Source organism: Sorex fumeus, unplaced genomic scaffold, assembly GCF_029834395.1.
Source record: "Sorex fumeus unplaced genomic scaffold, SorFum_2.1 ptg000265l, whole genome shotgun sequence".
NCBI classification, from domain to species: Eukaryota; Metazoa; Chordata; class Mammalia; order Eulipotyphla; family Soricidae; genus Sorex; species Sorex fumeus.
The window spans coordinates 31,975,068-32,047,156 of record NW_026606322.1 but is presented as its reverse complement, the minus strand read 5'-3'; the positions used below and the strand labels follow the sequence as shown (position 1 = coordinate 32,047,156).

The window sequence follows — 72,089 nt, the reverse complement described above, 5'->3', positions numbered from 1 at the left end:
TGGAGTCCATTATCTTGCCTCTTTGTTCAAAAATGTTAATATCATTGCTTGTATATGATAGCATTTTAAGAACTTGATCAATTCTCAATAAGAGTGTTTTTAAAATACTTGATTATTTCTATTGCAATGCACAAAAAAATTCAGAGTTCCTTGAATAAATAAGATACTTATAAATATTTCCCTAAAATATTTTCTTTTAAAATTTCACTGTAATCTCATAAAAATGGAAGGAATAGGTGAGCATGTTTCCTTTCAAGTATTTTAGGATGTGATATAGCAGGGAAAAAAATGTAGATTTTGAAGTTAGACAGAGGCCCTAAAGCTAAAACTTTGGTAGATCTGGGAAAGTTTCTAAAAGCAAACTCAGCTGTAAAATAGAAGTAATCCTTGGTCTTTTATGAGAGATGACAAAGAAAATAACAACATAACATCTGAGGAGAATCTATTGGTCTCACAGCCTAGGGAGATATTCAGTGGATGACAATTTTCTCTTTCTCTTCCTTTCACTACTATATTTGGTGCACTAGCACTGAGAAATTCAAAGCAGACTAATTACGGACCACATAGGATCAAGGCTGAAAGCTCGATTTGTTTTGAAGTGATCTGATCATTTTTACATAAAATGATGCAGTGTGGTATTCATCAGAGGTGGGCCACCCCAAAGCAATGTAATTTACTTAATATTTAAAATACCATTTTCGAAGTTTGAGGAGGGTTCTGAAGAAACATGTTTGACAGGAGATGGGGCAAATCTGGTGATCATGATTGATGGCAGGAATGCTGTTTTCTACTGGAATGAGCCAAGGAAAGGTGGAAGAAAATTCATGTAATAGGAGAGGTTGGAATCTGGGTGCAGTCTCCTGGCATCTGCTCATTCTCTATTTCCAATTCCTGGAGGCTATGCCTACGTGATTTTGCCTGCTGCCTACCTCAAATCAATCATCTTTCTCTCTCTTTTTGAATTGCAGCTAATTGTGCAATTCTTTCTTGTTTGTTTTTGTTAGGATTTCCTTTGCTTTATCACCAACAGGAAAAACTTATCCCTTGAGATTTCCTGTGGGACAGGATTATTTACAGTAACTACAATCTGAAGCATTTTTGAGGATTTCTCCCTTATTTATCTTCAGGGTTTTCTTTTTCCACTTTTAAATATAGATCCTTTGCTTTTGCCTCTTTTTGTCTTTGATGCCTTTGAATGATAATTTTCCTGAAACTTATAGTGTTGTGCGTATTCTTCATCACAAATGTAATGTTTGCACTTTTTTGTGTCTCATCCCTTTATACATGAAGATAATAATTTGCCACATCTTGCTCCCTCTGTCACTCTTGACTTGGCTTAGGGGATAGTAATCTCTTGTTTCAATGGCTCGATAAACCTCTTGTCATATCTTCCTGGCCCTGGGCATGTTCATTTTTCAGTCTTCTAACACATTGAATAAACAATATTTATAATATGAAGAAATGATATGAAGAGAAAAAAATCTTATCAAATGTGGTTAGTATCTTTAAATGGCATCTTTGACAGGGAAAACAAGATCTGGCCCCTGGCCTGCTCTTCCAGTTCCTCCCAGGTACCACTTCCTACCCTTTATCCTGGTGATACTGCCAATGTAATAGTGACTCAATGATCCCTCTCCTTCTTTCCTCTGCACCTGTTATTATGTCCTGTGACCCTCATTCTGAATCCATATATATTTTTTTCTTTTTTGGGGTCACACCTGGCTATGCACAGGGGTTCCTCCTGGCTCTGCACTCAGGACTTACTCCTGGTGGTACCATATGGGATGCTGGAAATCGAACCTTTGTCGGCTGCGTGCAAGGCAAACGTCCTACCTGCTGTGCTATCACTCCAGACCCTGAATCCATATACTCTTTTTCCTCCTTCATTCTCACCAGTTAACTAATTCTGACACCTAACTAAGACATTCTTTCTTGCTGGGAGCCTTTCTTCAGGTATTCTGAATGGGGTTAGGCATTCATTGTCTCCAATATTTTTAGGTTCTATTCCAACTGGAAATTCTTTTCAAATTATTTGACCTCTCCATTAAGGGCAGGGACCCTGCTATTTGAGGTAGACACTCATATATTTTCACGAATGAAAGAATAAAGACAGTTATTGTGGGAAATGACTCAGGCCCAATGACTCCAGAAGCTGGAGTTAGATAAGTCTAAAACATGGTCCTGTTTCTCAGAAGCTGTGTGATCTCTGAGAAGTGACTATGACTGTTCCTTAGCAGGTGAAATGGAAAAGATAATAGTAAACATTGGGTCAGATTATTGCAAAGGAAGAATAAATGTGAACAGCAGTCAGGGAAGGGCTGGAATGTACCACTTATATGCAAGCAGCCCCTGGATCGCACCCAGCATGTCATGGTCCCCTAAGCACCAGGCACAACCAGGTGTGGCCCAGAAACAAGCAGAAAAAAATAGATGTAAACAGAGTTATAAGTGCACATGACTCAGTTTTATTTAACATGTTAATGGTTAGTATTCTTGCCTAAACTTTTATCTGGTTATTTTGTAGTAAACAGAAGGCACAACATCTGGCAAAGTCATTTAGGAGTTGTCTACTCAGCTCTGTGTCCTGCAATGTTTAATAAGGGGGATATGTTTTGAGCAATGCATCATTAGATGATTTCATCATTGTGCAAATGTGCCACTGTGTAATTACACAGCACCTAGATGGTCCAGCCTAGAAAACATACAGTGATCCAGGGATCACTGTAGAATATGTGGTGCCTCATTGACGGAAATATTGAGAAATAAGAGAATTCATGGGAACTTATAAAACTCTGTATTCCTAGAGTAAAGCTACAGATAACTTTAGCTGTAAATTATCAACATCCATATTATGGACATCCATTATTATGTTGTAACATAATAATGAGATGATTTCTCATTTCATCATTAAGGCTTAATATCTTTTAAAGTGTTTGATCTAGTTTCAGCTGAATTTTCAGTCAACAATCTTGATGAAAGGAATGCAGGGTAAAGTTCTTTTCTAAAAATTGTGTTAAGATTTTTTCTTAATCAAGGTAACAGTGGTTTAGAAGAATTCGAATGTTAATATTTTAGGGTGACAATGTTGCCCCCAAAGTGTCAATATTCCCTGAGCCCTGGCCATTCTACCACTTAAACCATTCCCTACCTGCTTTGGTAACTTCAGTTCTGAGATGGCTCAGATAAACTCCATTCAAGGGACTGATCAGAAATTGAGCAGAGACTGGTAGAATTTTTCAAAATAAAAGCACAAAAGACTTAGAAGAGATCTGTCAGGACACCTCTAAACTGGAGAAAGATCATGCTTCCTTTAAGTCAATGGTAATGGTGAGATTAAAATTTCTCATTTTACAAGGCCCAGAAATGAGATGTTGGGGATAAGGAGGGAGAGAGAGAAGGTAGGCAACTGAGAAGAAAGAAGAGAGAAGGTATAATCCCATTGGTTTATCTGATTTCTGTTTGCTTGGTTATTGGAAATTCCTCTAGATTTATGTCATGAAAAGTTCTACATATATTTTCCTCAATATAGCTTATGATTCAGGTCTGACATTGAGGTCTTTAGTTTATTGTGATTTAGCTTTTGTTAGAAAGTGGTCTGAGTTATTTTGCAAACCACAACGTCCAGAAGGAGAGAGAGAGAGAGAGAGAGAGAGAGAGAGAGCAAAAGGGAATGCCCTGCCACAGAGGCGGGGGGGGGATGGGGTGGGGATGGTAGGAGGGATACTGTGATCAATTGGTGATGGAGAATGGGCACTGGTGTAGGGATAGGTACTCAATCATTTTATGACTGAAACGTAAGCATGAATGTTTGTAAGTCTGTAACTGTACCTCACGGTGATTCATTTAAAAATTAAAAAAAATTAAAAAGAAAAAAGAAAAAGTAAGGTTTTATCAAGTGCCAAAGATCACTTTAATAAAATAAATTTGAAATAGAATAAATATCAATAAATCAACAAGTAAACTTGATACCTACCTTGACTACTATTGCTGTGTGTTAGTTTTGCAAAAAATAAAATAAATTTCTGTTTTATATGAGAAAAGTAGACCAATAATAATTTAAAAAAAAAAAAGAAATCGTTCTGAGTTCATTTCTTCTCATGTGATCAACCAGAGTTCCCAACACCATTTGTTGGAAAGGGTTTCCTCGCTTCACTTCATTCTTTTTGCTCCTTTGCTGAATATTAGCGGCCCAAGAGTTGATGATTGTATACGGAAACTATGCTACATATACACAACAGAATACTTCTTGGCTATACAAAAAAACAAAATCACGCTGCTATCTGGATGGAGCTGCAGAGTAGCATGTTAAGTCAAGAGAATCAGAAGAAAAGGGGTGGACACATAATGATCTCTCATATGTGAGATATAAAAAAACAGAACAGTAGAATAGTGAACACCCAAAGGCAACATAAATTGAGAACTGGTCTTTTGTAGGAAGTTTATCACAGCAGAGAGCTTGGGGAATAGAACCGGACTGGGGACACCTGGACAATGGTAGAAGGAAGTAGGCACTCTGGTGAAGAGTGTGGCATTGAAATATTTTATGGATGAGACCCTACAATCAACAGTATTTTAAACCACAGTGCCTAAAAAAAAGTATAAATTAAAAAAAATAAAGAAGATGAGGGAAATGATGAGGAGAGTGACTTGAAGGGAATATTTTTTTCACCACTAATTACAAGTTCTATTTGGGGAAGGCTGGAGCTATAGCACAGCAGGTAAGGCGTTTGCCTTGCATGTGGCCAACACGGCTGACACGAGTTCTATTCTTCTGCCCCTCTCAGAGAGTCCGGCAAGCTACTGAGAGTATCTCGCCCTCACGGCAAAGTCTAGCAAGCTATATTCAATATGCCAATCACAGTAACAAGTCTCACAATGTTACTGGGCACGCTCGAGCAAATCAATGAACAACAGGAGTACAGTAACAGTGACAATTACAAGCTCTATCTGCAGTGTCTTCAGACACCAAGATGGTAAAATTCTAGTAATGCTCTGGGAAAATCACACTCCCTATTTAAGAGATTTCACATGAATCAGAATTACTTAAAACAAGAGATCAAAAACAGGACTGTCGCAAGACATAATTCAGAAATGTTAGAGGTAAATCATTGAGATAACTTAGGTGACCGTAAAGGCTGATATTAGATGTTTGAGCAGAAGTTTCTCAAGAGAACAAACTTTTGTTATTGTGAGCAAAAACATGAAATGAAAAGAATACTTGTATTTTCTTATATATTTCTTTGGCTCAGTCACTTCTATCTGTCAGAAAAATCTTTTTGGATAGGGATGCAGGGTTCAGTGGAACTTCAACTACAAGAATGAACAAGAGATCCCAACCCTGCCTAGAGGCAGTGTAGTAGAGAGGTTAAAAAGTGCTCAGCAGATAAAGGGATATACATGATAACCTTTAAGAACTTGTATTGCAGACAATAATGCTCAAAAGGAGAGAGCAAGAGTGAGCGAGCAAGAGAATAAGGGGAGAGAGAGAGAGAGAGAGAAAGAGAGAGAGAGAGAGAGAGAGAGAGAGAGAGAGAGAGAGAGAGAGAGAAGGGAAACTGGGGGATCTGGTGCTGGGAAATGTACACTGGTGGAGGGATGGGTGTTGGAACATTGTATGACTAAAACCCAATCATGAACAGCTTTGTAATGCTCTATCTCATGGATTCAATTAAGAAAAAGAAGTGTTCAGCAAAGAGTGGAGATTTGCATTGTACTGTATGCTGTAGTTTCAAAGATACTTGCAACACATCTAGAGCCATATATATGAAGCCAAACCTTACCAAGAACATAAACACTCAATTTTGTGTCCTATTTTTCAACCAAACTCTTATTGAAGGAACATTTAAAGCATGTGTGACTATCTAGAGACAGGCATGTTTTTAAATTGTGTGATACGTTTTAAGTGTTGTGTTGCTTCATATTAGGTGGTAAGGAGAACCCTGACCTTGTGCTGATTTCACTTTATAATCTTATTCTTCTCTCAACCTGCTAGGAAGAGACTAAGTCCTGCAAGAGGCACTAAATTGGGTTACAAATTTGAACATTGTACAAAGAGCAAATAGCTTCGAACTGGGTCCACAGACAATGATTAAAAGACATAATTTAAAATGATTACTGCACTCATTTGTGGAATATAAAATAACATAATATGAGACTGACACCCAAGGACAGTAGACACAAGGGCCAGGAATATTGCTCCATAGTTGGAAGCCTGCCTCATGAGCAGAAGCATGGGGAGAAGGCAGCTAAAATAGAGAAGGGATCACTAAGTCAATGATGGTTAGAGGGATCATTTGGGATGGAAGAAGTCTACTGAAAGTAGATAAAGGACAAAACATGATGGCCTCTCCGTATCTGTATTACAAACTGTAGAGAGAGAGTATGGGAGAAATTGTCTGCCATAGAGGCAAGGGGTCGGGGAGGGGACAGGATATCAGGGACATTGGTGATAGAAAATGTGCACTGGTGAAGGGATGGGTGTTCGATCATTGTATGACTGAAACTCAAACCTGTAAGCTTTGTAACTGTATCTCAAGGTGATTCAATTAAAAAAAGAGAGACATCATTTAAAATGATTGCAACATCATTTGCTTTTTCTATTTGTGTTAGTAGTGCAGGTATTTGTCTTTGCAGTATTTGTATGACTTTTTTTGGTTGTTTATAATCATGTTCACACCAAAACATAAAAAGAATTGTGAGAAACAGGTGGAGGCAGCATTTATACCAGCTTGGCTCAATATTGGAGCCCCTTTCCATCCATGTCACCACACTCCTGCAGATTTCTGTATTTCTGAAGACTGAGCAGAAGTTAGTGTGAGGGGTAAGGCTTGTAGAAAAGTAACCTTCTATTCATCCTTAGTTTCCAGGTTTCATAACTTTGATTAATAAATTGGAATTCAAATTTTTCACACACATATACAATATAAATAAATATCATATATATAGACTTCACACATACATATACAATATAAATTAACATTACATACATATGCACATACATCTTAATCCCAACTAAAAGCAAGTATGTAATTTTTATTAAAACAATAAATAGAGGCATAGCAAGTTATTGTTCCTAGAATTTTTTACAAAACTGGAAGTCTGTTTGTTAAATATTCTGATTACAGATTTAACATACTTCACTTTCAAACAGCAACAAAATTATCAACAACTACCTAAGAGGTACATTTCATGTGTTTTGATCAACATCTTTAGAGCTTATGGAGGTAAAGCCTAGACATTTTGCATTGAAACAAAGAGGAAAAGTCAAAGTACTTTTTACACCCCAATGTGCATCAGAATTTTCCTGGGAATCTTGGACTCAACAGCAAAAGCAGCTACTAAAACCAGGATATCCCTTCCAAAGATTGTCTTTAAGTGGAGTGGAGGATTAGCATTGTTTGAAAGCTCCCAGATTCACTACTCTGAAGAAGAAGGAGCATGTAATTGAACAAGACAATTAAAACTTACTGAAATGAATTAAGTATGCAGTATCTTAAAAAAAATCAATGCCCTTATCTTTCCAGCATCCATTAAAGAAATCCTTTCATCTTAAACCTTCCTCAGAGTTGTCTCTGCGAAGTCCCTGGTGCTCATGTTCCTATTTATTCGTTTCTCAACCTCTTATTTCAAGTCAGCTGTCCTGAGCTCAGTCTTCCTAAAATGGATCTTACTAAGTTCCAACCAGGCATACAGCCACATATCCTCTTGTTTAAGAACAATGCTTTGAATGTTCTGTGTATCAGAGAAAAAGTGGAGCCACTTTGCTTAAGTAGTGTTGGCTGTGAGAGACAGAACAATCCTTCCCTTTAGAGCTCGTGCTTAGAGATTGACACAAGGCTTTACTGTCAGTCTGAGAAGCAGAGTTTGACAACCACCCATTTTGTCTTGATCCTAGGATATTAACACGGGATGTGCCTGCCGCCTGAGGAATCATCTAGATTTTGCAAATCAAAACACCTATTTGTGCCTGAAGCATCACTGTGCATAAATTCATGTTTACATTGCTTGTTAGGTCCCAGTGTTTTTTTTTTTTTCAAGTATTTCACAGGTAGTAACTCAGTCCTTGTGTCTGGGTTATGGTATGACTATTATCACTCTTATTTTTATGGGTGAGAACAAAGAAACTGAAGACGTTATGTTATGTATCTAAGAAGTACGGTTACAAGCCTTGATCTTAACCATCAGCACCCTGCCTGCTCTAAAATAGGGTGAGTTGCTCACCTACATACATGTTTTCTGTGTTACTGTGCAAAAATTTTATCAATCCATCTTTAGGAGGATTGGTCCATCATTTGGAGATATAGGAGTCATTCAGATCCAAAAATTTTTTTAAAAGGCTCTGTTTTCATGGACCTGGGAGAGAAGGGATGTGTTAGCAAATAGCCAGAATCTGGAAAAAACCTGAGTGCCTGAGAACAGATGACTGTTTAAAGAAACTTTGGTACATCTGTAAGGTCCCTAGAAATGTACCAAATGTACCAGATGTACCCTGAGAAAAATTCCAGAGCTAAAGTCTGCTAATTAGTAACTCTTCCTTACATGTTCCCTCCCTTGTAAAGCCTTGAGATGTAAATTCTGTCTCCATTTGTTGACTTTTCCTAATTGGGATGTAAATTCTGTCTCCATTTGTTGACCCTTCCTTATTGGGATGTAAATTCTGAACCCATTTGTTGACCCTTCCTTATCTGTTATCTCTGTTAGGAACTTTTCCCTTATCCGCCTCCACCAGAATGCAGGAGCCATGAGCTGAGAATCAAAGGGAGCCAGGTAATAACCAAATATCTGAGTTACCTGATACCCACTAGCCACAATGCCTATGTACGTAAATGCTGATCTTTGAATCTATAGGCTAAGGAGTAATGTACTTTTAAATGGATTGGTTAAGAAAGTCTATGCTGTTATAAATTTATTGGCAAAGAAATGCACGGGCTTTGCTGTAACGGCCAGTGAAGGCCTATATAAGATCCCCTTTGAAGAAGTTCAGGGTCTTGCCTGATGGCTTGACCCTGGCTAGCCAGCTCAATAAACTACCTTCTTGCTGATTGCATTCCTGCATGGTCCTTGCTTGTGGTCGGAGATCCAGAGTCGTGCCCTAACACATCTACACAATGGAGTACTATGTAGCTGTTAGAAAAGATGAAGTCATGAAATTTACATACAAGTGGTATTACATGGAAAGTAACATGTTAAGCGAAATGAGTCAGAAAGAGAGGGATAGACATAGAAAGATTGCATTCATCTGGGGAACATAAAGTAACAAAATAGGAGACTAACACCCAAGAGTGGCCAAGATTAGTACCAGGAGGTTTGCTCCATGGCTTGGAGGCCAGCCACACATGCTAGGGGAAAAGAAAGCTCAGATAGAGAGGGGAGCACCAAATAAAGGTGTTGGGAGGATCCTCCCAGGATGGGAGAAGCATGCTGAAAGTAGACTATAGACAAACATGATTTTCACTCAATGCCTCTTTTGCAAACCACAACACCTAAAAGGAGAGAGAGAACAAAAGGGAATGCCCTGCCACAGAGGCAGGGTGGGATGGAGGGATGGGGGGTGGAAGGGATACTGAGAACCGTGGTGGTGGAAAATGGGCACTGGTGAAGGGATGGGTATTTGATCATTGTATAATTGAAACCCAAGCACAAATATTTGTAAGTCTACAACTGTACCTCATGGTGTTTCACTAATAAAAATTTAAAAAAATAATAAAGAAAAAAAACGAAGAAAAAAAAAGAAAATAAACCAGTTCAGGGAATGATGCTATTAATAATGTGTGGCACATCACATGTTGGGGGAAAAGGCTGCTCAGATAGAGAAGGGACCACCAAGTAAAGGGTGTTGGGAGGGCTCTCTTGGGATGGAAGATGCAGGCTGAAAGTAGACTATACACCGAACATAATGGCCATTTAATACCTCTATTGCAAACCACAACACCCAAAAGGGAATGCCTTGCCACAGAGGTGGGGTAGGGTGGGGGAGATGGAGTGGAGTTGGTGGGAGGGATGCTGGGACCACTGGTGGTGGAAAATGGGCACTGGTGAAGAGATGGGTACTCTATCATTGTATGACTGAAACACAAGCATGAATGTTTGTAAGTTTGTAACTGTATCTCACAGTGATTCACTAATAAAACATTAAAAAAAAGAATGTGTGGCACAGTAAAGAAAACCATGGCAATAATTGGAGAGGACATATTTCAATCCCTGCAGATTTACTCTAACTTGCTCATTTCCTGGGGTCATCTGCATCACTTGAGAGTTTGTTAGAAACTCATAATTTCAGGCATCATCCCAAATCCATGCTAGAACCAGACTCTCTGCCTTAACAGGTTTCCACAGCAATTTATGTAGGCATTCAAGTTTGAGACACGGAGCAATGGAGAAGTTTTGTTGTTGGCAGCTGAGAGTTATTCTTTCTTTTTATTTCCTTTTTCTCCATCCTATTCTCCTTCCTCCTCTCTCTATCTCTTTGTCGCTATCCTCTTCCTCTCTCTCACACACAAATTTGCACACATCCAGTATACATATATGTAAGTTGAAAATATGAAATTTTCATTTTGAAGTGTCATATTATTATTACATTTAAATACATTTAAAAACAGCATTTTGTTGTAGTACTAATGATATAATAGTGGGTTATATTGCTGATTCAACATGAAATGATTCATAGCTCTGACTAAAAACATCATAAAAGAAAAGCTGTAAGCAAAACTTCCACATTCAGGTTTAAGAACTATAATTTAATAATTTAATGCTTCAAGTCCAATAAAATGAATAAATTGATACCATTAAATTAATTGTATAAAGAACCCTCAATTTGCTATAATATATAGTATTATAAAATAGAACTCCAATGTAAATTTGATCTAAATTAGCATAACAATTATAAATATTAGCAAGGCACTTAATTATATAGTTGTGTTTGGATTGTGAAGGGAAGATTTATATAGCTTACATATTGCACTGTAGCACTGTACTCCCATTGTTCATCAATTTTGCTCCAGCGGGCCCAGTAATGTCTTCATTGCGAGACTTGTTAACGTGTTTGGCATATTGAATACGTCACAGGTAGCTTGCCAGGCTTTGCCATGCGGGCGAGATACTCTCGGTAGCTTGCCAGGCTCTCTGAGAGGGGCAGAGGAACCCTGGAGCGGTTTGTCCACGATGGTCGTGTGCCAGGCAAACGCCCTACCTGCTGTGCTATCGCTCCAGCCTAAATTTTTGAAATTTAGTCTTATATAATCTCTTTCTCTGAACAAAATATCTTGCCATAAATTATACTAGAAAATCATCCCAATTACCTTAGAGTCTGAAGATGCTACTACTCAGAATGCTATTAATGAAATACTGAATTACTTTAGTAAGGCTCTGATGCATGTTTCATTTAGAAAAGTGAAAATAGTACCTACCCAATATGGGACCAGAGCACTAGTACAATAGCTAGGGTCTTTGCCTTGCTCCTCGCCAACCTGGGTTTGATCCCTAGCATCCTATATATGTGAGGAAGGGTTTTTGAGCACAGAGTCAGGAGTAAGTGTGGCACAAATAGTAAAATAAATAAAAAGAAAATTTTAAAAGTACCCAGATGCCCCTACTGCACTGCTCAGCACCATTTCCTCAGAACTCATTTAGAAAAGGTCAAGCAGAAGTTATTGGGCAAAAAGAAGTGCCATTTTAAGCTAGTACTTGAAAACAAGTTGAACTGTCATCAGGCAGGGTGACAGACTCCCAGTTTGTTTAGGATTTTCTCTCTTTTAACATTGAAAGTTCCAAATGCCAGAACTTTTTCACTCCCTGAAAACTTGGTCATTCTGGGGCACTAAAGATTAAGTGAAAGAACTCAGACAAGTTTCAAAACACAGGATTTGGTCATTGTTTTGAAGGAAGCCAGAATCATCTATTACTCATGGAGACTGAACTAGACCTAGTGAAAGAGGCTGAGTTGAGATGTGGAATGGTATGATATCAGCAGTAAAATAAGATAAATGTACTGTGCTAAGAATCTTTGGAGTGATCAGTATATGAGGGGCGATTGAAAATAATGATCTGAAGCTCAGAAGTAGAGAAAGGATAGAAACAGTATCTTCCTCTACCATCGGACACTGGCATATAATTAGAATTCACTTTAGTGTCTTTATTTACTATTTCTATCATTTGTATGCATATCATGTCTTTCATTTGTTTCTATTGCCTTTTCAATGGGAAAAAAATCTTCTATTCAGTAGGAAAGAAGAGTTTCCTTCATGTCCTCAAGCAGTTACAAAGTATTGAATTGAATTCTATCATTACTAATAACTATCTGTACTAGTCTAGATAATAGAAAAATCCATCTATTTCTATTGGTTTTTCTTTTTACCATCGATTGACATATTCTCTTGACTTTATGTATACCTAGTCATTTTAATTAGATGTCTTTAATTGTGGGGCTGGAGCAAAAGCACCGCATGTAGGGTGTTTTCCTTAAACACTGCCAACCGGGGTTTGATTTCTCCATCCCTCTTGGAGAACCTGGCAAGCTACTGAGAGTATCCCTCCCGCCTGCACAGCAGAACCTGACAAGCTACTGTGGTGTGCTCAATATGTCTAAAACAGGAACAACGGGTCTCAAAATGGAGACAAAATAGTAACAAAAAGTTACTGTAAAACAAAAACAGTAAAGAACAAGTCTCAAAACGGAGACATTACTGGTGCCCATTGGAGCAAATGATGAACAACTGGACAGCAGTGCTACAGTGCTACAGTGCCCTTAATTGTGAGTTTTACCTGTGGTGGTGGGTATTTTTAAATTGACATTAATACTCTTGAATTTTCCTGAGATGAAGTTGTAAAAATAATCAGGTTCTTTCCTGGTTTGCTTTTATGTTGTGTTAAGTGAAATCAGCGCAGACTTCATTAGGACTGATTTTGCCCCACTTCTGAAGCATTAACCTTCATAATCTTCTCAATGACCCATGTATGATGAGATTTTCCACTTTGGTGTGTTGTATCCTGACCCATTATAAGTATTTCATGAGCTCCAGTATGTTTCATTTTGGTCCCTTTTATTGGTTCTTTCCTCCTCATCTGCATACACTTTCCTTGAGGTTTACAATGACCATTATGAATTTCAGGCTCTGAGGGAATGTTCTTTTTTTTTTTAATTTATTTATTTATTTATTTATTGAATCACCGTGGGAAAGGTTACAAAGCTTTCAGGTTTAGGTCTCAGTCATGCAAATATCAAACACATTTCCGTTTACCAATACTTTTTTTTTACCATGAAGAACCCCAATAAAACCCCATCCCCTACCCCTCCCAGTCCCTGTGGGGCAGATGAATTCTAGTTAACACTCTATCTGCTTTGATTAGATTCATTGTTTCAATAAAAGATTCACCACTATTATTTAGAGTTTACCCCCCCCCCCAAATCAGACATGCTGAAAAAGCATTGTGATGTGATTTGCTTTCTACAGCTGGGTTCAAGAATTAAATGTTGGTTTTGGATTTCTGCTATTTTACTTATTGACCCTGGAAGTATTTATACTGAAAGTCAGATAGTTAAGAAATTGATTTCTGTGCTCTGGAGTCGTGGCCGTGCTGGAGAGCCGCTTGTGGGGGGCAACTGGTGGCCTCGGTAGGGCGTGAAGGGCGGACCGAAACGCCCCCCTTCTCATGAGGTTTTAGTCGCCCCCACTCCCCCGGCTCATACCTGCTGTCCACAAGGCTCCCATGCGGCCGCCATCTTTCTTTCCAGAGTGGAGAAGGCGACTGGGGCAACACCCTTTCCCCTCCGGACAGACATGATGGCCTGGATTAACGCATAGTCCGTTCACTTTTCTGCTCCAAGCTGCCGGGTTCTGCATTAAGTCCCTGTGCTTCTGGGGCTGTGGCCGTGCTGGAGAGCCGCTCGCGGGGGGCAACTGGTGACCTCGGTAGGGCGTGAAGGACGGACCGGAACGCCCCCCTTCCCATGAGGTTTTAGTCGCCCCCACACCCCCGGCTCATACCTGCTGTCCACAAGGCTCCCATGCGGCCGCCATCCTTCTTTCCAGAGAAGAGAGGGCGAATGGGGCAACACCCTTTCCCCTCTGGCAGACTTGATGGCCTGGATTAACGCATAGTCCTTTCACTTTTCTGCTCCAAACTGCTGGGTTCTGCATTAAGTCCTTGTGCTTCTGGGGCTGTGGCCGTGCTGGAGAGCCGCTCATGGGGGGCAACTGGTGACCTCGGTAGGGCGTGAAGGACGGACCGGAACGCCCCCCTTCCCATGAGGTTTTAGTCGCCCCCACACCCCCGGCTCATACCTGCTGTCCACAAGGCTGAGGGAATGTTCTTACATTGCTGACATTTTTCCCGCTTATAGTCCCCATTCTTCAACATTCTCTCTAGGAATTTCAGCTTCCTTGGTGACTCTAGTCAACCAGCTCCACCCCCAACTCCTCAACTCAAACTGACCACTGTGCTTGATCTGAGTATTTTTCTATTTTGCAATCTGGGATGCTCAGAGATTCATTTTTAACTGTTTCCATTCTCTGAGGAAGTACTGTCCTATGTTCCCAGAATTCAGTGCTCCAAAACCCTAATTTTATATTGTTTTCTTACTGTTTTAATGTTTCTATGGTCAGGAAGGTCCTGATCAAATTTCTCTATTCAAATTTTATTGGTTATTCCATCTTGATCAAATCTTGATTACATCTTGAGAAGAAGTCTTGATGTCTTCCTTTACAAACACATTTTTTTCTTTCTTTCAAAAGAGTGTGGAAAGTAACATTGATACTCTAAGAATATTGCATATTTTATATTTCAAATAAGACAAGCAGTAAATAGGTCACACGTGACTTTCTTCCCTGGGGATAACAAAAAAATGCATATCTTACTTTTCTATAACTTCTGTCATTGAATTCTATCTGTTTCAGACACTTTTCCTGGAGATAAGGCTTAGCTGTAGCCATCAATAATCATCTGTGTCCAATAGTAGACATTGGCATTAATCAGAACTGGATTAGAATCCTGGCTAAACTACCAAATCACAGTCACATTCCTTTTGCTCTTATTATCTGCCCAGGTACTGTGTTAAGGGTTTTATATAAACAGCTTCACTGGCTTTTCATCTAACACAGCAGATGGTATTATTGTTGTACCTGATATGACTAGTATCAGATTTTTGTGGTCAATGATGAAAATGTTTTCAATGTTATAACTTCCTATTTACTATAAACTTCAGAACATCTCCGTTAGATGACTCTAATGAAATCAGTTACCCTAGGCATGCTCCCAAACAACTGGAGCAAATGGTAGCAATCACTACCCAGGAGAAGCAATATCATAGGAAGTTCAGAATCTATATGTGAGGTCGAACAGAGATGGGGTGGGGCAGAGGGTAACACAAGTAGCCAGAGGACCAGATAGTGGCCACTAGCAGAAAAAGCACAGAGAATCTCAAGAAGTATATAAAAATGGTCAAGTGGCTCTGAAGACTGAGAAGTCTAAATGGATCACTGATTTTTCCTGCTGTAATCCTAACCTATGCCTCAATTTGTTCCCATGGTTTGTTTTACTGTGGAAGATGCTTATCTAAGTACACATATGTTATTCTGAAAAGTAGCATCAAAGAATTTAGCAACTGAGATTTAAGGGCTCCTGTATATTTTCACACCAATACATGATTAGCATTCTCACTACATAACTGAAAACCACTAAGTCCACAGCACTGTCACCTTCTTACTTCCTTATACTATTATTCCTTCTCAGAATCAGCAAGTTTTGGGGTGAGGCAGGATTTGATCTCTGCTTTTTCAATGCTTAAAAAATTTTTTTTTGTTTGTATTTTAGAAGTGTTTTATTGTTATACTTGGCTTCCATAGCAATAAAGTCAAAAATTGTATTATTTGTACTATGTCATATCCTAAATGCTCTCTGTATATAACTCGTTTAATATTTACAAAAATACACTGTAAATCCATTGGCAATAGATAATAGCATATTCCCCTTTGGTGACCAGAAAAATCCCACAACTGGTTTAGTAGAGCTGGGATTCAAACATTTTGACTGTAACGCTGGTACTTAGAACCACTATCTTGAAATGCTCCTTCATGAAGACAAACTTCTTTGCTAAATCAGACTATACGGTTTCCACTTAATATGATCCATCAAATTTTTCACCAATGAATTTATGTCACCCTTAATTGGACTAGCTGGTACTAAATATTTAGTCCGTGAACTTGGGTATTCAAATAGCAGGAAGTACAACTTCTGAAAATTTTCTATTCTGTGTCATTTCTGACTGATCATTCTGTTTTCTTCCTATTTCCTTCCTGGTGCAGTGCCCCAGAGCCTGGATCATCACCACCAGGAGTAATTCCTGAGTGTAGAGGCAGGAGTAACCCCTGAGCATCACTAGGTGTGACCCAAAAAAGCAAAAAAAAAAAAATCCCCTGTAGATTATGTAAATATTGATAATTTTTATAGAAATGACCACAAATAATAACATATAAGCTGTCACTGCGCTTTGTATAATATAAATATTTGAGGAGAGCAGATTAATTATTATAAGAAAATAATATTGAAGTCCCTGGATTTAGCTTATTTATTTTTATTTACTATGGTATCCTCAAGGAAACTGTTACAGGTAGAGGTAGGGTCTGGTGGCTAAATCCAAGAGCTTGTATGGCAACTTTTTCTATCAGATTCCTTATCTTAAGAAAGAAATAATCTCCATTTTATCTTAGAAGAAGGTATGAAACAAAATATACAAAAACAGTTAAAAATTATCATCTTAAACACGTACTTATATATAGTATATTGGTTGAGAGATGATGCATTAAAATCTGTTCTAATATCTTGCAGTATTTTGGTTTGCTTTGTTTTGGGGTCACATCTGGTAGGACACTGGGTTTATTCTTGGCTCTGTGTTCAGGAATTCTTCCTGACAGAGCTCTGTGGACTATAAGCGAGTCTGGAGGTGGGAGGTGAGGGATGGGGGTGGGTTGTCAGATCAGCTTCTGCAGGATGCAAGGCAAGCAACATAACCCCTTTCCAGCTCCTGTTTTTTTTGCACTTTATGACATTTTTGCTTTATTTTATTTTTATTTCATTCATAATAAAGCTATAATTTTTATTTTATTTTTAACACAACACTTGAAGATGTGTTCTAAATCAATGTTTTACTAATATAAAATACTGTTTTTAGAGTCCTTGCCATCTCTTGGCAGTAATTTTGAATTAGTCTTGGTCTGTATGCTACTGTTTAACATTTAGTATACTTCATTGCTCTTCCCAGCCCTGTCAAACGAATCTAAGACTCTCACAGTGATATGTCTCCCAGACATAGCTTCCTATTCTAGATCCTTCTTTTTCCTTTACTATCAAACTACATTTGAATCCAGTTCACAGAAGTACTTTTATAATGTTATTTGCACTAGAGTGCAAATTATCCTTGAAGGTGGCTACATGTGCCTACCCTTGGGTACAAGTTTTATTTAACAGAGATCTTCTAAACATGCTTAACCTTCATTCCCCACAAATTTACTTCCAAGAAATTTTTGTCACCAAGAAGAAAGAAAAAGGCTAATCTCTCTGAGTTTTATCTATTGTCACTGTCACTGTCACTATCCTCCCGTTGTTCACTGATTTGCTCGAGTGGGCCCAGTAACATTGTAAGACTTGTTGTTACTGTGTTTGGCATATCGAATATGCCACCGGGAGCTTGCCAGGCTTTGCTGTGCGGGCAAGATACTCTCGGTAGCTTGCCGGGCCCTCCGAGTAGGGCGGAGGAACCAAACTTGGGTCAGCCATGTTGGCTGCATGCAAAGCAAATGCCCTATCAAACTGTGCTGTGCTATTGCTCTAGCCCTTGATCTAGTAGTACTCTACTGTACTGTCCTCCCATTGTTCATCGATTTGCTCGAGCGGGCCCAGTAACATCTCCATTGTGAGGCTTCTTGTTACTGTGTTTGGCATATTGAATACTCTCGGTAGCTTGCCAGGCCATCCGAGAGGGGCGGAGGAATTGAACCTGGCTCAACTGGGCTGGCTGCATGCAAGGCAAACGCCCTACCGCTGTGCTATCACTCCAGCCCTAATGTTTACACATTACAGCACATAATGGTGGCGCTTGCAATCGTTGTATGCTTATTTTCTCATTCATAGGATGAAGAATCAAATCAAGTTAGAAATAGGACAATAGTTTCCTTTCCTTGCTTATCCTACTGAGATATAAAGAATGCTTCCAATAGTGTTTGTTTTCTTTTTCCTGGAAGACTTTAAACAGAAGATAATTAGCTAATGTTCTAATCAACTCAAATTTATGCTTCATGAATTCTAAGCTTAGTGTTAATTCTGAATTCTACTTAACTAAATTTATCAAATTACTCGAATTAAAGGAATATTTCCTCTTACTAATGGATAAAAGGTATCCAGTATCTCCTTATTTTTATAGTTGTGCTGGCATGGATGTAGATGGATTTAACATATATTTATTTATTTTGGCTACCCTAAGTGAATCTGCCTCTTTTAATTCATGTGTTCTACTAATGATGATGCAGGTTTTTATTTGATTTGGTAATAAATGTATAAAAGGACGGGAGGAATTTCAGTTGTCATGATTATTCCATTCAATTTCTCATGCTCTCCCAAAGGTTCTGCAGAGTTTAAATATGTGAAATTGTTTTGAAAGATTTTAACTTCCTTTTCCCTTCCCACCCCCTTAGGCAGCTGTGCTGTTTCAAAAGAGTCATTTCCTGGAATTTTATTGTAGTATTTTTACTGGCTTATCTGTAGCACTTTTCTCTTACGTATCTAAGAGGTGATAAAAATGATGCAGAAAAGTCAGTAATAGTATCATAATTTTGTAATGATCTATTTTTGGCTTTTTCACTACCTCTTCAGGGCTATTTGTTAAGTAAGTTTCTAGGTCATGTGTTTAAGTTTGGTATTTTGATTAAAAACCCATTCAGTCTCACATACATTGGGATGTCTGATTCCTCAAAGCAGCTAAGGAGGGATATCAGTTAAGACTAAACTTGGCTTTGATAATAGAAAGTCAACTCTAGAAGTGCAATTGGACAGGGTTATGTTTTATTTTTACCCTTCCTCTAGCACATTAAGAATAGTCAACCCTGCCACCTGGACTGTTTTGTTGTTTAAGGAAGCCATTCGGGGTCTGAGTGTTTTGGAATTCTGCCTCATCATCGCCAGTGTGTGGTTTCTATCCCCGAGGTTGAAAGATAAGAAATCTACCTTGAGTCATTCAAGGGAGGGAAGGTTCTAGGCAAAAGCACATACCTGAGGATATAGTGCTTAATCAAAGAGAAAGTAAGAGCTTTCCTACAAGTTGTATCGAATGTTTTCTTGTGTCTGGCTATCAAGAACTAAGATGCATGGCTAAGAGAGTCTGAAAATATCTTGGATCAATCTTAAGCACATTTAATAAGAATATTTTGGAAAGGACGAAGGGTATATGGGTATTAGGTAGATAACTAGCAATGTCTACCAAGAAGGGACATAGAGAAAAGGAAATTAATAGCGAACAAATACAACAACTCTGATCTAAAGGTCAATCTTGAAGCTACTACTGTGAATACAAAGTGTTTCTTTGAAACACCTGGACTTGAGCTTGTGAAACTTGCAATTATGAATTTGCAGACATGGAAAACTGAAAAAAGTGTCTACAAATCAGTAATGGGTGGTTTTCAGAGACATGTACTCAAAACTTCAGGGGCAGAGAGAACATCAGAAAGAAAACTTGCTAGTTTTTCAATGAGAATTTTGCCAATTGAGTATACCAAATGTTGATGCTCTCTCACATACAAATATCTCCTTGTAAACAAATGTGTGTGAAATGTCAAATCACTAGGAAGAAATCAAAAAGGGGTGTGATGACAAACTTGATGTAATGAAGCCATTGGAACCTGGGGCTTCCATCCTCCTACGTTCTGCAGATAATAGCATCCAGGAATAAAAGACTGGGTCCCTCGTGCCCAAACAAATGCAAGATGCATTGCCTGTATTTGCACATCTGGCTCTTCTGTCCTTGGCTTCATATTTTGATGAACTCTCCCTCCTTACCTTCTAGAGTACCATCAGGGATAAAGCTCAGGGATCTCATGCATTGAAGGCATGTACTGAAGCACAACCCAAATCTCATGCACTGAAGCACAACCCAAATCCTCATAACTACTTGTCTTGATTGTTATATATTTTTAAGTTTAAGTCCCACATTTTAATTGTGGTACTTTTAATGATTAATCATTTACAAAAACATTAACAATAGTTGCATGCATACATCCTTCTAACATCACCCTCCCATACCAGAGTGCTTGCTCACCTCCACATTCATCCCTCACACTCCTCCCATCTACCCTTTTCTCCTTATGTAAGCTCAATTAGTTCCGTAGACCAACTCCCTCGGATTTTTTTTAAACTATTTGTTTATTTCTTAATCTGTATGTTTTCTTTTCTGTTTTTGGTCACACCTGGTGATGCACAGGGGTTACTCCTGGCTCTGCACTCAGAAATTACTACTGGCAGTGCTCGGGGGTCCATATGGGATGCTGGGAATGGAACCTGGGTCAGCCACATGCAAGGCAAATGCCCCACTGGCTGTGCTATCGCTCCAGCCCCTCTTAATCTGTATCTTTTATATCCCAATTATAATAGAGATTATTCTGTATGTTACTCTCCTTTTGACTTCACTCAGCATGATCTATAGTTCCATTCATGCAGCAATACATTGCATTCTTTCATCTTTTCTTACAACTACAAACTTTTCCTAAGTGTATATACACCACAACTTCTTGACCCATTCATTCATAGCTGAACATTTGAGTTGTTAACACATTCTGTACTAAGGGATACAGTGAACATACGTCTACATACATCCTTTTGAATTTAAATGTTTTTGTGTTTTGGGAGCAGATACCAAGAAATGATATAACTGGCTCATATGGGAGTTCGATTTTTTACTTGTTTTGTTTGGGTCACACCTGGCTGTACTCAGGACTTACTCCTGACTCTGTGATCAAGAGTTATTACAGTGGAGAGGATGCAAGGCAAAGAAATGATCGACTTTACTATCTCCCAAGCTCTTATTTTTGCTTTTTCTTGAGAAATCTCCATACTGATTTCCATAGAGGTTGAACTAGATTGACTTACACAAAAATTACTCAAACTGTTATTTCTGTCAGCATTTAAAAAATAACCTTGATGAGAAAAGAAAATCCTTATCTATGTTGGACAAAAGTATATTGGAGGAAGCATTGTTTTTATGGGTTGCTTTGTCCTAAATTTCAGTTTCCAAGAACCTATTGAGGATTGAACTAATTTACCATGTTAATATTTTAACTCTGGTTACCCTGAAATCTTTTTTCTGGTCAATTAGTCAGCTTATGAGATAACATACAAAAGTGTGGACAGGTAACTTGACAAGGGGTTGGGGCATGTTCTGGGCTTAATGGTGGAGAAACATGACCAGGATTAGAATAATGTTGCTTTGCCTATAGCTCTAGGTAAAGGTTAGCTGATAAAAGCTGGGGCCTTTGGTGAAGGAATTTATTTTATTTATTTTTTCTAATTTAAACCCAGGGCTGAGATCTCCAAGCCTGCTCAGATCAGGACTGGGCCTCCTCCACCCAGATCCCCCATCTTCCAGTAGCTAGGCAGTTACACCCATCAACTGTCCCCAGCACTGTGTAATACCATCAAAGGCCAAGATCCTGTAACTCTGTAGCACTGTCCTCCCATTGTTCATCGATTTGCTTGAGCAGGCCCAGTAATGTCTCCATTTTGAGATTTGTTGTTACTGTGTTTGGCATATCGAATACACCACGGATAGCTTGCCAGGCTTTGCTGTGCATGCTAGATACTCTTGGTAGCTTGCCGGGATCTTTGAGAGGGGTGGAGGAATTGAACCCGGCTTTTCCAGGCAGGCCACATGCAAGGCAAAGGCCCTACCTGCTGTATCACTCCAGCCCAAGATCCAGAGACTATAAAACCAATCTCCCAGAAGCGCATGAGTGCATTTGCAGACATGTGACCTCTTATTGTCTAGTTCTCGCTCTCAGAGAACCAGGCAGGCTACTGAGAGTATCCTGTCCGCACAGCAGAGTCTGGCAAGCTCCCCGTGGTGTATTTGATATACCAAAACCCAGTACCAATGATGGGTCTCATTCCCCTGATCCTGAAAGAGCCTCCAATGTGGTACTTGCTAAAATCTCAGGACTAGGACGAATGGAGACATTACTAGTGCCTGCTTGAGGAAGTCAATGAACAACGGGATGACAGTGATACAGTGGTAATTTAAACACTGTGGTTTATAAAGATGTTCGTAATGCAATTGTTCTGGGCATTTATTGAACACCAATCCCACCACCAGTGTGACCTTCCCTCCATTATGATCCCAATATCACCCCCTCCCCGGCCTCTCCCTCTGGGCTCCCAGCCTCAGGCCAGCCCTCTCAGCAGGCACAAAATAACTTATTTTATATTGTTTGTTACCAAAAAAAGGCAAATGGAATTATTAAAAAATAGGTCAGTAAAAGAAAATTTGTGAAAAATGTTATATCTCACAATGATGTTATTAAAGTCATTGAAGACTTACTGAGCTGTTTATTGCTGGTTGAGCTTTCTGTATTGTTTTTGTTTATTGAGCTTAGTGGAATTCTGTGCTACTTTCCCGTCTAATTTGTTGTGTTCTTACTGGGCTGTCAGTATTGTGGACTTTGGAGGTGGCATGTGGCTGTGTATGTGACTGCATGCTCAGGACCTGTGGAACTGGGAAGATTCTTTGACTTGGCAGCTCTTGAGATTAGTCATGAGTATGTGAAGCTGGGACATTTACATGGGGGGGGGGGCTTCAGGTTTTGGGAGTGGCAGCTGGGACTTTCAGCAGTTCGAGGGTGTGGGACTGTGGGGGATGGAGGCTGCCTTCCTCTCCCCCTCACCTCCACCCCCAGCTCCCCAAACTCCGAGAAGGCCCTAGAGTTTTCAGCCTTGTGTGCCTGGTAAAGGTATTTAGACCCAGTCACCCACAGCAGGGAGCAGAGAGATAGCTGAGTTCCTGCTGAAGCCTCTCATCATTCAAGTAAAAACAAATAAGAGCAGAGGAAGCCACACCAGAACCCTGCTTCCTGGGGCACACAACAGTGTGCAAAAGGTGGAGAAGGAAAGGAAATCTGGAGTGGCCAGTAGTGAAAATTCAACACTCCAAGTACCCATTCTTTTCTTAATGATAATATACACATCTCTCCTCTGACCCAATGTACTTTACTTTAAATCTCAGAGGCCAATGATTCTAGAGCTGTTTCAAAAGACTCTCTACATATGGTGCCCTTGTGTAAAAAATGGGCTGTTGTGAAGGGAAGTGAGAGGAAGAGGGCACAAGTTATGCCTATGCCTATTTTATATTCTTGTATATTTTTGTATTTCTTCTTATAGTTATTCCAGTCTGTCAGTTAGCTCTTTTGCAATTTATCAAATTTCCCTTCTTACCTGGGTTCTAGGAAGCTATAGATAATTCTGTCATTCATTTTATTGAGAATGTCATGCGATGACTGGAATGGGAAGGAATGGGAGTGAAGATAGACAGTCGGCAACTACACCACCTCCGCTTCACTGATGACATTGTTCTAATAACACTAAACATTAGGCAAGTGGCACAAATGCTGGCTGACTTCGACCGTGAGTGTGGAAAGGTCAGGCTGCAGATGAATCTCACAAAGACAATGTTCATGAGAAATGAATTAGTTCCTGACGTTCCATTTGCTCTCATCAGAAGGAACATCTCCAAATGCAGCAGTTATATGTACCTAGGTCGAGACCTTAAACATGGCAACGACTTGGTGCCAGAACTACAGGAGGAAGAGAGGGGTGTGGAACGCCTTCAGAGCGTAAAAGAAGTCAAGAGGACGAAGAATCTCTGGCTCCGGGCACATCTTTTCAGCTACACCGTTATTCCTGCACTAACATATGCCTCAGAAACCTGGGCCTTATGAAAACAGGATGAGAACACTGTTTGCGTCTCCCAAAGAGGAATTGAAAGAGCTATGCTTGGAGTATCATGCTTCACTCACGTGAGAGAAGGAATCTGGAGTTCCAACCTCCATCAATGATCAAGGATCAGGGATGCTTCCCCGTTTGCCAAGGCACCGAAAATCTGATGGGCCGGGCACATATGCGTTTTGGAGACAACCACTGTACTAGAGTTGTTACCAACTGGATTCCACAGGATGTCAAAAGAACGCTTGGTCATCCACCTACGAGATGGGTGAACTTCTTCATCAAGACCCTGAATGAACAGTTTGATGCTCTTTGTGTTCCTGGGAAAGCAGACGTCACTGGGCTACACTAGCATGCGACAGAGACGAATGGAAACATTACTGGTACAAGCTCGAGCAAATTGATGAGCAACAGGATGACAAGTGATAAGTGAAGCGATTATATAATTATTTCATTGAATTACTGAGATAAACAGAAAGGTGTTCATTTCACACAATGTTCCATCACCAATCTCTTCATGGGTGTATATTTCATACCACCAATGTGGCCAGTTTCCCTCCTGCCACCCCTTGCCCCAGGCTGCCTCTATGGCAGACACTTTTCTTTTTCCTCTTTCTCTTGATTACACTCTTTCTCTCTTTCCTTTTGGGCATTACATAATTCATTTTAATTAAGAATGTATTTTGTGGGGCTAGAGTGATAGTATAGTCAGTAGGGCATTTACCTTGTACATAGCCAATCCAGGTTTGATCTCTGGCACTCCATATGGTTCCCTGAGCACCATCAGAAGTGATTCCTGAGCAGAGAATCTGGAGTAACTCCTGAGCACTTCTAGGTGTGGCCCAATCCCCCCAAAAGAATATGCTTTGTGATGTATATGTATCTTTATAAATATATCTATACTATCTCAGCTCTTGTTCCATTGTATTCTCTACTATATTCCATTTATTTATTCTTTATATATGTACACATATATACACATTTGTCATGTTGGAACATGAGAAATCCTGGGTCAGGATTTTTCAACCTTGTCAGTAACATTTTGGGTCAGAGGATTATTTGTTGTAACTGAAAAATATGGCATCCTTATTTGCAATAAATGTATGCTTGTCTTGTGCTTTATAGGATGTTTCTTAGGCCCCTACCCAGCAGATACGAGTATCATAACTCCCACAACACCTTCCATAAACACTATCAATATTGGCATGTCCTATAGTGCAAAATTGTCTTCTCCTGAGAACCAGTGCTTTAAGAAAGTGAAGTGGGATATGGCACGGGGTTAGTAAAAGTGTTCTGACACCTTCGCTGGTTTTTATCAATTTTACACTCTCTCCCCACTTTGTTTTACAACAGATTTATTGAAATATACTCTAGAATTTAATACCTGTAATAAATCTTTAAAAAAATTATGTGTTGCAGTCTATAATGCCCGTGCAAAAATAACTTGAATAACAAAGCTGTCAAGGTGCACTTTTCATCTGTCCTTTGCAATCATATGGCAGTGGCTGAGGACTTGATATGTATACTTGTGACTCAGCACCAAGTATAAACATCACAGGTTCAAGATGAATACATTTAAACTTCTCAGGACTGTAGGGATTAATTACACCAGGCTAGAAATCTGTCAGGTTTATGACAGAAGTATAATTTTCAGCATTAGCTCTGAGAAAATGCCATATTCTCAACTTCACTGTATAAAACATACGCAATAGAGTGGGGAAAATTTGGGGCACAACTAATATGGCATTGCAGAAAATCTCACGTCATCTGATTAGGCGCTCTAGACACAAGCTTAAAACAAATGCCTCTTTTATGTATTGTTTTATCTGAACTTTCTTCTGAGTTCTCTTGTGATTCTTCTTACAAATATAATTCCATTGTCTTGTCTAGCAGATGTTTTCTTTAATAAAATCATCCCAAAATTTAGGGTCTTAGAACCAGTCATAAATTGACAGGAAGGTTCTTCTATAGATCAGATCACCCAAGATGACTCTCTCACATGACTCATGTGTGGCTGACTATTGGCTGATTGCTTTGTCAGGGCCATCACTGGAAAGCCCATTTCATGTGTTCCACACTGGACTTTTCATAGGACAGTGAATTTTTCTTGAAAGGACTGTCACAATAGTGAACATCTAAAAAAATAATTGGAAATTATCAGTCTTCTCGCAAATCCAACATAAACAAGAATCACTTGTGCAGTGTTCTCTTAGAATGACAGGTCCACCGAATTTCAAGGAAAATGTACAAGGTAAATAAGCACCTTTTTCAATGGGGAGAGTAGGAAAATTTTTCTGGTTGTTATTTCAATGCAGCCTCTAGCTGGTTTTTTGAAGGCGCATAATTTTTTTATACTTGAATCCTATAATTATGTTTCAGTTATCAAGAAATCTTCTGTGCAAATAGCACTTCTGTAACTAATTTGATTCTTGATCCATTGATTTCTTATGCTCCAGTATTGCCTTGTTTCTTCTCTTCTTTTTTGTTTTATTTTCTTTTCCAGATCTTAGACTTTGTCTACCTCTCAGACTAGAGAATACAGTATTTTCATCTTTCACTTCAGATATTAGATAAGCATTAGGGGACTTCATGCATGTCCTCTATGTTCCAGGAAGTATTTACTCTCATTAATAAATAGATTTGGGCTGGAACAATAGCACAGCGGGTAGGGCATTTGCCTTGCATACAGCCAACATGGCCGGCCCTCTCGGAGAGCCCGGCAAGCTACCAAGAGTATCTCACCCACACGGCAAAGCCTGGCAAGCTCCCCGTGATGTATTCGATATGCCAAAAACAGTAACAAGTTTCACAATGTTACTGGGCCTGCTCGAGCAAATCAATGAACAACGGGAGGATAGTGATAGTGATAGTATAGATTCACGGTGTAGTCACGGTCCTCCTGTTGTTCATCGATTTGCTCGAGTGGGCCCAGTAACGTCTCCATCATGAGACTTGTTGTTACTGTGTTTGGCATATCGAATACGTCATGGGTAGCTTGCCAGGCTCTGCCGTGTGGGCGAGATACTCTCGGTAGCTTGTCAGGCTCTCCGAGAGGGGCGGAGGAATTGAATTTGAGTTGGCCATGTTGGTCGCTTGTAAGGCAAACGCCCTACCGCTGTGCTATCGCTCCAGCCCCCAAAACCTTCATGCTCTGAGCTCTGTCAATCTCTCAAGACTCGTTACTATTCTCTCCCCTCCAACTGCTTCCTTTATTTTATTTTATTTATTTATTTTTTTTGCTTTTTGGGTCACGCCCAGCGATGCACAGGAGTTACTCCTGGTTCATGCACTCAGGAATTACTCCTGGTGGTGCTCGGGGGATCATATGGGATGTTGGAAATCGAACCTAGGTCGGCTGCGTGCAAGGCAAAAGCCCTACCCACTGTAGTATAGATTTATCTTCAGCAAAATTCTTCCCACTGGAGATAGTTTTGGTAGTTTTAATCCATAATCACTTCTGGAAAAAGTCAACTGGCAGTTTTCCATGTTAGTGAAACCAGTGTGTGTGTATGTGTGTGTGTGTGTGTGTGTGCATGTGTATGTAAAAGGTAAAGGTAAAGGCCCTCCCATTTTTCATCGATTTGCTCGAGCGGGCCCAGTAACATCTCCATTGGAGATTTTGTTGTTACTGTGTTTGGCATATTGAATACATCACGGGTGGCTTGCCAGGCTCTGCCGTGTGGGCGAGATACTCTCGGTAGCTTGCCGGGCTCTCCGAGAGGGGCGGAGGAATCAAACTCGGGTCGGCCATATTGGCTGTGTGCAAGGCAAACGCCCTACCGCTGTGCTATCGCTCTAGCCCAAAATGCTAGCGCCCGAACAGGTATGTATGTATGTATATATATATACATACATATGTATATATATGTATGTATATATATGTGTATGTATATATGTGTATGTATATATGTGTATGTATATACATGTGTATGTATATACATGTGTATGTATATATATATATATATAAATATTTGGTTCTCGCAATGCACAAGTGTCTTAACCCCTGTACTAGATTTCTGCCCCCAACATGTTTATACTATCTTGGTCATCCCTCACATTTTTAACAACTAGTGAATGAATATTTAGAGAAAAAAAGAATTAAGAAAACAGAAATGCAGTGAATGATGTTTCCTAGAACTGGCTTCTGAAAAACAATCACATGACTTAAGTATCTTTTCACACTACCTTTGGTCTATGGGATAAAGTCCAAACTCTATGTGCAGTGCATGAGTCCTTCCCATTCTAACTTGGTTTATTTCATTTTCTAATTTCGGTTTTATTTTTTCACTCTGCCTCTCCTATATGCTCTAACACAGTACTTTTGGGTGTGGTCTGAAGACTATTTGCATCACTATTAAGAATGAAGACCTTTGGGTCCTACTCAGCTCTATGAAATAAGAATCTTTGGAGTCAGCCCAGAGATGTGTTTTAACAAAGCACCAAAGACACTGCAAAGACGTGGAAGAAATAATGTCGTTAGGATGTCATTCTAGAGGTTTATGTGGAAGGAAAGAGAAGCCTTGAAACCATGCTCTAGTAGGTAAGAACCCCAATTCTTTCACGATCTATTCCCAATAGTCTTTTCCACATATTTCACTAAATATTTATACCCCCACCATGAACCTGAATTCCTGGAATAGCCATTATAATCCTGGCTCTGTTGCATTTTCTCTTTCCTCTGTGTGCCTTGGGGGCTTCATTCTTCCCAGATACTACTTCCCTTCCTGATTGTACTTTTTCATGAGTCATCACTTGCACCCACTTCCTTACAATTTCACCCACGTCATTTCTCTCTATATGTTGAACAAGTGTCCTTATGTCCCACAACTTAGGAGTGCACATACACACAGTCACAAAAGAGGAAATACCTGATGTTATTTATGAGGTAGGCGGTGGGCTCTTTTTGGCTTTTGCCCTTGGAGTTGTCTTCCAGGGCTCATGCGGCTACTGTCATCAAACCCACAGTCACCTTTTTTCTGCACCAGAACTCAAGGATCAATAGCAGAGCCCTTTCCCACACACCATTCAAAACCCATTCTGATTGGGGGCATAACCCCATTGTAGCCCACTCTTCCTTTAGACGGAAAAGTACAGCAGAGCTGGGGGCGGGAAGGGGGCAAGAGAGAAGGGGGCAGAGAGAGAGAGAGAGAGAGAGAGAGAGAGAGAGAACTAGAGTTTTGATTTCTAGAGGTGCTTACTGCCTTGGGAATCTAATTTAAAAACCGGACAAATCTGAATAAACACCAGAATAAACACCCCAGGATGCAAGCCTGACCTGGGCTGGGGGAAGAGTTTGCAGTCAGAACCCCTCCCTCGCCCCCCCCCCCCCCCCCCCCCCCCGCTCCGGAACGCTCGGGCCCAAATGTCCTGGTAGTCACAGCGTAAAGGGGACCCCTGTCAACTGATGTGTTTCCACTCTGAGGTAGGACGGCCAGCGACTATCTACAAAGCCCTACACCTACTTCCTGCCGCTTCACCTGCAAACTCGGGTGCCCGGCCCCCCCTAAAGAGAAGGCTGAGGAGGTACGAAATCTCAGGGGTCTTCACGAACGACCCTCACAGGAACGACCCCCACAGGACCCCGTGTGTGGGGAAACCTGAGAGCGGCCCTGGTCCACCTGGCTGTGATTTGCTGAGTCGGGTGGGGCTCCCGCCTCTGCAGGATTCCGGGTGTCTCGGGCAAGGCTGGGGGCCCGGGGCGGCTTGAAGGCCTTTCCCTTTCCGCCCCCGGGAGCAGAAGCGCCCGTGGGTCCTCTAGGGGCCTCGAATGTCGTGTCGGCAGGCAGCAGGCGGTGCTCGGTCGAAGATGCCGCACGCGCAGAAGCCGTTCGTGAGCCTCAGGTCGTCCCCCGGAAGCCCGCGCGGTTCCACCTCTCATCTTCTCGCGTGGGTTTGGCCCGCAGCCGCCGCCGCCGCCACCCGCGCGGGGATCCCGCTGCCGACTGCGCCTCGAGGCCTCGCGGGCGGCGGGGGCGGGGCCTCGAGAAGGGGCGGAGAGAGGTTGGGCTGCAAGGGGGCGGGGCTTCGAGATTAGAAGGCGGGGCCTCGATGGAAAGGGCGGAGCCCCGGCACTGGGCGGTGCCTCGTGAAGGGGCGGTGTAGCGGGGTTGAGCAGACGAGGGCGGGGTTTCTCGGGGAGGGGGCGGGGCCTCGCGGGAGGGGGCGGAGCTCCGGCGCGGGGAGGCGGCGGCGGCGGCCGCGGCGGCGGGGCTGCGGCGGGGCGAGGGCGGCCGGCGGCGGGGAGGGAGTGAGTCACCTGACCGCTGCCCGCGCCGCCCGTCAGGCTCGCTGGCTGCCGTCAGTCGGGCCGCCTCGCGCCTGGGCTCCGGTGAGTGGCTCGGCCGTTCGGGCAGCCCCGGCCCGGCTCGCGGGTTGGCGGGACGGCGCGCGCGCGCGCGCTCGCTCGGGGGGATGGGCGGCCGCGCGGGCCTGGGATTGGGGGGGCGGGTCCGGCCGCGGGGGACCCCCCGCAGCGGCGGCGGCAGCGGCGGCCTGGGCGCGGGGCCGGCGGGGAAGCTCCGCGCCCGGGCTGGCGGCGGGCGGCTGCGCTCCCCGTTCCTGGAAGTGGCCGCGTCCGCCGGAAGGGGCGAGCGGTGCGCGCGGCCCGCGCTGTTGTTTACCGGCCCGCGCTGTACTTTACCCCGCGCGCCCGCGGCCCGGCGGGCTGGGAGGTGCCTGGCGGCCGCTCCGGCCTTCGCACCCGCTCCGGGTCCCGCCACCCCCGCACCCAGCCCGGGCCGGTGACCTCTCAGTGGCCCCCGTTCGTCGGCGAGGCCACCCCCCCTTGCCATACTCCCACCCCTGCTCCCCCTTTGGATTGTCCGCGCGGCCGCCGCTCCCCTGACCAACGGGTCCGTCTGCGCCTTGGGGGTGCGGGGGTCGGGGGGAGTGGAGAGGGCAAGTTGCGTGGCCGGGGGGCGCACGCCGTACCTTGGCGGGGCCGGTCCTGGGAGCTCTCGGGCTTTCCTTTGTTGGGAGTTTGTAGCTCAGCCGTCCCCGAGACTCCGCACCCCCAGTGGCGGGGAGAGTCGGGGCGCTGAGCAGGGACCCCCCTCCCACCCCCAATCCCCTACTCGGGGGCCGGCCCGCGTATGTCTGTTTGGCCTTCGCCCTGGTGCCCGGACGTTTTGCAGGTCGTGGGGACAGAGGAGGAAAGAAGTGCTGGTGGGGAGATGGCTATTGTGCCCCGGCAGTCTGATGCTTGGAGGGCGCGCGGCGCCTAGGTGGAGCGTCGTAGTGACTGGGGATGACCCGCGCGCTTGCCCTTGGGTGTGTGTGTCGGGGGTGGGGACGAGCCACGGTGCCACGCCACGAGGACCGGCGCTTCGACCCCGATCTCGAAAGCAGAACCTTAATCGGGCTTGAGGCAGCTAATCCAGACGAGATGCCACTGCGATGCTATTGTTCTGGTGTCGCGTGTGTCTATATCCACGCCTCCCCGGACAGCCCTGAGGTTTTGCAAGTGAGGCCTCCCCGCCGTAGGGTTGCAAAAGGGCCCCGGGGACTCCAGTCTGGCTCTTGGGCGCTTCCCGGGTCCCGCAGAAGTAGGAAGAGGTTGGCCCGAGCGCACTTCTAGGCCTTGGTAGTTGGTGGCAAGGGGCTGGGCTGGGCTTTGTAGGCACTTGCCACTTCTGCCCTGAGGTTCAGGAAGCCTCTGGAGAGGGCTCCTGGTGAGTCAGCTTGGGGTCCGATGACTCGCGGTTGGTGATTGCATCTTCGAGTGTTGTTTAACCCATGGCACAGTCAAGTGGGTCTTCCATTGTTCCAGCTGGTTGGTTAAAGGTAGGGTGACTCCTTAGAAAAGTTGGGTTGCTGAGTCATTCCCCCCCAGCCTGGGAGGTAATGAGGAACAGCTGGTGCAGATCTACTCATCACATGCTTCCACTATAAAAGGCCCCGGAGCCGCGCTTTAAGAGGGCTCAAGAGGGCCCCAGGGTCCTTGCCCGCTCTGCTGTGGCGGGACGTGCAGCCCCGCATGGTAGCAAGTGGCCAAGGAGCGCTCAAGTGGGCTTTAAGCAAGCTGGGACCTGATTTGTGGCTGACAGGGAGAGGAAATGTTGCCGCTTGCAGTAACCTCCTCAACCTGGTTGGAAGCCCAGATGTGTGTTACTCTGTCACTTGTGTTTTGGGTTTCTGGCTCACGGGTTCTGTTATGTTAGGATGCGTCAGAAAGTGAACTTAGGGTTTTTTTTTAATTTTATTTTATTTTTATTTTTTGGTTCATGGAGATTTCACGAGGACACCACTGGAATCTTCCTCTTGGTTTGCAGTGGGTGGGGGAGGGGCCTAGCTTTTCACAGGGATTAGTTTCAGGTGCTAGAAACATGAGCAAGCAGAATGTGGACCATATATATTTGTTTCATTCTTTTACAGTTCTACTCTTGATGGTTACCTCTTGCTTTAAAGTTAGCGCTTGTTCAAAGCATTCCAGTCTTCGTTGTTCACAAAGTTTAGGAATGGAACTTGTGGAGTGTGTGTCTGTGTGTTAGGGGATGTTATGGGTACTCTAAAGACTATTATCAATAGTAATTAAAGATTTTGCATCGTTTTGGTGTTTCTGGGCTTTTTGGGCCACATACCCAGTTCTGCTTCAGGGCTTGCTCCTGTGTCTGCACTCCTGGCAGTGCTCAGGGAACCATATATATGCCATGCTCGTGCTGGAACCCAGGTTGGCCTCATGCAAGGCAAGCACTTACCTGCTGTACTGTCAGACCTGGACATTTTGAGTTTGTATAAACCTGTTTTTGTTTTTCTAAGTTTGGGACTAGAGATTAATAATTATAATTATTTTTCTTTTTGGAAGGGGGATATTAGAGGCTGGGGGGGATATAAGATCAAGTCTAAAGTGAGATGCAAAGTCGCAAAGTGATTCATTGGTTGAAAATATTAAGACTTGCATAGTTACAATTTCACTTTATTTAAGAAGGACACTTAGCCTTAAGATACAGATACAGAGGCACTTACAAATTCTGGAATGTTCATGCCCCTTTTTGCTTACCACTGCCTTTAACATACATAGCTATGTATGTTGTATAAATAATACTTGCCTGTAGCTGCAGTGCTTTTAAGTAGACTTAAAATGTCTTCTTAGGAGCAGTGATTCTTTCAGAATGTTACTAGTATTTGCATATTTTATTTCATATGTTATTTTAAAGATGAAATGTTTTATATACTATACTCAAAGCATAAGTTTGAGTGTTTCTTATTTGTTAGTGTCTGGGATGGAAATACAACAAATTAAAAAAATAAAATGTCTCCCTGCCCATTACATTTGATACTATTGTTTTTTTCTCCACCCAAACTTGGAGTCCATTCAGGTTGCTTGGTTTTCATGTATATGGCCTGAAATATAGACATAAAAGAAGGTATGGGAATGCCTGAAAATAATCTGCCCTTTGAAGCTTAATTTGTATATAACACTAATCACAATCACAATTAAAAAATTGTTTTAAGAAGTACTTTGCTTTTACTCCTGGAAGACTGGTTTTTTTTGGGGGGGGGGAGGGGGTATTTTCAAGTTTACTCCCCTTTTAACGAGGATTAATGAGTGCATGTTCAGCAAATCTGTTGGAAAACATCCTCTGGAGAATGTGATTTTTTTCTTCAGAAAATCAAACTCCTTCTGGGGGGTTGTCAGTATTTACCGTTCAGTTACTCCTTCAAGGCCACATGACATGCCTTCTACAATACTATACTGTGAGAAATGATGTCAGAGTAATAGTGGTAAATGCCTTTGAAATGACCAGTTCTTTTCACAATGCTCTTTTCTTCGATGCTTATGGTTTGGGAGCCCCCACCTAGTGTTCTAACTAGTGTTCTGTTTGTGGAAAAATCGCTTTGAATCTTCAACTCAAATTTCCTAAGGGCATTGTTAAATGGAGGGTCTATTTTACACACAAGGATAGATGATTTATGGAGCTTTTTACTTAAACATGTGCCAGATAGTCTGCTGAGGCTCTCGGTAGAAGTGGATGTTTTGAACACTATCAGAATTCAGGGCTTGTGGAGACAGTGAACATTACAGGGGGTGCAGATCACAAATAGACTTATGCAGCCGTGAGATCGGGGCTTCTGGCTTATTCACGGCAAAGCATGGACAGAATTGTTGGGATTTATAAGTGATTAATTCACCTTGGATTTGATGATTGTACAATTGACAAAAAAGTGGTAAGCAAAGTGGTTGAAGTGGGAGATGTGGAGCCACGCTGCTTAAGGAGAACCATTCTTTTCCTACTTTGAAGTCGCAGCACTTCAAAATTCTCTTCTCATTTTAAGGTGGGAGTGAAGAGAATAAAATCTGTCTTGTGGATCAGGGCTGCTTAAACTCTTGAGTAACTCTTGAGTAACTTTCACATGACTTTCACATGGATATGTAGATGTAATAGGTATGGGTCTGCATAAGATGTTAGCTCTGGTACTAAATCATAAATTTATCTTAAGGCACATTTGTAAAAATCTTGCATGCCCCTCTGCATGGGGTCATGACCCGCAGTTTGAGAAAGTAGGTCACAGAAATGAAGACCTTGTCAGTCTGCCTTAGGTGGCTAGACACTTCGGAGTGGTGGTGTCTGTGCCACAGAATCTCAGTTGTGTTGCGCAGCCCTTGATCCTGGAGGAGACGGAGCTTGTGACTGGGCCACAGGTGGCAGCGATGGAACGCCAGATCATGGAATGCCAGATCACGTGGTGGACATCTGATGAGTCAGCAGGTCTTAAACTAACCCCAGCTTCTGAAGGCCAGGCACGTGCAACAGAGATTTTCACGAGCCGTGTTAACAGCCTCCATCGAATGCACAGAAGGTGGCGTTGACTTTCGAAGAAAAAAAAAAATACTTGCCACTCATTCTGTAGCCTGTTTTTGAGCAGAGGGTGTTGTGGCCTGGCAGATGTGGTGACCTGTCTCCCTGCCCTGCCCTCAGAACTCTTGTTTTTCAGCCCCGTCCCAGAGCTGTTGGTTGGAAACAGTGGACATGTACAAGTACCTGCCTGTAAATGTCGTATGTTCCTTGAATGATGGATGTTTGTCCTAAGATAGACAAACTAGTTATGGTAAACTAGTCATGGTAAACAGTGGTAAACAATCATGGAAAACATAAATATAATAAATATATTTATTATATGGCTTCTGATACTAATAACTTAGAAAGATGGTGACAAACTTCTTTTTAAATGGAAAATATTCAGTTAGGGTCTAAGTTTCCTGAGAAAGATGGATGTCTTGTCTTTCATGGGCTCTGAAGGTGCTTTGGTTGTGTATGTCTAGTAAAGTGTTGTTGCACTGGTGGTATAACAGAGATTCGTACTAGTTCTGTGATTTTGAAATTTGGAATTTTTTCCCCCGCTTTGCTTTTTGGGCTATATCCTGCAATGTTTGGGGTTTCCTCCTGGCTCTGCACTTAGGAATTACTCCTGCTGGTGCTCCGGGGACCTTATGGGATACCAGGGCAAATGCTCTACCCCACTGTATTATCTCTCTAGCCCTAGAAACTTGGGAACTTTTAACCTATTGAAGGGAGAGCACATTATGTGTTTACTGCTGCAGTTATGTTTTGTGTAGTGAGATGAAAACTCTTGGTTATCTAGAGTTCTGCTTTCACCATTGATGTATTAAAGAAGCATGTGAAATTAAAACTTTAATTCATCTCCCAGGGTAGAAGAATTGTCTTGATTTCATTTTGCCTGTAATTGACTCACGATTGAATTGAGCAATTATGTTTTGGGTTGCTGGTTACTGAATGACTCTGGTGCTTCTGATACTTTTTGATTAATAGCCTTATTAAAAGATCTTTTTTTAAAAAAAAATTTAAGGTCAGGTTTAGAGAAAATTAGTAGAATAGTAAAAATTGCCTTATGAACATAAAGAACAAAGAAATAGAGCTTGCCAGACTCTCTGTTGTGCCACCTGTGTGTAGGGGGTGAGGATGGGGTGGGCATTGGGTGGGGAGGATGTAGTGAAGCTGGGCTGCAGGGTTCCGATTGAAAGGATGTTTCCTGACGCAGTTGAATCTGCGTGCAAATCATGTTCTCATTTTCTTCATGTAGTAAGAGACTAATAAAACAGATGCTCCTGACTTCTGTCTGGTAGTGGTTTTTTTTTTTTTTTTTTTTTTTTTTTTTTTTTTTTGCCATTCTTTTCCACTATTGGAACAGAATTATAGAGTAACAGTTGCACTCCTTTCCCCTGACCCTTCACGAAGGGAGAATCACAGTATAAAGAGTTTGATATAGTGGGGTTGTTAGTATTTTAAAGATTTCTTTGTAACAAGGTTATTTGCAGTATTTACCTCTCAGGCTACAGACTAAAGAGCATGGTCAAGAAAATGTATTGTCCTTTGTCCTCTGCCTTTGACCTCTTTTATCTGACTTAGTTGCCTTTAAAACCCCAGGGGAGATGTTTTGTTTTGGGGTCACACCTGGCTCAGCACTGGGGAATCACTCCTGGTAGTGCTTTGAGGGTGGGTGTGTGTGTGGAGAGGGAAGGGGGCGAGTGTGTTATGGGAGGCTGGGAATTGAACCCTGGTGTGGGTGGAGTGTAAAGGCGATGCTTTTTTTTTTTTGGCCTAAGGAAGAACCATGTTAAAGAAATGGCCAGAGGTAGAGTTTTTATATCCTTAAGATCTGATTACTCCTCTTAGTGTACTAGGAATTTTTGGAAGTTACTAAGTCACTGAAGAAATTTACCAATCCATCGGAGAGCTTGTTAAAAACAACAACAACAACAACAAAAAAACCATGTGACTGGAAAGAAAATATGTAACTGGAAGAGATTTTTGAGATTTTTAAACAAACTCACTAGGTTGTAATTTTTTTTTAGGTTGTAATTTTGCCTCTTCTTGAGATCAGTAGTTTTCACTGTCACTGTCCTCCTGTTGTTCATTGATTTGCTTGAGCGGGCACCAGTAAGGTCTCACAACAAATTGTGAGACTTGTGTTACTGTTTTGGCATATTGAATACCTCAAGGATAGCTTGCTAAGCTTTGCCCTGCTGCGAGATACTCTCGGTACCGAAAATGCAGTGCTTAGACAATGTGTTTTGTATTGCTTGTTACGGATACAATGTAACGTCAACTGACTGCTCTTGCTCTAGGAATTCTAAAATTTTAATAATTAGGATCTGGAGAGATCGCTGCAGCAAGTTGCTTGGGTCCGAGGTTCGTTTATGTGTCTCTGGGTCATGGCTGTGTGGGAGCTTAAGTAGATGGTGGCCGAGTGTGGGTGTCATCTCAGAGTCCCAGCGGGGTGGGGGGGGAAGGAGAAGGGCAATTATAACATTTTTGCAGAACATGCTTATGTCGGTATTATGTTTATGCTTGGTTTATTAAACCAATTTAGGACTTTATATGCCAAGGTCCAATACAGAACTTTTCAGAAGTTACAGTCTTACAGAAAGCTACTTTAACAAAAGGTAAAGGTAAAGGCCCTCCCGTTGATCGTGGGCCCAGTAACGTCTCCATTGGAGACTTTGTTGTTACTGTGTTTGGCATACTGAATACATCACGGGGAGCTTGCCAGGCTCTGCCGTGCAGGCGAGATACTCTCGGTAGCTTGCCGGGCTCTCCGAGAGGGGCGGAGGAATCGAACTCGGGTCGGCCATGTTGGCTGCATGCAAGGCGAACGCCCTACTGCTGTGCTATCGCTCCAGCCCTACTTTAACAATGACATGGAAACTGGTTTGAAATCACAGAGTATGAGAAGCCTTAGTTTGGGGAAATCCTAAGTTTTAGAAGCCTCAGAAGCCAGTGATGGATGCATAGTTTAGTGGAGGAAGCAGCTTGTTTTGACAAGTCTTTGAGAAGTTTGGCTGTGAAGAGTAAAGAGAAATGTTAGTAGTGGAAAATTGAGTCAGGAAGACTGTGTTTGGGTATGTGTTTGTATTTAAAAATAAGAACAGTGGGAAATGGTTGAAGATTTAGACAGAGTTTTTTATCTTACCCCTCACAAGTTCTGCTTGTGGATGTAAGACCATTACCGCAAGTTCAGGTGTCACAAGTTAATATGACTAAGTTTCTGGAAAAAGTGAGTTTGCCCAGCGCCCCCAGTGCCACCCCAGAATGTCCCTTCATCACTTGCATAAACCTTTCTCCAAAGCATCTTAGTATCGTTCTGCTCCTAGGCTAAACTAATCCCTGTCTTAGTCTGTCAAGGGCAAGGGAAGAGGAACTCTTCATGTTGATTTAAATGGGTCAGATCATGGGTTGGCTGGGGTCTCTTTCCTTAGAAACACCTGATCTCCAGCAGAGAATAAGCAAAGTGTGTTCGAAAATAAGGAGTCAGTGACTATTGGGAGGGCAGCAGTATAGTTTCTGCTTGTGCCACCTCTACGCACAGACATCTACTGAGTAGAAGAAGAAAATGTGGTTTTCTTTGAATTTGGAATTAGGCGACTCCCCCCACCCCCCCCATCCCTGTATCTTATCCTGTTTACTGACAACAAGACTTACTTTAATAATTAGATCAATGCTTTATTTACATTTTTTTTAAATGAAAAGTTCCTTCTCTAAAAACTTACCCTATGTAAGTAATGGGGGCTGGAGCCATATAACACAGCCTTAGGGCGTTTGCCTTGCGCGCAGCCGGCCCAGCTGAGCTGAGTTCGATTCCTCCACCCCTCTCGGAGAGCCCGGCAAGCTACCGAGAGTATCTCACCCGCACGGCAAAGCCTCGCAAGCTACCTGTGACGTATTGGATATGCCAAACACAGTAACAAGTCTCACAGTGTTACTGGGCCCGCTCAAGCAAATCGATGAACAATGGGAGAACAGTGACAGTGATGTAAGTAACGTAGTTCCTTTAGTATGTGAAGCAGTTCCAAAGTTTCCTTTTCATTCTCTTAGTACTTAGGGAAAGGGGGATATACAATTTTATCTTAAAGCTTCAGGTGGCTTATGTTCCTTGTCTCAGTCTGGACTTACCTACCACTGTTATCTGGGGCTCTCACTGAATAGCACGGTTAATTCATTGAGTAGAAGGGCCGGGATTCTTCCAGGCCCCCACTGGAGTCACAGACACACAGCGACCTCAAGCCTGCTCTATGCAGTTACTCCCGCCAGGAAGGAAAGCTGTCCTGACCTCTTATCCCGTTCTCTTCACACTTCAGGATTGTTGTAGCACTTGGCATTTCAGAACACTTAATTTTTTTGTTTGTTTGTGCTCTGGCTGGAGCAATAGAACAGTGGGTAGGGCGTTTTCTTTGCACGCAGCCAATGGACCGACAGAGTTCGTTCGATTCCTCTGCTTTGGATTCCTCTGACCCTCTCGGAGAGCTCGGCGAGCTACCTGAGAGTATCCTGCCCGCACGGCAAAGCTTGACAGACAGGGCTGGAGTGATAGCACAGCGGGTAGGGCGTTTGCCTTGCACGCGACCAACCCGGTTCGATTCCCAGTATCCCCATATGGTCTCCTGAGCACCTCCAGGAGTATTTCCTGAGTGCAGAGCCATTACTGGGCCCACTTGAGCAAATTGAGGAACAGTGGGAGGACAGTGCTAGAGTGCAACTTGGAGACTTGCTGAGGATAATTCTGACCTTGGTTGATGGCTTCAAACTTTTTCACTTCCTCTGAACAATCATAATAAGATAACCCCTGTGCATTGCTGGGTGTGACCCAAAAAGAAAAAACTGGCAAGCTCCCTGTGACATATTCCATATGCCAAACACACAAACACAGTAACAACAAGTCTCACAATGTTACTGAGCCCGCTCAAGGAAATCAGTGAACAATGGGAGGACAGTGACAGAGTTTGTGGTCAGGGCTTACTCCTGGCTCTGCACTCAGGGATTACCAGCAGGCTTGTGGGGCCTTCTGGGGTTCCAAGGACAGAAACCAGGTTGTCAGTGTGCAAGGCAAGCACCTTAGGCTAGACTATCTCTCTGCCCCCCCCCCCTAGGTAATTTTCAATGAAGTATTTTAATTCAGAATCCATTCTTAAATAAAGTTTCTAAATCTGTGATTCATGCAGTCTTTTAATCAATTGTAACTGTGGCCTGGTTTTATTAGGAGTTGGAGTAAGATAGTGTTTAAGAAGTGGCTCTGGGAACTGAAAGGTACTTTCTGTTATTTTGTCTTTTTTTTTTTTTTTCTTCTCTCAACTCGGAGACTTGCTGAGGATAATTGGGCTGGAGCTGTAGCAAAATGGGTAGGGTGTTTGCCTTGCCTTGCCCGGCAGACCCAGCCAACTGGAGTTCCATTCCTCCACCCCTCTTTGTTGTTACAGTAACAACAAAGTCTCACAATGGAACCATTACTGGGCCCACTTGAACAAATCTAGGAACAGTGGGAGGACAGTGCTACAGTTATCGGAACAGTGGGAAGACAGTGCTACAATGCAACTGGAGACTTGCTGAGGATAATTCTAACCTTGGTTGATGGCTTTACACTTTTTCACTTCCTCTGAACAATCATATTAAGATATTTTGTATCATGGTTGTTCAACCCACTTCACTATCACTCCAGCCCCATATTTTTTGATTATAAAAGAATTCAAGTTTATGATCAAGGTTTTGATGCAGGACTGAACATAGTTCAGGGAGCTGAGTACATGTTTTGTCTGAAGGCGGGCTGGGTTTATCCCTGATGCTCCATGGTTCCCTGAGCACTGCTGGGAATGATCTTCAAGTGCAGAGCCGCGAGAACCCCTGAGTACTGCTTGATGTGGCCCCCAAGCAAAACAAAAATTTAACCGCAGAAACAAGTTACCTTATCTAGCTGTAAGCATTGTTAATATTTTAATATATTTCCAGACGTTTGGAGACATGTTAAACCTGAGATTTTTTTTTGGGGGGGGGTGAAAAAGAAAAGAGTAAAGAATGAAAAAGACGAGAGAATAGATAGCTACAAAACAGAATCAGATGCGATATAAAAGTATATAAGTGAAATCAGAAACTGAAAGTGAGTAAAATTTCTTGAGCTAAAAATCACATCTGATTCTTGGGAATTTTCCAAAAGGGATTAAAGTTAATTATGTCTTATCTTTAAGATTTGTGACTACTCAGTAATTTAAAATAATATTTAAGAATTTTTTAAAATTTTATTTATTTTTTAATTTTAATTTTATTTTTTTAATACTTAATTTTTACACCATGAGGTACAGTTGTAGACTTACAAATTTTTGTGCTTGGGTTCAGTTATACAATGATCGAGTACCTATCCCTCCACCAGTGCCCATTCTCTGCACCAATGATTTTAGTTTCCCTCCCACCCCCCCAACCCCCATCTCACCCCACCTCTGTGTCAGGGCATTCCCTTTTGTTTTCTCTCTCCTCTTGGGTGTTGTGTAAACCTGAGATCTTTATAAGATGGATGAGGAGTAATTTGAGTACGCATTTAGATGTTGAACTCAGGAACTTCAAGAGAATATTGGGTCATCAGACCAGATATAATTAGGAGAGTGTCCAGGCTGTCTGGGTCTACATGGGTTCCACCTAGGGCGTGTAGGCAAAAAGGAGATGAGATCTCAGGACTCAGCCCTGGACTCGCCAGAATTTATGGCTGCCAAAGAACATGAGCAAGTGATTTCCCTTGAGGTAGGTGGGAAATCAGTTGTAACATCCAAGGAAATAAAAGGAAGGATTTCAGAGAGGGAATGAGCAGTTCGTTTAATGTCATCGAGGTACAATGAAGAATGAAAACGTTCCATTGACATGTTAGGTCATTGGTCAAATGACGTCACGGTTTCCAAAGAGTGGAGGAGGAGGGACCTGATTTTTAGTGAACTCAAATGAAATTGGACAGAGAAGATAGTAGAAACTGTATAGCAGCAAATGTTGAGAGGAGTTCTAACTTGGAAGGGGAACAGAGAATTATGCTGAGACAGAGGCTAATGGGAGGTGAAGCCATCTTAAGAGCTATTACTGTGTAATGATGGGAATGCTGTATTTTTTGCCCACTTTTTCTTGGTAAGATTACAGAGTTTATCAATTTTACTGATTTTTTTTCTCAAGCATATTTTCTTAAGAAGAAGCTCACAGGTTGAGTATTCAGTTCTAATAGAGCAAATGTAAAGTTTTTGTGAGTGGTTTTCTTGAAATGCAGTAAATTTCATCAGATTCAGAGAGCAAGTGCTAGGATTTGACAACTCTATAGCTCATTTCTCTTGAAGATATCTAAACATTTTTAATGACTATTTGAATTAGTACCACTGCCCATATAAAATATTCAACAGTGTATGTAACATTGTTCACAGACAACAAAATTGTACTTTTTTTTTTTAACTCTGCTTTGTCACAGTAACCTAAAATTTAAGTTGAAGGTTGACTTTTTTCCTTTAGATTTTTTTCTAAATAATTTTCAGAACGCTGCATTGACTCACAATCAAACTATCAGAAATTTAAAACTTGTCTGAATTTTACTGGGTGATTTTGTTTGCTGTTTAAGTTTTTTTTCTCCACTTTGTTTTCAGTCAAGGAACACATGTTCTTGGTTTAAAAAAACATTTATCATAAGGCAGGATCCTCTGTTACATAAACCCTGCCTCATCCCTATTTCTGCTTTGTAGATGATATACACCTTTACTCATTTCTGTTGTTTAATTTTTTTACCTTGTTTATACTCCAGTTTATTTATGAACCTGAACTATTCCAGTTCTAGCGGATGTGACTTTGTTGACTTTGACATCATCTTTGTTACTCCATTTCTCTTGAAGCTAACTACAACTCCAGGTATTTTGAGGCTTTTTTAGTTTGTTTTTTTTTTGCAGGGGTGTCTGATTAATGTAAGATATTTTGATTCTGTACAGTATAAGTTATGTAGAAATGTTCCTTTACTTTTAATTCTCTCACTTTCGCCTGCCAGTTTTACTTTGAATTTTGCGAGTTGCATTCTATTCTGTTACTTTAAGTGTTCCATTATTTGTCTATTCTGAAAGTTGAAAACCAATTACAGTATTCATGTTTTTATACCTGTGTCAATATTGGGCAGTGAGAAGCTAATTAGTGTGTATTACATTTCCTTCCCTACAGTTTCCCTGCCCCTTGTGCCACTCAAAAGTAATTCTTGCATCAAATTCAAATAATAGTGAACAACCTCTAAGCACTTATTATAATTCCAAGCACTGTCCCAAGAGGTGTGTGTGTGTGTGTGTGTGTGTGTGTGTGTGTGTGTTACATATATAAATTAGCATTGGTTCTCCCTGCGAAAAATACTGTTGTTACAAAAAGAAGAAGACATTGTGTGAGAGATGTGAAGTAGCTTGCACAGTTGGGAGGGAAGCTGGCAGACTGGGCGGTGTCATTTGCATGGTCTCCCCTTGGCGATCTCTCCAGGGCTAACTGTTGGTGCGGTTCTGCTAGAGTGTCTGTCTCACCCTGCTGTCCACTCTGTCCCTGTTTCTAGCTGTTGGTTATGGGGCTGAAGGGGTCATCTCGGATAAATATTTAGAAAGTGATACAAGAGTGAGGATAGCTTTGGCGAGGTTGAGTGAATTTTGTAATTGCAGCCAGGGAATTTTTGAGGTTCTTACTGCTTTTTTCCTTGACTCTCCAGAGGAACCATATGGAGCAATAACGACAGCTGTATGTGTCCATCACATTTGTGTCTCCCTTTCTGCCCACCAGTTGCTCATCCTACAGAACCTACAGTTAACACATTTTTAAATGATGAAATAGCATTTTCCCTTGAGATATATAAGGAAATATTTTAGGAAAAAAATTTTTCCAGAAATATTTCAGGAAGAATATTTCCAGAAAATTTTCAGGGAAGATAATACAGCAGATAAGGCACTATTATACAGCCGACCCAGGTTTGATCCTTAACACTCCATATGGTTCCCCAAACCCCACCAGGTGTAAGTCCTGAGCATTGCCAAGTGTGACCCCAAAACCAAAACAAAGAAGACATAAGTAAACGGAGAGCTGCCTTATACATTCTTTAGGAGACTCAGTTTACTCTTAGAGGTCTGTTCTCAGATTAATGAAGCATTAGTCCAATGTTAAAAATTCTACTGGCTCTCATAATCAGTATTATTTAAAAATGAATCCAATTAAGAAAAGGTAGATGAGTTGACTAGATACTCTACAGAAGATTCACATAGGGCTAAAAAGTATTTGTGAAGATGTCCATCATCATTGGTGAGATACATCGTCCATTTATTATGGTAGCTAAGATGGAAAAGATAGATAGTATAAAGGGTTGGTGAGAATGTGAAGCAAATACAGTCTACTGCACTGCTGATAGCACTGGAAAATGGTACAGTTGCTTTGGAAAACCGTTCAGTAGTTTATAGTTAAACATAAACATACCTTATTACAGCTCTTTCACTCCCAGGTATTAATTTGCTCAAGTGAAATGAAGTGTATGTCCATGCAGATGTTAGCTGAACTTTAGTTAGAAAAATCTCAAACTGGAAACAGAATCATCCATCTTTATTATAATAAGGGATTACATCAACGGTTAATGGTTAAACACGTAGCTACATGTTCATGCAGTGGGCTATTTTTGTCAGAAAATAACCCAAGCATCTGATGGAAAGACATGATTGTGATTAAGTTGCATGAAAGAAACTCAAAAGGAGGGTGCACAATGTGTAATTTCATTTGCATAGAAAATGAACATTAATCTTCAGTGACATAAAACTAATTATTGCTAAAAGCTTGGGGGAAGAGAAGAACTCAAGGGAACATGTAGCATATAAGGACTGGTAGAAATTTTTCTTTCTTGATTGTAGTAGTGGTGTGGTTTCATGCATGTACATGTGTTAAATAGTTGACTATTTAGATGCACTTGATTCATTGTTTAAACATATCTGAAAGTAAATAAAATACTGGTATGTCTAAGTATGTTATAGAACATAGGTATTCAATAAAGAAGCTATTTTGGCCAGTTTTATTTCCTAACTCAGAATGTTGTAAGTCATGTTCTGTTGAGATATAACAGTTCTATTAAGAGTCAAGTGACTGCAGAATTAAGTAAATGCAAGATTAAATCAAGTTAAATTAAATTTTTAAGTGCAAAATTAAATAAATAAAAGACTTTTTCAGTTCTTTGCAGTAAAATTTTTATAGCAGTGAAATCTGTTACTCTTGTTTTGGTTCTGGAACTTGGATTTCCTGTGTTCCTTCTTTATATCCTCCTGAGGATATAACTTATTGCCTAGATTTATCAAAGTTAGATTTGGTTATTGGGAAGTAAAAGACCTTTTGTTTCTGATCTTCCACTTAGACTTTTACCTCTCATTTAATTTAGTGTCACAGTTTTAGGTGAGGTATTAAATGAGTGAATATTAAAAGGTACATGATTAAATACCTACTTCTTAATATTAGGAAAAATAAATGAATGGGAAAAGGCCAATTCCATGTATGGGACCTTGAAACTCCACAGAATATAGTAATACATAGGCTGCAAAAGTGTATCTTTACTCCAGCCAGTTTTTATTTATTTTTACACGTAGCAAAGCTTTCATGTTTGAGTTTCAGTCTTAAAATGATAGAACATACAATCTCCACCAGTGTACAGTTTCTACCACCAATGCCTCCAGTATACACCCTCCCTCACTTACCCCCCACCCCCATTCCCACCCTTCTCCTGACTCTATGGTAGACAGTTTCCCTCTTAATATCTCTACTTATGGACATTGTGGTTTGCAATATAGATAATGAGAGGCCATCATGTTTGGTCCTTTATCTACTTTCAGCACACATCTCCCATCCCAAGCAATCCCTCTCACCATCATTGACTTAGTGATCCCGTTTCTGTACCAGCTGCCTTCTCCCCCAGCTCCTAAGGCAGGATTCCTTCCAACTGTGGATTAATCTTCCTGGCTTTGTCTCTATTGTCCTTGGGTGTTAGTCTCATATTATGTTATTTTATATTCCACAAATAAGTGCAGTCATTCTATGTCTGTCCCTCTCTTTCTGACTCACTGGACTTAGCATGATGCTCTCCATGACCATCCTCTTAAAAGCAATTTCATGACTTCATATTTCCTAACAGCTGCATAGTATTCCATTGTGTAGATGTACCCAAGTTTCTTTAACTATTCGTCTGTTCTCGGGCATTGGGGTTGTTTTCAGATTCTGGCTGTTGTGAACAGTGCTGCATTGAACATACAGGTACAGATGTCATTTCTTCTGTGTTATTTTGCACCCTTGGGATATATTCCCAGAAGTGGTTTTGCTGGGTCATGTGGAAGCTCAGTTTCTAGCTTTTTGAGGAATGTCTATATTGTTTTCCACAAAGGCTGGGCCAGTCAGCATTCCCACCAACAATGAAAGAGAATCCCTTTCACCAGCTCTGGTGGTTCTTGTTCTTTTTGATGGCTCTACCCAGTTTTTAAAAAGCTATGATATAGCTTTTATGATTTCTTTCAGGCCACTGTCCCCAATGCCTTTGTGAAAAATCTTTAAAAAAATGTGGTATGATTTTTTGGTGCTGCACCTTTGCTACTAGTATATAACACAATTTAAACTTTCCCCCCCCCCCCGCTGTTTTTTTCAACTTTTTTAAAAAATGTACAGTTATACTTAATTCTGTCACATTTAAAGTTTTTGGATAAGTCTGAAGAAAATGGATTTAGGAAATTTAATGAAAAGGTGGGTGGAGCGATAGCACAGTGGCAAGGCACTTACTTGCCTTGCATGCAGCTGACCCCGGCTGACCCCAGTTCTACTCCTCCGGGGCCTCTCTCAGAGAGCCCGGCAAGCGACCGAGAGTATCGAGCCTGCACGGCAAAGACTGGCAAGCTAAACGTGACATATGCGATATGCAAAAAAAAACAGCAACAAGTCTCACAATGGATATGTTACTTGTGCCCACTCAAGCAAATCGATGAACAACGGGAGGACAGTGCTATACAGACAGTGCTAATGAAAGGGTGCTATACATGGTATTTATAATCTACAGAAGATTAAAGAAAATGGCGGATCTTGATCAGTGAATTACTCTTCTTGGTTCTTAGCAGGTGGCTCTAATACTCAAACTAGGGAACATGCTGATCCAACGTTTGTCTGATTTAGTAGCACGTTGATGCATGGGCCTACTGCTGTTGGCACACACCCCAGTGTGGTTTTGTTCCTACGACTTAAAGACTTGAAGCACAGTCATCAAGGTGTTAACTCTCCACAGATGTTTATGTTGAAGGGTCTTAAAAAATTGGGAGTAAGCAGGAAAGCCAGGTTTTTTTTTTTTTTAATAAATTTGTTTATTGAATCACTGTGAGAGCAGTTACAAAGCTTTCGGGTTTAAGTCTCGGTTATACAATGATGAAACACCCGTCCCTTCACCAATGCACACTTTCCACCACCAAAAATCCCAGTATAACCCCCCATACCCACCCTTACCTGTGTAGTAGATGATTTCCACCTTACTCTTTCTCTACTTTGATTACATTCAATATTTCAACACCAGACCCACCATTATTATTTGGGATTTTACCCCAACACACTATCTGCTGAAAAGACAACATTAGACAATTTGTTTTCTATTGCTGATTATGAATAGGATATGATATGTGGCTGCAGTAGCGGCCGCATGATTTTGGAATTCTGAAATCTTAATAAATCTGGAGGGATTTATGCCAAAAGCCACTGAGTTCTTTCTGAGATTTGTTTCTGAGTCTGGGATCATGGCTTAAGCAGCTTATTGTGCTAGTAGCCAGAGGGCACGTTTGTGGGCAGTGACTGGGGGGGTCGGGGGTCTTAGGGATGGAGGAAGGAAAGGGCCGGCTCCACCCCCACCCCCATCCCATGAGTCCTGCATGTCTCCTCATTGTGGGCCCCTACCTAAGCCAGGGGTTTTATTTTATTTTATTTTATGCTAGTTTTAACTAGATAAAGGCATTGATTTTTTTTTTTTTTTGCTAGTGACCTGAAAATTAGAAGAGGAGGGCTACCTCATTTTAGGGGAGCACTGAGTCTCTGGGGATCTTGTGATAGGACTGAGTTGTGACATTTTCAAACTTAGGAAGTCGAAGATGATGTCATCGGCAAGACTTGGCTGGTGTTGTGAGCTGTTGAAGACCCAGGCCTGAAATTGAGAAAAAACAAACTGCCACCAGATGGAAGTGTGGGTAGGTAGAAACAGCAGGAAAAGGCCGAAGTCCCAGCTGGCCATTAGGAAGAAGGCCATGAGCAAGTTTGAAGGAAGGAGCAGGCCAAGAGAAAGACCGCTGTTTATGTAAAGGCGAAGACAGTTGGTTAACTGTTTTGGAAATGACTGTTCTCATTCATTATTATGGCCAGGAGTGATTTGACGGGACATAGGTTTTTGTTTGAAGATGCACAGTAGTTTATTTTTGCTGGAAGATTTACTGTGGTTTAAGTATGTACAGTTCTTTTATTAATTGATTTAATGTTTATTTAATTCAATGTGAGACAATTTTTTTTTTCGCTGGGGGAACGGGGGCCACACTCAGTGGTGCTTCGGGCTTCCTCCTGCTGCTGGCTCTGCACTCTGGGGGGCTCTTGGCACTACATGGGTGCAGGGCTTCAGCCTGGGTGGGCCGTGTACAAGGCAAGCGCCTTACCAGCTGGACTCTCTTCCTCCTCCCTCATTTTTATTTTGAATATCTAGATTCCCTCCCACCCCCCATTTTAAAATGTGGGTGCTGTGTTCATTTGTATTTTCATGACACCTAGTCTGCTATGAGCTCTTGTCGAAAGAACATTCATGATTGTTGAGTGAAGATGAAGAGTGATGGTAACTTTTTTCCTTTGAAGTGAATCTTGGTAGATATGCTTTTCAACAATGAGAATTAAAGAACAATGAAATTCTGTGAGACTCAAAAATGAAATCACAGCACTTTTGTACATGTGGAACTCTGAACTCTGTCCTTACACATAATTATCTTCTAAGTTTCTTTTAGAATGCGTTTGTAGCTGGCTTCCATGATTGTATATTCGCCTTAGGGTTTTAAAAAGGTGAGGTTGTGAGGTTTTTTGTTTTTTAATTCATATAGAAGTTTAAAATTTGATAAATTCAAGCATCTTTTATCTTCTTTGTCATTTTGAAATAAAACATTTTAAATGGTAATGATAGTGAAGCTTAAATTGTGAGTGCTGAGCAGAAAGAGGAAGTTATTTCCACACTAAGGTGCAGGAAGCTTTAAAAAATGCCTGATCATCCTTTATCAGCAATTACAGTATGAATCAGCACTTCATAGGTCAGCCAGCCTTTATTTTTAATTATTATAGCAGTATATATTTTCAAGACTATAGAAAAATTATTAAAGTGCAACATAGGGATCTAAACTTGGTATTAGATAATTTAAAGGTCAAATCAATAAAGTACATAAAAATAAGTTTGGTGTTAATTAACAGAATTTTAGGTCTGTAATTTCCATGGGTTGGGTGTTATATATATATATATATATTTTTTTTTTTTCCTTTCCTTTTGGGGGGTGGGGCGGGGTTGTTTGGGCCACACCAAGTGGTGCTCAGAGATCACTCCTGGTGGTGCTTGGGGGATCATATGGTACCAGAGATAGACTTGCCAGGTCAGTCAAGTGCAAGGCAATCAATCACCCTACCTGCTGTACTATCTCTTTTGCCCTCTATTTCCCCTTTTTAATGAAATACTAGACCCGGACTGGCAGCTGTGGGAGAAGTGTGCCCTGTTCTTTTTCGGGGTTTGTTGTTACTTTTCCTAGCTTTCTCTCTGGCTACCTTCGGGGGTTACAATGAATTTCTGATCGGCCACTTAACGTGCTTTTCAGAAAGAGGAAAATAAACTTCCTACACAACTTTCTTTTTCTTTTTTCCACGGGATTGTGCCACACCCAGTGGTGTGGTGCCAGGGCGGCGGCCTGGGGCTCCTCTTGCAGCGTTCACTGAGCCCTCTGCTGGCTCCAGGGCACCTTTATGAAGTGGTCCAGGTGGAGAGATCAGAGTCTAGGTAGTCTTGTGGCTGCTGGTCTGTCAGATTGATTGGCTGTGTGATCACGACCAGACTTGGTTCTCCAGGGCCAGTTGTCTTGCCCCTGGCCGGATGAGCTGTGGTTCCTGTTTGATCCAGCTACTCCAGGGCTTTTCATGGGACTGAGCTTGGCGTCTTTGTCTCCATGTGTCTGAAGAGTTGACTTTGGCTGTGTTTGGAGGATGTACATGGTCTGGACTTTGGATTTGTACTAAAAGTGCCAAGTAAGTCATTCAGAAGCACGTATCTTCTGACAGAAAATAAGTCACAGTGTGGTTGTGGTATTTATGCTGGGCCTGAAGGGGCTACTCCTCCGTCTGGGTAGGAAAGAAACCCAAGGGGAGAGAGGGGATAGGGAAAGGGAATGAGGGGAGGGAGAGGGGAGAGAAGGGGGAGGGCAGGAGGACATGTATGTGTGTGTTTGTGTGTGTGTGTTTGGGTTTGTTTTTAAGAGAGCAGACTATGCCGATATGGATATGCATGGGATTTAGAATTGATCCTAGGAAGTGTAGAAAGCATACTAGGATTTTTGGCAAGGAGAAATAACTTTGATACGGGGGAATAAGAGAATAGAGAGGGACTTGGAAGGGATGAGACTTGTGCTTATCATTAATAGTAGCTAATGACATAGTATTTGTTCTCTAGGAGTGTTGTTTTTGCTTTAGATACCTAGGATCCAAAGAACCTTTAGGTTCTACTGTTGAATGTGATTCATTTTTCAAAGAGGCGTCTTTCCTGACTCTGAAGCATGACTGTTCATTAAACACCTGGATCCCCGGAGTACTGAAGTGAGTCCCCATACTCCATTATCAGCAAATACTGGCTAGCGGGAGACTCAGTAGGGAGTAGTCAGAAGCTTAGTACCTGTTTCCCTTCTCCCTCTCACTGGTCTTTGAAGTTGGCCAAGGCGATTCTCTGTGCCTCAGTATCCTCATCTATAAAGGTAGAGTGGTTTAAGAGCCTTTGTTTCAGTGCACCTGTGAGCTGGAAATATTAGCTGTATCTGGCACCCTAGCTCAGTGCCTGGTGTAGACTTGAGTTTATTGAGTATTTGCTGTTAGTAGTATTTTTGGAACAGTTTCTGGAGTGACTTAAGTAAAGGACCATGGGAAGGAGCCAGTGTAGAGGGACTGCTTAAACATCTCTTCAACAAGGGGGTTTAGAGATGTTCCTGGAATCTAGAGAAGGAAGGTTGTATGAGATCAAGAGTTGACACTAATGGATTCTTGTGAGTAGGAGTCTGGTAGGAGGGGTGAGGCTTAGGTCCTGAGGTTGGATCCCAGATGTGGTGGCCTGTTGGAGGAGAAAGTCATGGCTTACAAGGCTGTCGTGGAGAAAGGGAGGTAGGGACATCCAGAATTGTTGATCAGCAGCATTGGCACTCTTAAGTTAGTACACCGTTGCTGCATGGATCTCTACATTCTTTGCTGCTTTTCTTGGCTGTGTCGTGCTCAGAATGATCAGATTATAAAGTTAACTAATTTCAGATGAGCACAGTTTTAAGGTTACCACGCAGATGTTAGAAAAGAAACTGGAAGGTGTGTGTGTGTGTGTGTGTGGTGGGGGGTGGGGGGGCTTGCGCGTGCAGGAATTCAGGAGGGAAAAGTAGTCAGCTGTGATTCCTGGTGTCCTGTGGCCCAAAGCCAGGGCAGCCTGTGGTCGATGCTGTGCCGAGTTCTCTACTCGCTCCAAGTTCTGCAGTTCTTTTGAATGATGTGGCTTCCCGATTTTAGTTGTAGTTTATTTGGTGCCGATCATTGAAATATTAAGACCAGTCACTAAAAGGAATTTACTGCTCCTATTGTATGGGACAGTCCTCAAATCAAGTCAGTTATGGGACTCAGATTTGAAGTTCCCATCTATGTCCGCCATAGCGATTGCTAAACCCGCCTGGATGGGTTGAGGGTCTCACTACCCATCGGGAGAGGTTTCCTTTTTCATTCACTTCCCAGGAACTTAATATTTCAGCCCTGTGGAGTGCTTTAAAGCCCAGCACACACCAGGAGGAGAATTCAGAGTTGCCAATGCATGAGCTTGCGACTCAGCAGCCTGAGTTTCAGGGGGAATTCGGAGCACTGGCCTGGGCTGGTTTTGTCTGAATCTCTGAGCCATTTCTGCTTGATGTAGAGTGTATTGGAAATGGGACACTCATTGCTGCACACTTGGCACCTTCATGGCACAGGTTACCTCAAGATACAGATTGAGGGACAACAGGGTGACAGGGTGGTGTCCTCGAGAGTTCAGATTCGTCCAGCACCGAGTTCTCACAGGGTGCAGCTCCCCACCCCCCCAGTGCCGGCACTGATCTGCCTTCTCCAGAAGGAAAGGCGGGAACTTCTCTCTAAACTTGATGCCTTGCCTTCTTGTTTTATAGGAAATAATCTCAGTTTGAAGTACTTGAAGAGGGCTACTCTTTTTTTTTTTCCCCCAGAAATTTGTATTCAATCAAAATCACTATCTGGATGCTTCTACAGATTAATCACATGCTTAAAAATTCACGCTTCTTTGGATAGCTTTCTCTTAAGTATTTTGAGAAAAGCAAGGGTTTCTCCATGTGGTAAAGTGTATTCTTAACGATGGAATGGTTTTGCTTGTTGCTTTCATTTTATAGTGTCAAATTAGGCCTTGCTGTATATAAAGAGACTCACTATTAAAATGTGTGACCTGACGAATTTGAGTTGTTTTGTTTTTATTTGTGTTAGAGGAACCTTCTGTCGAATATATCCTTGTTATGTATGAGGTACATAACTGCCCATACCAGCTGTCACATGTTGGGAAATGGGGCATCGAGAATGGTGGTATACCATATGCCTGCTGAACCGTGGAGTCCCATCCCAGAGTTGCCACTGGTGACTTTGCGTACCCATGCCAAACGACTGTCCCAAAGCAGTAGAATCGGGAAGTCACATGGACATTTCCCATAAGTTTGCTTATCGTGATCTTTTCATTATAAAGTATCTCACTTTAAGAGAGCCCTGAAATAATTGTTATTCAAATATCAGTTCTTTCCCCTCACATTATGAAGCTTTTTCCTAAAGAAAACTTACCCCCCAAAAATCTAATTGCAACAGTTAAAATCAAGGTCTTATTTTCATTTGGTATTGTCTATTCCCTTGCTTTCGATTCTCTTCTATCCCACGTATGAAATGAAATCATTCAGTGTTTATCTCCTTCTGATTGAATTCACTTAGCGCAACTTCCTCCAGTTCCTTCTATGTTGTAGCAAAGGATACGATTTCATCAATTTTCAGCTTAATAATTCATTCGTGTATCTGCCGTGTTTAACATACCTACTCAGTGGCCATTGGGCACCTGGGTGGTTTCTAAATGTTGGCTAAGTAATATACGGAGTAAACAGTGGAGTGCATTATCTCTTTTTAAATTGGTATTCTTCATGTTAGTATCTAGGAGTGGATTGCAGGATCACATGATAAATCTATTTTTGATGTTTTGAGGAACTGAACCGGCATATGGTCCCACCAGTGGTGTAGGAGGGTTTGTCTCTGTCTCCATGTCTTCAGCACCTGCTGGTTTTGGCCTTTGACACACCCTCTTACAGGATATGGAAAAACCTCATTTTCGTTTTCTTATTTTTACTTTTCCTCCATGGGCATATTTACCCCCTGGGCTTCTTTTTTTTTTTTTGCCCAAGCATCTATTTAGCACTTCTGCCCTAATATTTTTAATATATATTTTTTGTTTTTGAGATTTTTGAGCTCTTTATATGTATTAGCCATTTTTTGGCTGTATGATACGTGCCGATTTTCTCCCATTCAGTTGGAGCTTTTCATGTTAGTGGCAATTTATTTTATTAAAGAACAGATTTTTATTTTTGGTTCTTGGGCCACACCTGACAATGTACAGGGGTTAGTTCTGGCTCTACACTAAGGAACTGGTGGTGCTGGGGGCACCTTATGGGATGCGGGGGATCGAACCCCGGTTGGCCACATGCAAGGTAAACACCCTATCCTCTGGACTAGCTCTCTGGCTAAAAACAAAAGATTTTTAGTTACCGTTTTCTTTGTTTAGCTGTGCTTTTGTTTCCCTGGTTTCTAGTGTTGACTTCCCCAGGGACATCACTGGAACTGAGATTGTGAAGTGTATCACCTCTGTTTGCTTCTCTGTATTGTCTGGCTTCAGACCCATAGCTGGGTCTCTTACCCATGTTGACTTTAACATTTATGCATGGTGAGGACCACTCTCAGCCTTGTGACATAGCGAGGTTCAGTGTTCAAGGTTCAGTGTTCTACATGTGACTATCCAATTTCCTAGCACTGTTTACTGAAGACTTTCTCCATTTTGTGCTCTTTGCTCCTTGTCATGAATTAACTATCCATATGTATATAGACGTACACACATAAATTGCATATATAAAAATATATATATGGAGAGAGAATGTGTAGTATATACATGTGACTTTGCTTTAGGGCTTTGAACTTTGATCTGCGAGTCTGTATTCATAACAGTACCACACTGGTTTTATTATTTCAGTTTTGTAATCAGTTTAAATAGGTGAGTTTGACCACTCATTCCATTTTTCTCAGGATTACTTGGGCTCTTCAGGAGCTTCTGTGGTTCTATGCAGATTCTGGTAATGTTCTATTTCTTCTGCTTTGGACTTTTGACTGGGATTGCACTGAATCTGTACAGTACTTGGCATGGGATCACTGTTTTAACAATTTCAGTTCTTTTGTTTCTGAGCACAGTCTTTCCAGTTCCTTTTGTCTTCTACTTCTTTTAAAGGTGTCTTGCAATTATCAGTGAACAGGTCTTAAACCATGCTTGAGGCATTCATTCCAGGTACCTAACTCTTCTGCGATTGCAAATGGATCGTTTTCTTAATTCTTTCTTCTAGCTGGTTATTTGTGTACAAAATGGAATGTAGTTCTACATCTTGGTTTTGTAGCAGTGACTATTTTGTTGGTTGGTTCTCTTGTCTTTTTCATGCCAGCTCTTAAGATTTCACTTGAAGGTGACATGTAGTACTGTATTATTTTCAAAAAGCATTTTGACCCCCTTGCATCCTGAGTGAGCTCTCTCCTGTCTTTGCAGGTTTGACGCCGATCAGAAGCATGCTCTCACTGAGTTTCCCAGCACCATCCGTTACACAGAATGTCTCTGAGTGAGAGTTCGGTTTTCGCCTATGAGTCCTCGGTGCACAGTGCCAACGTCTTGCTCAGCCTGGACGACCAGCGGAAGAAGGATGTGCTGTGCGATGTCACGGTGCTGGTGGAGGGCCAGCGCTTCCGCGCACACCGCTCTGTCCTGGCAGCGTGCAGCACGTACTTCCACTCGCGGATCCTAGGCCAGGCCGATGCGGAGCTCCATCTCACTCTGCCAGAGGACGTAAGCGAGCACTTCTCCTGCTTTCTACCACATTGAATTGAATTCGACCGCTTAGGGCTTATAAAGCTAAAATTAAATGGCACGGATCCTGGGAGCAGTTTTTTGGGTCCTGCAACAGCACACCTTTTTTTTTTTTAAACATATTATTAAATTTGGATGTCAGTCTATGGTATTAATAGAGCAGGTAAATAACTTGACATTGCTGTCTTACTTTTGATGGAATGACCAAGGAAGGGTTTAGGCGGTAGTGGTAGATGTTTGGAGAGATCGTTCTGAACAGGCCATGGCATGTGCTAATCTCTCCCTTTGCAATTTTTTTTCTATGATGGAAAATGACTGGTTCCAGTTTTTATTATCTCTCCAGCACCTAAAGGACCCATTTTTAAAAAAATTTTTATTAGTGAAACACCATGAGGTACAGTTGTAGACTTACAAATTTTTGTGCTTGGGTTTCAGTTATACAATGATCGAGTTCCCATCCCTCCACTAGTGCCCATTCTCCACCACCACTAATCCCAATCCCAGTATCCCTCCCACCCCCCATCCCTGCATCCCACCCTGCCTCTGTGGCAGGGCATTCCCTTTTGTTCTCTCTCTCCTTTTGGGTGCTGTGGTTTGCAAAAGAGGAATTGAGTGGCAATCATGTTCGGTCTATAGCCTACTTTCAACATGCATCTCCCATCCTGGGTGGATCTTCCCAACACCTTTTATTTGGTGTTCCCTTCTCTATCTGAGCTGCCTTTACCCCTAGAGTGTGCAGCTGGCCTCCAAGCCATGGAGTAAACCTCCTGGTACTTATCTCGGCTATTCTTGGGTGTTAGTCTCCTATTTTGTTACTTTATGTTCCCCAGATGAATGCAGTCTTTCTGTGTAAAGGACCCATTTTTTAAAATTTGTTTATTTATTTTGCTTTTTGTGTCACACATGGCTATGCACAGGAGTTACTCCTGGCGGTGCTCAGGGTACCATATCTGTTGCTGGGAATCTAACCTGGGTTGGCTGCATGCGAGGCAGAAACCGTACTTGCTGTGCTATCGCTCCAGCCCCAGGACCCATTTTTATTTAACTGTTCAGCTATCCAAGAGCAATCAGGGTCATTCCAGATTTGGCATATTACAAATAAAATTACTATCACCATTTGTGTACAGACTTTGTGTGAATATCAGTTCTCTGGATAAAAAGCCAGGGATATGACTGCAGGGACATTTTATAGTTGTAACTCTAGAGTTACAAGAAACTACCCTGTTGTTTCTCAAAGTTCCAGTACATTTTTCTGTTCCCACAAGCAGTGTCTGCATGGTCCAATTTCTCTGAATCCTCAACAAGTATTTTCTGGTGGTGCCATTTTTTTAGGTAGCCATTTTAAAGTTAAGTGTTCAGTTTTTTTTTTTTAAAGGAAGGTCATACCCCCCCAAAATCATCATCTTACAGGATCTGCTTAGGGTTTTGAAATAAGTTTTGTGTCTACTCCAGAATGAGATGCCTCACTCTGTAGAGGCAGCAGGTTTGTTGTAAAGGATTTCCTTTGTAAAGGTTTTTTATTGCCTATAGAGTTCTTGAATCTTTGCTGAAATAGTGGTTGATATGATTGGATTATTTATATTCCCCCCTTTTAAAAATTGAATCACCATGCGATACACAGTTACTAAGTTGTGTATGATTAGGTTTCAGTCATACATGTTCCAACATCCTTCCCTTCACTTCTCCAGTGTACATTTCTCCCCATCAGTGTTCCCATTTTCCCTCCTGCCACCCCCGCCTCCACCAATCTGCCTTGATGGCAGGTACTTCCCTCCTCCCTCTCTCCCTCCCTCTCTCCCACTCTCTGTCCCTCCCTCTCCCTCTGTCTCCCTCCCCCTTCCCCCTTCCCCACATAATTTGGGCATTATGGTTTGCAGTTGGGTATGATTAGATTATTTTGCGGTTGTGTGCTTATTGGGCCACATCTCACCTTACTTTGTATTTCCTGTGGGTCAGAGCTACTTTCTAAGTGGATTAAATACTGTTTTCTAGTCTTCATTGTATTTGAACATTATAGTAGTTGGAATTATTTAGAATTTAGGGACTGCATGGTGCTGAGGTGCCCACAGGAACCTGACTTGATCCTGTGTGAGTTGCATGCTGTGTTCTTCCTGCATTATTGCATAGATGATTTATTTCCGCTAATGTGGGAACTTTGTGCTCATACTTATGTCTTCAGCTCATATTCCTAAACAAGGTTACCTTCAGAGCGAAGTCTATAAAGTGGGAGATGTGGTATGCTTTTCTAGAATCTTAGTTTACATTTCTGATGCCTGTTCTGTAAATACCATCTCATTTCCTTCTCATGCTACTTTTTTTTTTTAAGCGATGCATTTATTTTTATTTTGTATATTCACAGGTGACAGTTAAAGGATTTGAACCTTTAATTCAGTTTGCCTACACCGCTAAGCTGTTCTTAAGTAAGGACAATGTGGATGAGGTGTGCAAGTGTGTAGAGTTTTTAGGTGTACGTGATATTGAGGAATCCTGCTTTCAGTTTCTCAAATGTAAGTTTTCGGACTCTACTGCTGACCAGCAAGAACGCCCAAGAATAAAATGCTTCCCATCGCACTGTCAGAAAACAGACCTTAAAATTTCCCTTTCAGACCAGAGGGAATTGGAAATAGATGAAGTGGAGGAATTTTTGGAAAACAAAAATGTTCAGATGCCTCAGTGTAAACTTCGTCGGTATCAAGGAAATGCAAAAGTATCACTTCCTCTTCAAGACAGTGCCAGTCAAACATGTGAATCCATGTGCTTAGAAAAGGATGCTGCTCTGGCTCTGCCATCTTTATGCCCCAAATACAGAAAATTTCAGAAAGCATTTGGAACCGACAGAATTCGACCTGTGGAATCCGTTGTCAAAGATGTTCACACTTCGTGTGTTCCGCCAAATGAGACATCTGAGAGTGAATGTCTCGGGGGTGTCCAAGATTGTGCAGATCTGCAAGTGATCTTAAAATGTGAAGAAACTAAATTACCAGTGGAACATGAAGAAACCAAGAAGAAAGATCCCGCTTCTCAGTGTCCGTCCGAGCAAACCGAGGTGGCTCCTCTACCCCACAGCTCTTCTGCGGATCCTCATGGCCTCTATTCTCTGTCCCTCTTACACACGTATGACCAATACGGTGACTTGAATTTTGCTGGTATGCAAAACATGACAGTGTTAACAGAGAAGCCTTTGTCAGGTACAGACGTTCCAGAAGAAAAATTATTCAGTGAAAGTCAGGAGTTACATTTGAAATCTGACCCTGGCCCCAGGGAAGACAGTAGCCTTGCCTCCAGTGACCGGAGTAGTGTGGAACGGGAAGTGGCTGAGCACCTAGCGAAAGGCTTCTGGAGTGATATTTGCAGCACGGAAGCCCATTGCCAAATCCAGTTATCACCCGCTGTGGCCAAAGAGAGTTCCGAACCCATCTACCCACAGAAACGGTCCGAGTGTCCCTGGTTGGGCATCAGAATCAGCGAGAGCCCAGAGCCGGGGCAGAGGACTTTCACCACGTTGAGTTCTGTCAACTGCCCTTTCATCAGCACTCTGAGCACCGAAGGCTGTTCAAGCAATTTGGAAATTGGCAACGATGGTTATACTTCTGAGCCCCAGCAGGAACCTTGTCCCTACACATGTGTCATCAGCCTGGGAGATGACTCTGAGACTGATACTGAAGGAGACAGTGAATCCTACTCGGCCAGAGAACAAGAGTGTGAGGTGAGGAGGATGGGAATTGTGTCTGATGGCTTGTAATTGACCCCTGCTTGGTGTCAGCAGCTCCTTATATGCCATAGGGTATGAGCATGGTCCGGAGGTGTGTTAAGGGATGAAATCTGGCATCAGGCCCAGATGAGTGTGATGATGTGTGGACTTCTTTATGTATTTCAGGGTGGGTGTATTGGTGTTAATTATGGAGTAGTGGATCACTTTGGGTTTTAACTGCTTAAGTCAAAAGCTGTGTCCCAAGAGGAAAAAGCATAATGATTCTGTGATTATTACATAGTCACTCCCAGAAAAATGTAGCAGAGTGTGTGTGTGTGTGTGTGTGAGAGAGAGAGAGAGAGAGAGAGAGAGAGGAGAGAAAGAGAAAGAGTGTGTGTGTGTGTGTGTGTGTGTGTGTGTGTGTGTGTGTGTGATCTTGTTCATGACTGCAAGTGTCCCCTAAGCCTGAGAAAAGTAGACACCACTGAGTTAGCAGTGACTAGTTGTAGGGCTGTGTCTTCTGATGCATAGTTTACATTAGATTTCACAACCCATTATTTTTTATTTTCCCGTAGACATTTCAGCAATTATTCAATGGCTGTAAATTCAGCTTGAGTTACATGTGGAGGATATGGAATTAATCGTACCAAGCTTGTTCAGAGTACTTTGTTAACTTAAGTTTGTGTTTACTAGAGATAGCTGATTTTGGGTAAACCATTATGACACTTCGAGTAATAAGGACTTGTTGGTTCTTATGTTTTCTTATATAGCTGTTGACTTACATATCTGAAAGTGTGAAAGAGGCCTTTACTCTGCCTTTGGAAAGAGGTGCTTTAAGAAATAATACGTATGCTTTTTTATGAACTAATGTATATCAGTGGAATTTTTGTGTGATGTTTATGAATGCAGCATTTCAAACAGTGAAGAGGGTTAGAAATGCAAAAGTCTACAGTAGTATGAACATTTCAGAACATTTAATGTGACTAATTTCTATAAACTTGAATGGCAAGCCAAATTGGTTGCCAGAGAAGCTAACCAGTGTACCATTTGCATTACATTAAATTAACTTATTTATTTGGGCCACACCTGGCGGTACTTCTGGCTCTGCATGCAGGAATTACTTATACTGGTACTTGGGACCGTATGGGATGGCAGGGATCGAACTCTGGTCAGCTGTGCACAAGGCAGGTGCTCAACTCATGGTAGTAGCTCTCCAGCACACTATTTGCATTTTAAATGGTATATTAAATTATCCCATAGTTACGATACTTATATATTCCTTTTTCAAATTTACATATATTAAAAATAACATTAACTTACAAAGGTTTTTCACTTTTCTACATTGGCAAGTGGAAGTGTAGCCTTTAAAATAAGTTATACAAAATTACCATTTTCTTGACAGGAAAATAAATGTTCTGAAATGTTTTTAAAATGAGTATTACAGTATTGAATCAGTATTACACAGTGCTACAAATCAAAGAATATAGTAGATATTTTAATTTGAATAAAATCACATTAAAACATTAGGATGTGGCTTGATGATTGGAGGATTAATATATCCTGGGAAAATAACTTAAATTTTCTTTTCACTCTTGTATTAATATGCTTGATTTACAGAAAAATTATTGTGACTCACATTTTGCTGAACCCTCTCTAAAATAGAGTAGCAGAAGGTACCATGTAGAAATCGGGACTAGTCTAGTCTGTTTTCTTAAGTCCAAAATTAAGTTCTCTGGAAAATAGATGTATTTTCTTCTTCCCAAATTTAAGTGTAACTGCAAGATACAGAAACAATTATTAATGTTTGTTTCACATTTTAGGTAAAGCTGCCATTTAATGCCCAACGAATAATTTCGCTCTCTCGAAATGATTTTCAATCATTGCTGAAAATGCACAAATTGACTCCAGAGCAACTGGATTGTATCCATGATATTCGAAGGAGAAGTAAAAACAGAATTGCTGCCCAGCGCTGTCGCAAGAGAAAACTCGACTGTATACAGAATCTTGAGTCCGAGATTGAGAAGCTGGTAAGTGTACAGTGGCTTATTGTTTAAATCTCACTCCCACATTCTCTCCTTCCGAATCCCTCCCCCCTCCCTCCATTCCCTTTATAATTATAAGTCAGATAAAATGTTCAGTTATGCATTAATTTCAAAAAACTGATCAGTTGACTTCTTTAGACATAGGTGGACTTGGTTAGTAATAACTAGAACATGGCAGATTGGAAACAGCTATGTGTGACCGAGATGCCCGCATCCCCAGTAACTAGGTGATCTAGATGGAGTTTCACTTGCCATTTTCAGAAAAAGAGTTCTCTGTCATTTTCAGAAATTAAGTTAGCTCTCTTTTAACTTCAGTGCCGTATTCTACCTACTTACCTTAGCAGTACTATTAAAATGTTGAGAATGCTTTCTGAGGGCTTACTTTTATTTATTTATTTATTTATTTGAGGGCTTATTTTTAATGATGAACAAAGTCGGGGTAATTGGACGGTTGCATAGTTGGGAAGCTCTTTATAAGCACTGTGATGTCTCTAAAAACGAATATTCTAGTTCTTTAAATAAATTGTAGACTTGAGTAACTTGTTTTTGTTTTTTCATTTATTTGTTTGTGTTTGTTTTGGAGCCATGCCCATTGGAGCTCGGATCAGGAATTCCTCCTGGCTGGCTCGGGGACTATGTGGGGTTTCGGGGACCCAACTGAGGTCAGCTATGTGCAAAGCAAACACTCTACCCACTGAATGATTGCTCTGGCCCCAGCTTTTGTTGATACTAAAACATACCCAACTAGACCTTTTATTTAAGGGGAAAAGCTTACATGCTGCTATGAGTGGAGCATCTTTAGAAGAACCCTCATTTTACTGAGTCTGCTTGTCTGTTCAATACAAGTACAAATGAACTGAAGTATTAGCACTGGTGCTTCGATAGTGGTTGGGAAGTAAGCTTTGTCTGAAAGACACCTGATAATGCTGGCTAAGCTCCACATGGGGTCAGAGGCCATAGGGAAACATTGCCTAGAATTCTTTAAATGTTCTACCTTGGTTATTTATTGGTTAAAATTGAAAATTGTGATTGTAACAATTTTTTATCCTAAGCCAGCTAGCTATGAATTGCAATTAAATAGCAACAACGTAGAAAATCGGAAACTGTATCTATTTGCATCCCTAAGTTCGGTCACGGTCCTCCCGCTGTTCATCCATTTGCTTCAGCGGGCCAGTAACATCCTTAGACTTGTTACTGTGTTTGGCATATCAAATACGTCATGGGTAGCTTGCCAGGCTTTGCTGTGCAGGTGAGATACTCTCGGTAGCTTGCCAGGCTCTCTGAGAGGGGCGGAAGAATTAGACTCGGGTCAGCCATGTTGGCTGCGTGTAAGGCAAACGCCCTACCGCTGTGCTGTCGCTCCAGCCCCATCCCTAAGTTTAAAAATATAAATACATGTATTATGTTTTAATTGCAAAAGGTGAACCTAAGTATGAAAAGGTGAAGATATTTAAGGGTATAAAAAGATGGAAGAGAAACCAGATGGTTTATAAATGGAAGCATGCTATAAAAGTAAAATACATTTTTATAAAACTATGGACTGTTGAATGACTAGGCTGTTAGGACCAAAGAATGAAAGTTGCAAATTAAGTAATATTTATCAGCCATTTCATGGGGGTAGGCAGTTATCAGTACATACCTGTAAGTGGTAGTGGTCGTAGGCTTCCTTACTACTTTTCTTCTAGTAGAACACTTAAATGTCATGGAGTATGGAATTTTACCTTTTAGACTAATGGATTGTCTGGAGCTACTTGAAATCTACATGACATTAAATGACTAGAGTTCTGAGAACTGTTGCTTATATTTCTCTTCTTTCTCAGCTAATTATCTTGTTGAGGGGAGGCCACACCCTGGCAGTACTCAGGGCTTACTCCTAGCTTTGTGGTTATGGGTCACTCCTGGTGGGGCTCCGAGGACCATTTGGAGCACTGGAAATTGAGCCTGGGTTGGCTGCAGTCAAAGCAAGCTCCCTGCCTGCTGTACTGTTTCTCTGACCCACCTCAGAGCGATTGCACAGCGGTAGGGCGTTTGCCTTGCACGCAGCCAACATGGCCGACCCGAGTTCGATTCCTCCGCCCCTCCCGGAGAGCCCAGCCAGCTATCGAGAGTATCTCGCCCACATGGCAGAGCCTGGCAAGCCACCCGTGATGTATTTGATATGCCAAACACAGTAACAACAAAATCTCCAATGGAGACGTTACTGGGCCCGCTTGAGCAAATCGATGAACAACGGGAGGGCCTTTACCTTTACCTTACCTTTACCATTTCCTCTCCAAAGGCAAGCACACCCAGAAATGAAAACCAGAAAGCCTTTACATTGATTAAGTTGTTTTATGATTATTTTGTACAATCGTAATTAAGGCAGTATGTTTCATAGTAACTATTACCTTTCAGAAGTATTTTGTTTCCTAATAGGTCTTATATTTAGTTTTTGGATTGATGTCATATAGTGAATTGCTGAACAGTTGATTTTTTTTTTCCACAAAAAAATATCTGGAATGATTTTTTTTTATTTTGTTCTCCTTGCAGTTTCCACTCAGCCTTTACTTCAACAGAGAGAGTGTCGAGAGACTGTGCTTAAAAATATGTAATTATGAATCACATTCCCAGTCTGTGGCACTTTATAACTTTGAGTAGATTGTTCATTCATTTGTGCCTGAGTGTTCTCATATGTAAAATGAGATAATGCTAGTTTATTGTTTATGTAGAGTGGATATTCATTTATGTACCAGTATTAAATGAGTTACATTGAAAGAACTAAGTAAACACTGAGCAGATACTATCTTTTTCATTTTAACTTTTTTTTACTATGTTATTACAGATTTTCAGTTTTCCTTAATTGATTCTTTTACCTGGGGTGTGTGTGTGTGTGTGTGTGTGTGTGTGTGTGTGTGTGTGTGTTCTAATGAACTATAATTCTGAGTTTGAACTTCACCCTATGTTGCTTCCCTATAGTAATAGGCTCCATTCACACAGGCAGAGCCTGTTCTGTCAGTTAATTTCCAATATAAGAGAACATTGGCTTTCATATATATATATATATGTATGTATGTATATATATGCTTTTATATATATGATTTACACACATAAATATGCTTTTAAGTCAAACAATTAGAATGATTGGTACTCTAGTAACTAATTGTATTGTTTTGCATTTTTGGCTAAAAGAAACAGAAAGCATCTGAAGTATGAATGAACAAATTTGTTAGAAAGATATAATTACATCTTGATAGAAAAGCCCAAGCATGGGACCAGGGATCAGTCTAGTCATGATTATAGTTTGAATCCCTTTAAACTTTAACGAGGAGGAGAACATCTCAACAAGGAGCAGAGGCAGCTGGTGAATGCTTGGCTGCCCAGGGCCTGGTTGGATTTCCCATCATTCCAGCGAGGGGCCAGAGGGCTCGCCTCACACGTGCTTTCCTTTTCCCCAGTGAGGAGATGGTAGGATTTTTTTTTGGGGGGGTGGGGGGTGGGGGGGTGGAGGGTGTCAGAGTGGCTTATTCTGTTTTTAAGTTCCTTGAACTGAAGTTTGAACTAAGTCTTTCAAACCTACTTGCGGTTCTAGTGTCAGATAGTGGAGAAATTCCAGTCACAAAATTTTAAATTTAGTCCTGTCACAGCTTTCCCAGATGAAAATGGCAGAAAATGTGCTATTAAATATGACTAAGAAGGGTGGCCCTTTCTCTAGAAAGAAAAGAATTTAAGGCCGAATACTTACTAAGTATTCTTAAAACCTGGTTATTGGGGAATGTTCAGGAGCTTTTCCAAATTTTCTTTTAATGGAATTATTGACAGTATTGATGCTCTAGTGAAAATCTGTAGGTAGTAGTGCAGATAATTGAGAATATGGAGGAGTATGACAAATATCTCTCCCCACCCCACCCTCTTTAAAAAATAAAGATGTCACTTTGTGAAAGTGTTGACACACTCTGTTAACTAACAGTGGTTTATTTATTCATTTATTTTTATTGTCTGGATGGGTCTGAAAAATTATTTAAAGGTCTTAGTTCTCAGTGTGCTTTATTGTTGGACATGTAGTAAGTGAAAGTGGGTGATTATGAGCTCTATTTTGATGCTTAAGAAGACATGTTTCTAGGGTAGATTTCTATTGATGAATCAGGAGTACATTCTGTCAGGTGTCACTGAGTTCTTTTGGGTATGTGTTGTGTTGTATTTTGCCCTTCACTAAGTAGGGTAGGTGTTGGGTGTCTTGTCAGCCCAGAACCTCAGCAAAAAATTAAGTTTTTTCACTGTGATAGTGAGAATTGGTTATCTCCCATTAGCGTCTAATTTTGTTTCTCTTAGAAGTGATATTGACTCTTCTATGTATATTTTCAAGGGACAGTTAGGTATTTCTCTGAGCCACCTGTTCAGAGGTTTTATGGAAGGAGCAACTAGTCACCATTTTCTCTCAGTTGAATATTATTTAACCTTAAAGTCACTGTCACATGTCACATGTTTCTGTGCTGCATTCTTCCATTCCTTATCTTGTACTGGGTCGGTTATATTTAGAATTAAAAAAAAAACTTACTAAATTTGAATAAATATTGCACACTAGTAGCTAAAATGTAGCTCTAGATGTAAATTTGCTGTAAATGTTGAATTGGGACCACGGATTTTATTCAATTTTTAATGGATATGTGATTAAGGCTACAGTACTTAAAGCGTAAGATTTATGTAGTTGCATACTAAGAAAATAAAAATATGTTTAGAAATATGTAATAAGATACTGGTAGGGAAGTAGCTAATATATCATGAAGTGACTAAGTTGAATTATTTTTATTTATTTTGCCAAAATGATTTAACTGAACTTACTTAGCAAAACTGTTGTAGTAAACTTGTATCTTAAAATTAAAGTGAAGTGGAAAAACCAGCTAGCTGCTACGGAGAGGGTGGCTTCAAGTGCAAGGAACTTAAGGGACCATTTAGTTCATAGGAATAATCACGGATAAGTTCTAGGGTTTACCCGTTGGTTTTAGTTGTGGAGAGGTAAGCCACCTGGGGAGAAGGTGTACTTAAAGATTATAGTGGTATCCTTCATTGATTGGTTGGAGAGTAAGAACAGTTAAGGATCATGTTGTTTATCTAAAGATAAACACGTTATAAAATATTTGCGATCTTTCTAATATCTCAAGTTGTTCTAATTTGAGGAAGGAAGCTCAGCTCTTCAGTGTTTCACTTAATCCTTAGTGTAACACTGTTGAAGGCTTGTCTGCTGTTGTTTAGAACAAATACTCATTCTGGTTCTAATTGAGTTCTAAATAATGTGTGAGTGAGGAAACATACTTGTTGTTCTGGAAGTTTTGTTTTTCACTTGTATTAGCGTGTGAGAAAAAGTCGGAGATGCTGATTGTGTTGAATGTTTTATTTTCTTCTCTGGGGGTAGCAGTAGGCACTTTTCTGGTCCTTGGCCCAACTGTAGACCCCTCCCACCCTACCCCCTTGGCCTCCAACTGGCAAATTCTTAAGAGAAATGTATTGAGTATTGATCGTTGTTTTGTTTATTCTTGTGTACATATGCATACATGAACTTATCTATGTATCACATAACCCTAAATTTTTTTCCAAGACGTTTATAAAAATCTGAAAAATCTGAGCAAGTTTCATATAAAATCAGGCTATTTTACATTATTAAAATGTAAGTTATATTTTTTCACATTTTCTTAAAATATATTGCCTTTAAAATACTAAAGCAGTTGTAGGATACTAGTAGATTTGCATTTAGTTTTGCAGAAAAACTAAAACAGTAACATGTTTCATCCTTATGGCTATTTTTAATCTTTTTAGCTATTTTTGTTCCAGGAAAAAAAAATGCTTATTTTGTGGCTAGGGAGATAGTACAGTGTGTAGGGCATTTGTCTTGCACATGGCCAACCTGGGTTCGATCCCTGACATCCCATATGGTTCCCTGAGCCTGACAGGAGTGATTCCTGAGTGTAGAGCCAGGAGTAACCCCTGAGAATCACTGGGTGTGACACCCCCCCCCCCAAAAAAAAAGTCATCTGGTGTGGTGGAGTGCGTCTTGTATGCAGGAGGCTCAGGTACCACATGGTTCCCCAAGTACTTTCCAGAGCAACCCCTGAACACTGAGGCAGAAGTAGCCTTTGCTGCTGGGTATAACCTCAAAACCAAAAATAAGTACTTAAAAATAAATCCAAATGATGATAGAAAAACCTCAGATTTCTAGAACCCATCAACAATCAGAAACCCAGGAATTGTCAGAAGGTTCTCCAGAGAAACCTTTGCCCTTGTGTCAGTCTGTGCCGACTCAGCACAGAAATGACCCGAACACTCATTGGCTTAGCTCAGCCTAGACATGAAACAGTCTCGGGATAGATAAAGAAGAAGGAGTAAATGAGGAAGAACGAGGAAATGAGGTGTCAGTGGTGGCCTGTGTGGGGGAACAGAAGGCAGGAACTGGGAAAACCTGGAAAACTCTTGGAAAATACCTTAAGAGGCTTTCCTGTGTGCTGAAACAGTTAATGATCACAAGACACACCACACACACCAGGAAAAAAAAAAAAAAGATCCCCCTCCCCCCGCCACCTCCCAGTTCTTCACGCTGCAGTGATCAGCCACTGGCATGGTGACTCTGGCAATGTTCAACTCTGGGCTCTGCTGTCCTTCCCATGGTCACCCTGATTTGTTTCAGGATATCCCAGGTGTCAAGTTTCCTCCTTGTTTATCTGCAGTCCAAAAATTCAAAAGGCTCTGAAAACCCATACAAGTTTATCACAAACTCCTTTAGCCAAAAATTTGACACACAACAGAGGCTAGGCTGTGTGGAGTCTTCCTCCTACCTTGCGCGTGAGTTGATAGTTTAATGTGTTTTTCTTACAAGTGTAAAGAGAATTTGATAGTGGGGGTGCTCTCTACCCTAGACCCTCCAAGAGAAATATTGTGTGCACCTCGGTGAAATTTCTAAAAAATCTGAAGATTTCTGAATTCTGTGGAGGAATGAATGTGATCGTACTTAAGTGAGAGGCACTGTAGCTGTATTGGCTCCCCGTAGACATGTTTGTGGCACTAATAAACAGAAGTTGTTTTGTCCTCTCTCTCTCCACCCTCTCACAGCAAAATGAGAAGGAGAACTTGTTGAAGGAACGCGATCACATCCTGTCCACCCTTGGCGAGACCAAGCAGAACCTGACTGGACTCTGCCAGCAAGTTTGCAAAGAAGCAGCGCTGAGTCAGGAACAGATCCAGATCCTCGCTAAGTACTCGGCCTCCGACTGCCCGCTTTCCTTTCTCATCTCCGAGAAAGGGAAAAGTACTCCAGATGGGGAACTTGCCTTCCCGGCTGTGTTGAGTTTACCTGAGGGGCCCCCCGTGGTGCCCTCGCCCGCCACCGAGCAGCAGAGCCCGGGCTATTCCAGCACCAGCAGGAGCAGCGAGCCGGGTGGCCCTCGGGGCCAGGAGCCTGGGCCCGGGGCCAGCACTGGGCAGGCCGGGCTTGTGGAACAGTGTCGGCCCAGCGGCAGCATCTCGGATTTCTGTCAGCAAATGACTGATAAATGTACTACTGACGAGTAAACTTGCACTCACTTCCTTCAGACGGGCTGATTTTTATTTTCTGCTGAAGTTTTGACATTGTTTGGACGCTCCATATAACCATCTGTTCCTTAAACATATTGTTTTTATTTAACCCCCTCATGGTTTGCTGATAAGGGAATTCCTCTGAATTTGACCTAATGTCTTGATTTCTACAAGAGATGTGGAAAAGATTTTGCTTCCTAGATACTGAAAAAAAAAATCACATGTGAAAATGTAGTAAGGTTTTAAAATTCATGCATCAAAGAATAGCATTAAGTCATAATTTTTCCCAGTATTCAAAATAAACATGAGAATGAAACAGCATTATGGAAAAAAAAGTGGTTTCACAGCTTAAAGTATCTACAGATAATTCCTGCTAGAAAAAGTAGCCTACAAAGTTTTATTAGTGTAACCCTTTTGCAGTACCCCCGTGTAAGAGAAAAGTTCTCCCCAGAAAGTTACTAACCAAGGTCTGTTCTCTTCAGAGGTCAGGTCTCAGTTCCTTGGGAGTGTTCGTGTGGAACTTAAGTGTGCAAAATGGGATCTTGAAATAGAAATAACAGCATTAAAGATCATTGCTCTTCAGCTGCTTCCAGAATCAGGGTTTTTTTGGTTTGCACCGTGATTCCTAAATTGCACTGGGAATCATTCTGCTCTCCATCAGTAGTGCAGGCTGTGTTAATAGCAGGGAAGAATCCTCTCCTTTTTCTCTCCATCACCTTCATGTCTGTGACACGCTTATTTCTTTGGAAGAAGCAGCAGGGCTAGCGAGTGTCTTAGGCTTTAGAATTCTGGACAGCTTTCTCACCCAAATACAAGACTGCTTGCCTTCCCATTAGAGAGCACCCAGGTAAGAAAACCAGACCACAGGAAAGAAGAGGACCTACATTTACCAGCTGTAGCAGCTCACTTTTCGATCTATTTTAAAGTCTTGTCACTCTTGTTAAAAAAAAAACAGAAACAAAAACACAACATTATGGTAAATTGAAATGCACCTCTAGTGATCATGCAGGTTTCTGAAGTAGGTTGGAATTTGATCTTGGTCACTGGAAGTCAGATTCGATCTTGGTTCTCTTCCTCAACTCTGATGTCCTGGGACCCACACATTCATTTTGACTTGGGTATTTTAAAATCAGTCTTTGTGTTTATTCATTCCTATATTTGAATACAGCCTCTATCATCTGCCCCCTAATATTGTACAGTGGTTCTTAGCCATTCTGGTGTTTGATGACTTTTGAGAGTCAAAAGTTTGGAACGTTACCAACAGCTGAAAATGCATATTTGGCATTGACAGAAACATTTGCTGTACCTAGTTTTTAAGGGGTAGGAAAGAGTTCTTGATAGTGTCTGGATCAAAAATAAACCTTCATTTCATCTGGTCAGACAGTTGTGAGAAACACTCTAGACTGTACCTGGAGTTTAGGGGTGAGCCTGTGGAGCTGACGTGGGGGACAGTGCTCCACTCACCACCACATAGGAGTGAGCATCGGAGAGCATGTGGGGACCAGACTGTCTTTCAAACATTATCCTTTCTGAAGTGGGGAGATGGGGGATCTACTGCTAGTCTGTTCTTAGTAGTTTATAATCTCTGCTCTTAGCTACTGCAAGAAAAAACTAGTTGGGCTTATTTTCTTATCACTTCATAGGAATTCTCAAGAATTTATCAGGGAGAATGATTATTCCGTGATGATACATCCTATACTAAAAAGGAATTGTGTATATATATGTGTGTGTGTACATATATATATATATATATATAAACCCACGTAGCTGTTTCTTTGATACTTGTAATTTTTAACTTCAGAATATAAAATAATATAAAAACTTTTTTGGTTTACAAAATGTAAAATCAATACAAGCCAATGGAATTCTTGATTTCCTACCTCAGTGTATACTCAGCTGTTTGTCATATCAGTTTGGTATGTGCTAATGTCAAATGATTTTTTTTGCTTTAATGGCTACTGTAAATAACCGCTTTGAAAGGTTACCAACTATTTTATGGTAAACCCTCAATGTCTCCAGAGTTTAAATATGATTTTTAAGACACCTGGTTTAAATTTCTTTCTACATACAAACATAAATTCTACATAAGTTTAGCATTAAGGGTTTATTTTGATGATATTCTGGTTATTGGCCAAGTGTAATATTTCTTAAAATATAGCATTAATTTTAATAACCAGCATGTAATACAAGTACACTACCTCATACCTACATAATTTTCAAGTTGTAATACGAAGGGACAAATTTTTTTTAAAAAGACATTTGTCTTTTTTGGCCATAGGTGGAAATGTTTTCTAGATAATTGCATAACATTACACTTTTATGCCTATTTTAACATTTAACTTCTAAAGAAGTTTTTTCGTAAAAAAAAATAGTTTCAGGTTTTTTTTTTTTTGAGGCTGCCTAAGACAAATGACAGGATAATGTGTATACAGTGTATATCTTTTCCTTCATGCATAATTTTGGAAAGGTGGTTTTTAGTTTGTATATTACATATATATGTGATCATTGTTCCTTATTTTATTAATTGGCTTTCTCGATGCTTTATTGATTTTTTAAAATGTTAATGTCTAACTCAGTAAAATAATACTGCATTAAATTGTTATTTTCATTATGAATTCTATAGCTGTAGTAAATAATTTTTAAATTTTTATATTTAAAAAATGTGGATATAAATCTTGGTTTCTCCATCTATAAATTTTAAGGCATTTCCTGTAGCAGAATACTTAACCAATTTTAAATAAGGAATTGAATATATTTGATGTAGTGGACAATACAGGTTGCATGTGGACATTTAGCCACATTAACAACTTGGGGAAAAAAAGTCAGATGGCAATGTTATAATGAATTCTCAGGTGAACTTTTTCAGTTCTGAAACATCTATTTTGAATTTGTAAAGTATTTTAAATGTTTTATTAAGGCATGTAATAAACTATTCTTTGAAACTTGTTGGGCAGAATGAAAATTTAAAGCCATAATGGTAAAGGATGGCAGACTGATTGTAAAATAAACAAATATAATGTCTATTTTTTTTTGCTCTCTTTCATAACAGTTTTTGAACAGTGCAATAAAACCACTAAACTTACTAAGATCATATTTTATTTAAAGCAAACTTTTCAGGCCTGAAGAAATAGCCTAGGGGTATGAGGGTCCTTATCCTTGTACACAGCTTACCTTGTACACGGCTGATCTTGCTTCAATGTTTGACACTACCTATGGTTTCCAGGGCATTTCTAGGAGTCATCCTTCAGCAGGACCAGGAGAAAGCCCTGGGTATGACCCCAAAACAAAAACAAAACACATGTTCAAAATGTTTAATTTACATTTTCTTCCGAATATACTTTGTCAGATGTAGGAAGGCTATACATGGTAGGTGTTGATCAATAATTTGACAGGTCGAAGCCTCTAAAGTTGCTTCTAATTGAGTAAAGTCAGAATCTCATTTCCATTTTCTCTTCTCAACTAATTTCAGGTTTTTGGTTAGTGGTCATTGTGATCCTGGCACTTGAATAGGATCATGTCTGCAAGAAAAATCCCTTTCTTCTGAGTATACTTTGTTATATGTAGGAAAGCTATACATGGTAGTAGATGTTGATCAATATTCAACAGATCAAAGCCTCTAAAATTGCTTCTAATTTAGTAGA

At 41.1% G+C, this 72,089-nt stretch overlaps 1 protein-coding gene across 1 annotated transcript; it reads left to right on the top strand.

Moving 5' to 3' along the window:
- The first annotated feature begins 30,155 nt into the window (after positions 1-30,155).
- BACH1 (BTB domain and CNC homolog 1) lies at positions 30,156-71,530 on the top strand. The gene is made up of 5 exons (XM_056109368.1): positions 30,156-30,295; positions 54,862-55,155; positions 57,536-58,882; positions 60,688-60,894; positions 67,987-71,530. Exons 2-5 carry the CDS (start codon positions 54,922-54,924, stop codon positions 68,443-68,445), a joined length of 2,247 nt encoding a protein of 748 aa, XP_055965343.1. The 5' UTR covers positions 30,156-30,295; positions 54,862-54,921; the 3' UTR covers positions 68,446-71,530.
- The last annotated feature ends 559 nt before the right edge of the window (positions 71,531-72,089 follow it).

Bases quoted from the DNA above. Each gene is read 5' to 3' on its own strand.
- BACH1 (XM_056109368.1), top strand. From the start codon at position 54,922: ATGTCTCTGAGTGAGAGTTCGGTTTTCGCCTATGAGTCCTCGGTGCAC. The intron at 58,883-60,687 runs GTGAGGAGGATG...TTCACATTTTAG, and splicing joins CCAGAGAACAAGAGTGTGAG to GTAAAGCTGCCATTTAATGC. The intron at 60,895-67,986 runs GTAAGTGTACAG...ACCCTCTCACAG, and splicing joins AGTCCGAGATTGAGAAGCTG to CAAAATGAGAAGGAGAACTT.